General features: G+C 39.0%; 2 non-coding genes and 7 pseudogenes across 2 annotated transcripts; all 9 read right to left on the bottom strand.

Annotated features, from left to right (window-relative positions):
* Positions 1-34236: 34236 nt before the first annotated feature.
* On the bottom strand, positions 34237-34359 carry LOC122817120 (annotated as a pseudogene).
* A 2452-nt stretch (positions 34360-36811) lies between these two features.
* LOC122816939 lies at positions 36812-36951 on the bottom strand (annotated as a pseudogene).
* Positions 36952-37017: 66 nt separating this feature from the next.
* On the bottom strand, positions 37018-37125 carry LOC122817057 (annotated as a pseudogene).
* Positions 37126-38202: 1077 nt separating this feature from the next.
* Positions 38203-38369, bottom strand: LOC122817009. Its single transcript, XR_006367135.1, has one exon. It is a non-coding gene; the product is annotated as a U1 spliceosomal RNA (small nuclear RNA).
* Positions 38370-39474: 1105 nt separating this feature from the next.
* On the bottom strand, positions 39475-39614 carry LOC122816934 (annotated as a pseudogene).
* Positions 39615-53372: 13758 nt separating this feature from the next.
* LOC122817115 lies at positions 53373-53538 on the bottom strand. The gene has a single exon (XR_006367150.1). It is a non-coding gene; the product is annotated as a U1 spliceosomal RNA (small nuclear RNA).
* Positions 53539-54693: 1155 nt separating this feature from the next.
* Positions 54694-54882, bottom strand: LOC122816988 (annotated as a pseudogene).
* Positions 54883-63754: 8872 nt separating this feature from the next.
* LOC122816961 lies at positions 63755-63943 on the bottom strand (annotated as a pseudogene).
* A 5626-nt stretch (positions 63944-69569) lies between these two features.
* Positions 69570-69708, bottom strand: LOC122817041 (annotated as a pseudogene).
* Positions 69709-72089: the final 2381 nt, after the last annotated feature.

Genomic DNA, 72089 nt, shown 5'->3' with positions numbered 1-72089 from the left:
CTCGAGGCACTCCTTAAAATGGAGAACATTGACATCTGTGCAGTGACAGAGACTTGGTTCAAGGCTCCAGAGAGTACCCCTGCATTACCAGGCTATAATTCATACCACACCTTTTGGCCACCTAACCTGGACCGAAACACTAAAGGCAGAGGTGTGTCCATATTCATTAAGGATATCCACACTTTCAGGCTAGTTGCTCAGCATAATGCATCCGAGATTATCCAAGTGCAACTAACTCTGGGCAAGTCTGCAATCCAAATTGTAGCTTGCTACAGATCCCCCACCGTGCCCCAGGATTCCCACTCCTCATTTCTTGATACACTGGGAAATATTAGGGTACAACCTAACACCCTAATAATGGGCAATTTCAACTACCTCACCATTTATTGGGAAAACTACTCATGTACCAACTCTTTTGCTCAACGTTTTCTGAAATTCATAAATTCCAATGCTTTGGATCAACTTATCCACACCCCCACCAGGGGCAGCAATATCCTAAACCTGGTTATTACCAACATGGGCAACTGGTGCTTCACACCAGAGGTCAATTCCTCGTTGGTCAGATCCGACCACAAGCTAATCACCCTAGATATCCACATCCCTCCCCCACCCCCCCATTAGGGAAACCACCGTAAAAATTTCTCTAAAGCCAACTTCACGTTTCTTAAGACAGAAGTGGCAAACTTCATGACACCCATGCTGATGGACGATAGAGGTATGACTGCTGAATTCTGTACAAATGCACTTTATAAGCACTTACACTAGTGCATGGATCATGCAATCGCTAACAGAACCAAGATGCTATCCCGCAAAAAAAGGAAGCCAATCTGGTGGTCCCTTGCCATAAACAAAATCTACAATAGAAGAAAGAAACTGTTGCAAAAAAGAGTAAAATCCCACGATTGGAGGAACTCCCTGGTCAGCCTCAGTAAGAAGCTGAGATCCCTCATAAAATTCTCCAAAGCTAGTTACGAAAACAAAATCGCCACTGACTCTAAAGACAACCACAAAGCATTCTATAGCTATGTCAATAATCTCAGTGGCAACACTCAGATCTGCTGAGTTACAGCACAATGGCACTAAATATACAGAACCAACTGATATTGCCAACATCCTGGCAGATAGGTTCAGTGCTACCCTTACCCCCCCTCTCATCCCCTAAAGGGCCCATCTCTATAACGGAAGAATGCAAAGTTCCTGTAATCATGGCTGCACAGGTAAAAAACACACTCTCCAAAGCCAAGAACGCAGCATCCATGGGACTTGACAACATCTCAGGCTGCGTTCTACATGAACGACAGAATGAACTGGCACCCCACCTAAGTACCATGTTCAGTCATAGCCTCACCTCAGGCTATATGCCCACTGAATGGCGCACAGTGACGGTTATCCCACTCCTCAAAGGGGGAGCCAACACAGACCCCGGAAACTACCACCCCATTAGCCTGATGAGCCTGGTCTGCAAGGCTATGGAACGTATCATCATGGAACTTATAAACAATGACACTGGTAATCTCCAAACTCTGGACCCCACCCAGTTCGGTATTGTAAAAGGCAGATTATGTCTCCTAAACCTGATAGACTTCTTTGAAGCGGTCACCAAAGCCGTAGATAAGGGTAAGGTGGTTCACACAGCCTATCTAGATCTTGCCAAGGCTTTCAACACCATCCCCCACTCTGGAATTATAGATAAACTCACTAAACTAGGTATAAATCCCTATGTCACAAGATGGGTTGCCAACTGGCTCACTGACAGAACCCACATTGTGAAAGTAGCAGACTCCAAATCCAGCTTCAGACCAGTGACAAGTGGAGTACCACAGGGTTTAGTCCTCGGTCCTCTCCTGTTTGGTATCTACTTCTCTGAAGTACAGGCTAACACAGAAGGTCTTTGGCTAATGAAGTTCGCAGATGACTGCAAACTAGGAGCCATAATCAAAACTCCAAAAGATGTGGACATCTTACAAAAGGGCCTCGCTGCGACAGATGCCTGGTGTCAAAGCCATGGCCTCAAGCTCAATGCCAAAAAGTGCATTGTCATCTCTTTTTGTAAAAACTCTGTACCCATGAACTACCACATAGGCGGTAGTCTACTTAACACAGAAAGTGTGATAAGAGACCTTGGGACACAGGTGGACAGTAGTCTCTCCTTTGATAATCACATTGCCACAGTAGTCAGGAAATCCTTCTACATGGCACACCTCATCACAAAATGTTTCTCATCCAGGAAAAAAGAGTTCATTGTTCTCCTCTACTCACCACTCATTAGACCCATTATAGAGTACAACGCCCCTTTTGGTATGTACCTCACAAGACATCTACAACAACTGGAAAGGCCGCAGAAATACCTCACAAAGAGGATTACCTGCCTCAAACATATGCCCTACACAGACCGTCTCAAAAACTGTAGCTTTATTCCATCACATATTGCCTACTCAGAGGTGATCTCTGCCTAACACACAAAGCTATGTCAAACCCAGAGCTGTTGGACATGCTCCACTTAAAGAAATCCCAGTCCCTCTGAGCTACATGCTCTAGGGACCTAAACCTTGTCACCACAATAAACAGAGCATGCTGGAGGGATAGATTCCTGTCCCAGAGACTTCCCATACTCTGGAACAAACTACCTATCTATATCAAACAAAGCTCCTCATTAGCACTCTTCAAGAAAAATCTTGATGATTGGATGGGAGATAGGAAATTCACCCCGGGGATCACTTCTGTGGCTCTGCTCGACAGCGGCACATGAAAATAATTTTCTTGGGTGGCGAAAGCCAGGGTACCTTTTGGCTAGGCTTATATAGGCCCTAGGGCCAATAGCCTAGTACCTACCTATGAACCTAGGAACCTATTGCTAGAGTAAAGGGATTCTCCTGCTATGTTACTAGATTTAGTGATCTTTAGTAGTGATTTGTTTGTGGAATGAAGTAATGGCTAGTAGAATGGGGTTGAAGGAAGTTTTGGAAGGCAGAAGTTTTGTCAGATTGGTAGAGTAATTGGTGAGCAGTTGTCAGGTGGATGTAGGCTAGGAGGTTGGGTAGTTCAAGCCAAGTGATTTGTCTGAGTGATAGGCAGTGGTGGGATCTATATGAGAATTCAGTGGCAAACTGTGCAGTTTTGTTGTAACAGATGTCTAGTTTGGTTAGGTTGGTTTTCTTAGGTTAGTGAGAATGGAGAAGGCGTATAGGAGGCTAGAAACTAGATGTGTTCTGGTAATTGTTGCTTTTGTGTGGTTTGTTAGAAATTGTTTATTTCGATACAGAAGTCTGAGTTTTTTGTCGACTTTATTGAGTGAACAATGTGAGCATCTAATTTTAAGTTACTATCAATGAGCACAAGTAGCTTAGTGCTGGTGACTGGAGAAATAATTGTGTTGTTTGCTGATGAGATACGGAAGGGTGAGGGAGGGTCAGTGGTTTTGGTTGGAGGGAAATCATTAGTTTGGTTTTGGTGGGGTTTAGAAATGAGTTCAGCATTGGATAGCCATGATTCTACAGAGGAAAAGGACTGCTGGATTTTTGTTTGAAGTTGTTGGAATGTGAGGGCAGCACATATTAGAATAGAGTCATCTGCGTACCATATAAGGGATGCATGCAGAGTAGAGGTATGAAGAGCGTTAGTAAAAAGGGTGAAGATGAGAGGACCCAGGATAGAACCCTGTGAAACCCCAAGATTGAGTGGTAAAAAGAAAATGCTGTTGCTATTTTACAGCCTGCTAGTGCCCAGCTAGGTAGTCCTGGAACCATGCAAGTGCATTATGGCTGAATCTAAGTTCAGAAAGAGCTGTTAAGAGTGAACTATGTGAAACTGTGTTGAATGCTTTGGATAGGTCAAGGAAGACTGAGGATACTAATTTGCCTTCATTTCTGTGAGTATTTTTGGTTAGTGAAGGATGTCAGGGCAGTAGTAGTGCTGTGTTTGGGCAAATCCAATGTGAAGATTTGAAATCGCTGCTAACTGAACTTTAACAGTTGAAGAACTAGCTCCTTTTTTAAAAATTAGGGCCAAAAATTCAAGAATGTTATGTATCAGAGCTGAAAAAGATTCAACATGATTTTGAAGTGGCTGATAATTTGCTAGAATAGAGTTTGTGTGTTGAAGGTTCATGTGAAGATAAAAGTATATGTCAGAAAGGGGACGAGAGCATAGGTTGTCTGGCTATTAATGGAATTGGAAAAAAGCCAGGCCATCAACAAATGGAAAAGATATGTCTGGATGGATCCTGCCTATTAGATAAGGCAGGAGGTTTAGAGTCGGATCCAGAAACCAAGGTTGGTAAAGTAAATGAGGCCAAAGGAAAGGGAACCAAATCTGTTAAGGCCAGTAACGTGCAACGAGGATAACTTTGCTCTTCAACATGACAGCTTTCTGTAGAAATTTCAGAATTAGTGGGATTGGTTGACAAGCATATAGTAGACCGGGGGGGGGCAATTGTGATGAAAAGTGTCCCTTGGTGAATCCCCCTGTGGGGGGATTAGGGAAAAGTATCTGCTGCATTTTGTGCTTAGGGGAGAAGCAAAAAGATTGCAACAAGGCTGGCCCCACTGACAAAAAATAATTTCTGTCACATTCTTGTTGACAGACCACTCATGAAGTAGAAAAATGCACCTGCTCAGCTTGTCTTCTATCACATTGGACTTCCACAGAATGTGAATTTCTATGAAAAACTGGTTGGATGAGATCGCCTATTGCCACACTCTGGGTGCAAGGGTTAATATCTGGTCCCCCCTTGTTTGCTGATATATCAAACTACTAACATATTGTCTGCTTCAATTGCAATCATCCCCAAAGGGAGAGCATCCTGAAGGGCCTGCAATGCTAAAAGCACTGCTGTCATCTCTAGGACACTGATATGCAAATTGGCTTCTTTGGGGAACCAAGTGTCTTGGACTGTTTTCTCCAGAAAGTGCCCCCCACCCCAACTGGGAAGCATCTTTGGTCACTATGGCCTTGGGCTCAGGGGGAATGAACGGATGGCCTTGTAGAACCTAATCTGATTGAATCCACTACCTGAGGTCTCTCTTACATATGTGAGTGATTCATATCAGAGTTGGCATATTTATTTATTTCAAAAACAACGAACGTCAAGGTATGGGCAAATTTTAATAAAAAACAGCAAAAATTCTCACAGTGGCACAAATCAAATAAGCACTCTAGTGCCTCAGCTTCACATAAGCCTTCAAGGAGTACATTCATTACAAAAAAACTTAACCTTATATACTCCCAGTTGCGAATTAAATCATTAATTGATTATTATACACTTGTTAAAATTCTTAAAGATACATTTCCGTTTAATTAAATAATACACTTCCAGCAGCAGTCTGTATTCAGACCCTGTGGAATTAAAGTACCATATTTTAAAATGAAAAGTGTTTCTTTGTACAATAACAGATTTCTAACATAATCACTATCTCTTTCTCCCTGTATATGTTCTAAAATAGTGGCTTTTAAGCCTACAAAGTTACCATTGTGATACTGTTTAAGATGTTGAGCTAAAGGACTTTCCATTTTCCCTTGCCTTATATCTCTCAGATGTTCTAATAATCTTCTTTTGAACATACGTTTAGTCTGACCTATGTAGTATTTGTCACAACTACATTTAATTGCATAAATCACCTTTTCAGTAGTACACTGATATTCCCCTATCATTTGAAAATTAATGTTATTAATTTTAGAAAAAGTCTGTACTATATATTCACATCTTGTTCACCCCCACACATGGTTTTGCTCCTTTTATCTGAATATGTCATGGCAAGCTGTCATCAGTTTTTTTTAATTTAGTATGTACTACTATATCCCTCAAACTCTTTCCATTTTTGTAAGAAAAAACAAACTTTGTTGTGCCAATCCTTCCATATCATGAAATCTAGACAGAAATTTCCAATAATGTCCAATTATTTGCTTAACACTATCACTCAAAATATCAAAATGTCATAACTATAAAGACATTTTTTTTTCTGTTATACCTTTCTTATCCCTATAGGATAAAATCCCACATTTTATGTTCCTTTAACCATATCTTTCTCTTTTTATTCTATTAACACTTTTCTCAATTATCTGTCTGTCATATTTCCTTTCTATAAACATCTCCACAGTATGTTGTAACTCTTGTTCAAAATTATGATTATTATTACATCATGCAGGTAGGTGCGAGCGTGAATGGGCTTGCCTTCGTTAAAGGTTGGGTGTCGGGCTGGTAACTCGACACCGTAAAAATCCACTGCCAGTCATGAGCGGACCGGAATTCTGCTGTGGCGACCCCTAACCGGAAAAAAAGCTGAAAGTCAAAGTATTACATATTCTTGAGATTCTTAAAAATTCTCCATATGGTAAAGAGTCCATAGTATTTTTAGGATGACAGCTATTGCCCATCATAAACTGATTAACCACACCAAATTTCTTATGTAAACATGTCTTTATTTCTTCTTCAACCGTCTGTTCTAAGGTAATATCAAGAAATGAAATTTTATTTCCATAACTTAATCCATCAAATTGTATAGAAAATCTATTTCTTTGTAGTTCTAATATGAAATCTTGAACACTTTCTATACCACCATCATATATAAATATCAAATCATCTATGAATCTAAAGTAGGACTTGGCATATTTTTTATAAAATGGATTTGTATAAATATATTCTGTGTCGAACATTCCCATAAATAAATTTGCATACATAGGTACGAATGAGGAACCCATCACCATACCTTTTATCTGATGGTTCAATTTATCTTCGAAGCAGAAAAAGTTATTCTCTAAACTAAATTTTATTAAATCCATGATATAATGTGCTAATGGACTATCACCTAAGTCGATACTGAGAGCTTCCATCCCATAAATATGCTTTATATTAGTGTATAAACGTTTCACATCAACTGTTACCCAGTGCATCTCTTGCTTCTACCTCACCCCTTTAATGTTTTCCAAGAAATCAAATGAATCTTTTATGTAAGATGGAAGCTGAATAACTTCTTTTAACAAACATTTATGCAACACCAGTCCCAAATTGTGTAAGAAATATTTTCTAGCAGACACAATTGGCCTTTCTTGTGGATTCATCAAACTTTTGTGTACTTTGGGCAAACAGTAAAAATATGCCATTTCTGTTTCAACATTAGACAATTTTTTCTCAACATCATATTCAGTCCAGTATCCTAATCTAAGCCCCTTATTAATCAGACTCATATATTGTATTTTGGCTTTTTCTATCTTGGTGTTGGTCACAATTTTATATACTTGCTCATCCTGTAACAACTCATAACACATCTTACTATACTGAGAATGGTGCATCACCACTATTTTATTACCTTTATCTGAAGGTTTTATCACAAGTTTATTCTGATGTGAGAATTCTTTCAATGCTAACCATTCATTTTTGTTAGGTTATAATCAACTTGCTTTCTATCTAAATTTTTAAATAACATTTCAGCTTCAAAATCAATTATTGAGTGAAACTTTTTTATGCCTTCATGTATAAATGGTGGCATAAATTTACTCGATACTTTCAAATCTGTTGTATCTATAGGGCAATAAGCATTAACATCACTATTACACGAGTCAAAAGAATCTTCAGACATCCCATTAATAAAAACATCTTCATCTGTACTATAATTAGTCACATCATGTACATTTTCTATCCAATTCCTAGATCTATCTACATTATACACATGAAAATAGTACCACAAATGCATTTTCCTAATTAGTTTCAAAATCTCAGTTTTAAAATAATGTCTTCTTGGCAACACTGTAGGAATAAATTTAAGGCCACATTGCAATGCTGTATTTAAACTATCATTCAGCACATCACCAGTTAAATTCAAAATGACATTAGCAGTGTTATACAATAAATCAATGCCATTTAGTTCTTTTGTTATTTTTCCATTGTCCATGGCATTTACCTCCTTTGTGTTGATCCCATTCTTGTCCACCTCTCTGGCGAAAATTTGCATGTATTGAGTGTCATTGGGCTCGGGTAAAGCAGGAAATGCCTGTTCATCTTTTAAATCACTCTGATAACGGCTCGTATCACTGAAAGAAGCTTCTTCTCTTGCTTTCTCCCTCCTTCCTGGTTTTGAAAATGTACACGTGACCTCCGACGTTGATTCGTCGGCCTAAAAAAGCCCGTACCATTGTCATAGTCCCTGAGGTCTCTTTTTATTATATTTAATTTTTGTTCACATATTTTCTTTTCAAAAACACAAAGTTTCTCTTGAATGTCACTCAAGCACATTTCAGAACACTTTTTTTCTAGAGCTAGCAAAATATTGTGAAACACAGCATTAATGTCCTTTCTCAAAGCAAAAAGCTTTACCTCATTACGTTCAACTAGTATTCTGACCCACTCAAGTGAAGAGCAGTGAGCAGCTTTCTCCCATCTCTGCCCGAAAGCTTTCTCCTCATCATTATTTGACAAATCAAAAGGCAGAGAAAGAAGTTTCATTGCCCGTAACCTCCTCAGTGCTATGTCAAGGTCCAGATACCTCTGGAGACTAAGTCTGTTATAATGGTTTAAAGATTTTTTTATTGAGCAACTGCTCCAATTAATGAAACAAAGTTCATGCTTTACCAGGGATGACAGTGGAAGCTGAGGCGCTAGAGTGCTTATTTGATGTGTGCCACTGTGAGAATTTTTGCTGTTTTTTATTAAAATTTTGACCATACCTTGACTTTCGTTGTTTTTGGGATATTTTTTTCATTATTGTCAAGAATATTTATTTATTTATTTATTGCATTTGTTTACCGGGAAAGTCCACTGGGGCAGAAATGAGCCCATTTTCAGTGGAGGCTCGAGGAGAAAAGCTCCACAAGTACATAAAAATGAACATATAATACAGAATATATCAGGTAGAGGCAGTACATTACATAAATAAATAACAGCATCCAATAATATGGTAAGAACTACATACAATAATATGGTAATAACATTATATAACTTTGGTAATATCAGTAAAGAATTGTTAAAATTATGGTAGAAGTATAGCAATAGAAGATTTAGATGATAGATAAGATTGTTAGCTGAGAGAGGAGATTGTATTAATGGGAAAAAGAAGGAGGCAGAAGGCTTAGAGTAGGCATGACACTGGCTAAGTGTCAGCAGGAAGAGTTGATGTGATAGAGAGAAGGGAAGAAAGCCTAGGGGTAAAGACAGGATGAGTAGGATTTAGGGAGGGGGACAGGTAATGGGGTTGTAATTAGGGGTGCAGGTGCATATCCAATGTGATGAGAGGTGATGTTTAAGGGATTTTTTAAAAGCAGTGTAGCTACTGATAGTTCTTACTGAAGGAGGGAGATTATTCCAAAGCTTGGAGACAGTAAAAGAATACAGCATTTTACATGGGTTGGTAAAGTATTGACCATTGTCTGCTAGCAACCACTGTTGAATCCTCATTTAAAATCTAGCTAAAGGGACTAGTGTTATTGCCACTGACATTGATCCTAGAGCTTGAAGGATCAAGTGGGCTGAAGTCTTGGTACTGCAGATTATTTTTCCGACCTGTGATCTTATAGTTTGAACCCTTGAACCCTTGCTATATTAAAGCTTAGATAGGTGATATTTTTGGTTATTACATTTCTGAGGTGCCATTGGTTAGGTAGTTGCAACATACGATGCTATATGTACATTTACAATGAATGGGAGACAGATATTGCAACAAGTGGTTTATTATTAGTATTATTATTATTATTATTATTATATTCGGCATAATTGCATACTTGAGGGCATGGTTACCACTCTATAATTGGTTTTTACTGATTGTTGTTGGGCAGCATTAACTTTTATTTGTATTTGTAATGTAAGTGCGATCATTTAGGTAGATTAGGTCCCTTTTAGATTGGCAAGTATGTTACACACACACTCGTGTTATTAATAATAGACTTAAATTTGTGGGAACACTGGCAAAATACTAAGTGTCTTAGAACTATGTATGAATAATTGAATAGTTCCAGCAATAAGTTTCATATACCTTTATAGTTCATTTTAATTCATTATTAATTGAATGAAATAATAAAGATATCCACGATTGGCTTTTTTGTGATCTGGTGGGCAATGTCTAGTTCATTCTATGTATTGTGCTGGGCCATGTTACTTGGTAATTATTGGTTGTTTAACTTAAATTCAGTTCATTATTGGCTAAACAGGAACCAATGAAATGTGCAGTTTCAAGGAGGCATATATGCCCCTGTTGCGGTGATTGTCTTCTGTAGTTTGGAGGTTTTAGTAAATTTACTGGGCTTGATTATGAATTTTTTGAATGTTATAAGAAAGAACATTCTGATTTTAGGGTCTTTACTGAATACATAGGAAGAATAATGCCCAAGTATTGTATTATGTTTTGGGGTATGTAAACTGCAAACTATTGGTTGCTTGGTCTATCTTTGTGATGGGATTTGCTAAATCTTAACCTGTTGAAAGCAGAGCTTTGAGGAGGCATGTTCACCTTAATTTTGGTACATATCTTGTAAGCTATTGGCTGTTTAGATCAAATATACAAGATAATTGGTCAAATGTGACCAGTTAGAATTGAAGCCCCGTGGAGGCGTAGATGTTCCGGTATGGTGCATTATTTATTCATAGCCTTTGGTCAAAGTTAATGTGATTGAGCATTAAGCGCTTATACGAGATTCTATTGGCCAAATGTAAATATTGTGCATTTTGTGTCCATAGTTTTTAGTTGCGGTTAATATGTTTGGGTATTGAATGCTTGCATGATATCCCATTAAATAAATGTAAATACTATGTGGATGGTTAAGCTATGTAAGTTATATTCATCTTTTTTTAGTCATTGGTTCTAGGGCCACGTAAATTATAGACCATTGGTGGTTAAGTCTCAATTTGTTATGTGGTTAGCCAATTAATAACTTGCTGACAACGGAGTTTTAAGGAGGCACATATACCTAGATTTTGGTATATATTTTATTAAGTATTGGCTGTTTAGACTAAATATGCTAGTTAACTGGTCAAATATGAACCAGTTAGAATTGAAGCTTTGTGGAAACGCTTACGTTTGAGTTTTGTGCATTCCACAATAATAGCATTGTTTTGAAGTTATTGTGATTGGGTATACTATGTTTGTATGAGATGTGATTGGTTAAATGAGAACATCCAATTTTAGGTCAAGGTTTCTGAGTTACCTTTGTTTCTTTATAGTTATTGTATGCTGCAGGTCACTAAATGATCTGATTGGCCAATTACTAATTCATTTTCAAAGGGATTTAGAAAATTAATCTGTTTGTACCATTTAGTTTTTTAGTTAATGGAGAATTATGATTTTTATCTTAATGGCGTGTGTATATATATATATATATATATATATATATATATATATATATATATATATATATATATATATATATATATATATATATATATATATATATATATATATATATATATATATATATATATATATATATATATATATATATATATATATATATATATATATATATTTTTTTTATTATTTATATATATCCTTTTACATATATGGTTGTTAAGGCATTATAGTTCTTTATAGTTCTTGAGATGTTCTATATGAAATTAAAGATTGATTGTTTGTTGCGTTCTGATGTATAGACATATAGGCAGGTCAGTTTTTTATTTGAAGAACAGCAAAAGTTATCTCGATGCTGAGACAGTCTAATAAGTTGGCACATAGAAGGTTAATTTGTAGTGCCACTATTTGTGCAATAGCAATGATCTCTGATTAAGAAATGTCAGTAATTTGATCATACTAACAGAGTTACTTTTTAATTTCAAGTGAATATATATATATATATATATATATATATATATATATATATTTTTTTTTTTTTATGTAAATTTAATTAAATTTGGAATTGAGGATGATATTTAGTTGAATGGATTTGCAGGGTTCATCTAATGTATAATTTGCATCTATTATTTTTAAATAGATGATATGTTCAAGGAAATTATTGGATGAATTTATTTAGCTGTATGACGATCTGTATTTTGATTTGATGATGATGTTGATTGGATGAGGGATGGATGCATATAGCTTATGCTATATGATTAAATCAGTGTTTTTATTGGCCATTTTATGAAGTTGTGTACTATCTGAGGTATTTTTATTGGTTAATGTTTTTCTAAAAGGAATGTTTTTTTTGAAAATGTTTTATCTGATGAAGTTCCATTGGTTACGGGACGAAATTCTATATGTGTGAATAAAAGGATATTTTTTGCTCTACCAGTGGTTTGCAATTTCACTACTTTCAGCTTGCTTTTGGCATATTTCTACCTTGTTCTTGAAGGAATTCACCATGCTTGCAATTGTGGTTTAGTCATGGTCTACAATATTGTTTGGTTTTGTGATCTTATAGATTGAACTCTTGAGGAAAGCAGTGAAGCTATTAGTGACTGTATTGAACAGTGCTCCCATGAATTCCAAATCTTGAGTTTGTCCCATTTGAGACTTGTTGTAATTTATGGTTATCTCCAGATGAGAACACATCTGGGGAACTTGATATCTTGCCCTTATTAATTGATTTTAACAATTGGCTAAAGTATTGGTGTCATTCAAAGGGGATCCAGTGTCTGTCAGCCGGGGATGACATGCTCGACAAGTCACGTTGCTTCGCTAGTGACGGCTTGCACCTGTCACCCCTGGTTTTTCAAATACTGGCAAAGGCTCTTGCCTCCCCCATAGTGCCTTTTTTAGGCAAGGCTCAAAAGACAAACCCACCTCCATAGACAACACAAAGAAAAAAAAAACTAAGGGTAATGCTGCTCAACGCCAGAAGTCTAAACTTCAAGATGCATGCACCCGAGACTCTCCTCAGTATGGAGAATATCGATATCTGTGCAGTAACAGAAACCTGGTTCAAGGCTCCCTAGAGCACCCCAGCACTGACAGGTTATACTTCATACCACGTGTTCCGGCCCCAAAACTCAGACCAAACCACAAAAGGAGGGGGAGTATCCATATTTATCAAAGATACGCACACCTCCAGGTTAGTGGCACTGCACGAAGCGTTGAAGACCATCCATGTGCAACTGACAGTGGGCAAAACTGCCTTTCAGTTTGTAGCCTGCTACAGACCACCCTCCCAAACACAGGAACCTCACTCGGCTTTCCTGAGAACACTGGAGAATATGAAGGTCTCTCCAAACACCATTATATTGGGTGACTTCAACTACCCAAACATTGATTGGGAAAACTACTCAAGCCCAAACACCCTCGCCCAATGGTTCCTAGAATTTAAAAACTCAAATGCTATGGAACAACTGGTCACCACTCCCACAAGAGGGGAAAACATATTGGATCTGGTCATCACCAACATGGGGCCTCTATGTTCCACACCAGAGGTATACCCCTCATTGGTAAGATCAGACCATAAACAAATCTCATTGGACATCCATATTCCGTCCCCACCCCTAGCCAAGGAAACCACAGTGAAGAACTTTTCAAAAGCAAACTTCACACTTCTCAAAACCGAGGTGGAATCCTTCAAAGCCACCGGGCCAATGGAAAATACGGCCCAAAATGCAGAATCCTTTACAAAAGCATTCTATGGACACCTACAGGAATGCATGGAGCATGCTATCCCAAATAAAACCAAGACTCGCTCCTCCAAAGGCAGGAGACCTGTCTGGTGGACCCTGGCCATAAACAAGCTATACAACAGAAGGAGAAAGCTACTACATGATAGAGCAAAATCCCATAAAGGGAAGGCGTCTCTGATCAGTACTAGCAAGAAACTACAATCCCTCATAAAATCATCTAAGGCCAGCTTCGAAAGAATAATTGCACAAGACACTAAAGATAATCACAAGGCCTTCTTTAGTTATGTCAGAAACCTGGGAGGCAACTCCCAGATATGCTCGGAGTTAGTGCAAAATGACAAAAGATACACTGAACCCACAAACATTGCCAACATCCTGGCAAAAAGGTTCAGTGCAAACTTCTCCCCCCCTTCCCCCCCAAAAGAGCAAATGTCTATCCCAACAGAGTGTAGCCTTCTTGAAATCACAGATGCACAGGTGAGAGCTGCCCTTTCCAAAGCAAAAAACACAGCATCAATGGGACCAGACTGTGTCCCGGGCTGCGTCTTACACGAGCTCCAAGAAGAACTAAACCCTCATATAAAGTCACTGTTCAAGCTCATCCTTACTACAGGATATGTACTCAAGGAATGGAGTACAGCAACAGTGGTCCCACTCCAGAAAGGTGGTGCCACAACAGACCCCGGAAACTATCACCCTATAAGCCTGACTAGCATGGTCTGCAAAGCTATGGAGAGTATCATCATGGAAATCATAAACGAAGACATTGGGAACCTCCAGAGACTGGATCCTACCCAATTCGGCTTTGTTAGGGGCAGATCTTGCCTCTTGAACCTGGTTGACTTCTTTGAAACAGTTACCAAAGCCATAGATGAAGTTAAGGTAGTCCACACAGCCTACCTGGACCTCGCAAAAGCCTTTGACACAATACCCCACTCAGGCATCATAAATAAGCTCACCAGCTTAAATATCAACCCTATGTCACAAGATGGGTTGCAAACTGGCTCAGGGATAGAACCCACATGGTCAGAATAGCAGGTGCCATGTCAGACTCTAAACCAGTTACAAGTGGCGTCCCACAAGGCTCAGTCCTGGGACCTCTCTTGTTTGGTATATATTTCTCTGAGGTACAGGCTAACACGGGTGGACTATGGCTGACCAAGTTTGCAGATGACTGCAAACTGGGTGCCGTAATTGACTCTCCAGCTGACACAAGCATCCTCCAAAAGGGTCTCACAGAAATGGATAACTGGTGCCAGAGCCATGGCCTAAAGCTAAATGCCAAAAAGTGCATAGTCATCCCCTTTGGGAAAAACAAAGTGCCCACAAATTACCACATAGGTGGTAATCCATTAAGTATGAAAGAAGTAATTAGGGACTTGGGGACCCAAGTAGATAGCAATCTCTCCTTTGACAATCATGTTGCTAAAGTGGTTAGAAAGACCTTCTATATAGCCCACCTTATAATGAAAGGGTTCACATCTAGATCAAGAGAGGTCATTGTGCCCCTCTAGTCATCACTTATCAGGCCCATAATTGAATACAGTGCCCCATTTGGGATGTACCTTACCCGACACCTGCAGCAACTGGAAAGACCCCAAAAGTATCTCACCAAGAGGATCAAGGGGCTCAAACAGATGCCCTATGCAGTTCAGCTAAAGAAACTCCAGCTCTACTGAGTTGCATACCGCCTACTCAGAGGCGATCTGTGTCTGACGTATAAGACCATGTCCAACCCAGAATTAATGGACATGCTTCACCTCAGGAAATCCAAATCCCTTAGAGCTGCACACTCCAGGGACTTGAACCTCAGCACAGAAATAAATAGGACATGCTGGAGGGACAGATTCATATCCCAGAGGCTCCCCTCACTCTGGAACAAAATCCCAATCCATGTTAGGCAGAGCCCCTCACTGACCCTCTTCAAGAGAAATCTTGACGAATGGATGGGAGATCGTAAGTTTACCCCTGGGATCTCTTCTGTGTCCCTGCTTGACAGAGGTACAGTAAACTAACCTTAAAAGGGCTACCTTCTGTGACCTACTATACAGAGGCACAGTCAACTAATCTAAAAGGGTGTCGAAAGCCAAACACACTCTGGCTACGCTTATAAATGCCATAGGGCAGATAGCCTAGTATCAACCTATGAACCTATGAACCTATGATGCCTGGTCGAGGTAGTAATGAGCCAGTCATCCAGATATGGAAACACCTGGAAAGCTTGCAGTCTTAAGTGAACTGCTACTACTGCCATACATTTGTTGAATACTCTAGGGACTGTGGTGAGGCCAAAGAGCAGAACTCTGAACTAGTAATGTCTGACACCCAGCCAGAAGTTTAAGTGCCTTCTGTATTGTCTGTTTATCTTATGTGATAGTATGCATCATGAAGGTCTGTTGAGCACATCCAGCCATCCTTGCCCAAAAAAGGGAGAATTGACTGAACCATGACCATTCAAAACACGGTGAATCAAGCTGACTTGTTTAAGTTGCTGAGATCCAAAGCTGGTCTCCAGTCCCCTGTTTTCTTTGGCACTAAAAAGAACATTGAGTAAGTTCCAGACTCTATCTGGTCTGCCGGGACTTCTTGGATGACTCTTTTTTCTAGCAGCTTTTGTATTCGAATTGCTGCTTGTTCCCTCTGACTGAGTGGAACATTGGGGATTTTTCCTGAGATTGGAGGTGGAAGCAGGGGAGCCAGCAGGATTTATTGCAGCAGATGCAAACCCAGAGCCCCCCACTCAGCCCCTCATGCAGCCATTCCAGTGTCCCATTACTTGGCTATTTCTCCCCAGTTGCCATAGACACTGTTCAGAACTCTCACTGTGCATACTGTTATATGCTTTACTTCTACAATGATTACAGATTTTTGGATTTAATTCATAACTTTTATTTAAAATTTTATAGCACAAACACTGATAAACATTTGCTAAACAAAGCAATATTCTTACAATGAAAACAGACTTAGCATTAAAGCTCCTCTACCTTTGAAACTCACATTCACTGAAACACTGAAGCCAACATTCAAAGAAAATGCATCTGGCCAGTGGTGGGTTAAGTTTACCTTTCAACTGCTTTCAAATCATAGGCCCCTTGCACACATTTTTAGGACCATGCAAACGTTCTTTGATTCATCTTCCTGATTGTATTAATTATAATGTATAATAATTGAATTATATGCCTTATATAATACAGTACCACTTGTTAGAGTGTGTTTTAAATTTATAGTTTTGAACATTTTTCCAGTAAGCAATGAAACAAAACATATGAAACAATAATGACAAACCACCCAAGTCAGGAGATTTCAACCATAAAAGGCCACTCAAACTTCTGTCATTACAATCCACCAATATCAGTCAATATGCATAATCTCTGCAGAAGTAAAAGTCATCTGAATAATTCCACATTAAAGAGATCTGAAAGTAAAGAAGAGGTTGTTGCTAGAAATCAACTTTATATTTCAGTGTTTCATCTACAAATCCAGTGCCTGCTGCCCTTGAAGAATAAATTTCCTATGTTATGTAAAAAAATGGTAAGCTAGTATGTTGCAATAGGGAATGGGTGGCAAACTGAAAACAGGTTCATAGTTACCAGGCATCTCACACAAAGCAGGACATGCTCAGGACTGCACCACCCCACCACCTTAAAATACAAATCTACATGTTGTGGGAGTAGAGCCTACAGTCCTCTGCATCAAGATGCAATTATGGTACCTGCTGTGCTACTAATACTGCTTTAAAATTCTATACCAGTTGCACATTTTAAGCAGGCTTGACATGAGCAGCAGTAAACCTCTCTTCCTTTGAAGCTCACAATTCCTTGAAAATGCACTTGAAAATAAATTCTACCTGCTAACTGTAACAAGGGCATTTCACTCTCTGTCACACACATGCACACTTCTACATTTTAGTGCAAGAAATCTGGACAAAGCCTAAAATAAATAGGGACAGATTATAAATCTTGCTCTTACGAATTTAGAAAATTGCTAGAAGAACAAGATTTGTGTTAGTATGCATTTTCCTAAAGGATATGACTGTGACAAAGGAAATACTGCCAGCCCAGCTATCTGGAATTTTGTAAATAAGTCTGTGTCATCTGTGAATATTAATATGATTTATAAAGAAGTGTGACAGAAGGAGATACTGCCAGTACAGCTCTCTGGAATTTTGTAAATAATCATACGTCATTTGTGAATATCAACATGATTCGTATGCTTGTCTTACAAATGTATTAGAACTATAGGTTATGTGTATATTATACTACAGGTGCAGAAGTGTGTGTTGAACAGGATTTGTACAGTACTGAGCTTCAAGGATGTGTCCACAGTGTATCCTACTGGAAAAGAACAGAAATATATATAAGCTATATACCTGTGCAAATGTATATGTTTTAACAGTACAGTAGAAACTAAAACATACAGAGTTATCTTGCAAAACTTCAAGAAAATAGTTGAAATTAAATTGTTTTATAATTGTGCTATGAAAGTTATCTTTCAGTTTCAGTCAACAGGAGACATGATGTCTACACTAGGGGATTCTTGTTTTGTAAGTGTTTTATTGTTTTATGTTCTCTAGCAGTTACAAACATCTGAAGGCTATGTATTTTCACAAAGAGATGTTAAATGTGGGTAGTTTCTGACACTGGGGATTTAGCTTGGGAACTAAAGTCAGGTGATAAAAAGTGATGTCATTCAAGCTAACCCAGCAGTAATAGTTGATATTAATTTAAGAACTCTCTGAGATAGAGAAACAGCACATTTTGTATTTGTCTTAGACCTGACAACATCCACTCATTACCGCCTTCTGCATGTGCCTTGCTGTAAGTAAGTTTCTAGGGCATAGTAACTCTTTTAGATTCATATAGGAATATAGTAAACTTTAGCTTAGATGTTTTCTTTATTTATTTGAGACTGTCTTGCAATGTTGTTTTAAATATTTTCTGTGATTTTGAACTCTGATGCAACTGATTACTTACTGAGTATTGTATTGTTCTTTTATTATTTATTATTAAATATATTTCACTCTTTTCATTGTGGCTGGTCTGTGTAGAGACATTTAAGCTCTTAGACTATTTCCATATCTATTTGGTGACACTGTACAGGCCACTCCTAAATAGGTTTGCTTTCGGTCAGACTACCATTTGGATTAATAGTAACATTACAGAGTAGTAATGGGCACCCTTTGCCTTATGGTAGCTGATAAGAGTGGCTGATAGCAGTTGGAACTCCCTTATAGTCTGGGCAGAAGCGAGCATAGCTAGTAAACCTGCACCAGCATTTCCCAGGAGTGTGAGTGTGTGTGTGTGTGTGTGTGTGTGTGTGTGTGTGTGTGTGTGTGTGTGTGTGTGTGTGTTTGTATATAAATCAAATCTCAAAGAGCGTGTGTGTCAGCTACTTGGGCAGGGACATGAACCACTGGTTGGACAGAGAGGTACTGGAGATTATGGTTTGGCCACTAAGCTGATATCTCAGCCCTATAGCTGTGCCAGTGAGGAGTCTTACTGGGGATCTGGGGAAAGACGGAGAAACCAGCCCCAGACTGACTGTGATCTCTGTGTGCTCTTAGGAGAAATTGCACTTTACTGTGTGTGTACTTGTCATCCTCCCAGTTTGTACGTCTCCCACTGTTGCCAGTGGTGAGGATTGATGCGCCTTTATTACTGGGTCGGTGCAGGAGTGTCACATATTAATTGGTAGGCAGTGGTGGGATAGCCACATCACATATTAATTGGCTTGTGGTGGTGTGGATATTGAATTCCTGTAGTCTGTAAACTGTGGTCACTGAAAGCGTTTGTACTCTCAATCAGCCACACAGTGAATATTCAGAGTTTCAGATCAAACTTGTTTTATTATTTTTTTTTTTGTTAGCTTAATTAGTCTGGGAGAGCAGACAAGCATGTCAGCAGAGGAGTATAGTATGCTGACAAGGAGCCAGTTGGCTGAGATGTGCCAGACTAAAGGACTGGTGCATGGTAACCTGACTAAAGCAGAAATGGTTGCAGCCTTGGGCACAGCTGCATCACACACCAGCAACCAGGAGGACAATCAGACTGGCCTTGGGAATGTACAACTCTCAGAAAATGGACAGTTCAACCTTTGCACAGAGGACTTAAAAATCTGTCTGGAGTTAAAGAGACTTGAACTGGAGGCCAAATGGGTGGAAACAGAATCAGCAGAGAGACTGCGGAAGGAGAAACAAATGGAAATAGAAACAGCAGAGAGACTGAGACATCTGGAAGCTAAGGAGAATGAGATGCAGAGGCAACGTGAGAAGGAGATGCTGACTCGTTGCCAGAGTCATGGAGGTAATGGGGAAGGGAGTAACCAAACCCCAGAAGCAACAAATGTCAGTAAATTTCTTTCATAATTTACAGAGGGGGATAATTTTGATAGTTTCATTCATATGTTTGAAAGGGTATGTAAACAGTATAATGTTGACCAAAGGCTCTGGGTATGGTTCCTGACCCCATTACTCCATGGTAAAGCTGTAATTGCTATTTCTAAATTGTCTGATACTGATTGCTTAAATTATTATACTGTAAAACACTGTCTTTTAGAATGCTTAACATTAACACCTGAAGCTTATAGAAAAAAGTTTTGTGAGCAGAGACGCAAGGTAGATGAAAGTGTGTGTGAATATATAGCTGAACTAAGCACTTATTTTCATAGGTGAGTGAGTGGATGTCAGGTCATCACTTTTGATGGGCTGGCAGACCTTTTGGTGAGGGAACAAGCTCTTAGCAGTTTGCCTAAGGACATGAGAATCTGGTTAGCTGATAGGCAATGTAATACTGCAGATGAGTTGGGGAAGAAGGGAGACCTATACTTATTAAGGAGGGCATCACTGCACAGGAAAGGGAAACCCAGTGCTGTGATTGGGTCTAAGGGAAGCCATGGTGGGCAGCCTAGACCACCACAACAGAGTCCACCAGTAGCAGGGGAAGCCACTAGTCCAGGTACATTTCCAAGACCAAGGGTTAAGTGCTTTAAATGCAACCAGTGGGGCCATGTAGCATATAGATGTCCATGGAGGCAAGGTGGGGAACAAAAGGTGGGAGAGACAGTATGTAGGAATGACAAAATGCCAGCAGTTAGTTGGCTCGTGGCAACAAGGGTACCAAACTACCATAGGAGGTTATATCCTGTCTTAGTTAATGGGAAAGAGGCCATTGCTAAGAGTGACACAGCTTCTGACCTAACCATTGTGAAGCCTGCAGTGGTTAAAGAGGAGCACTGCTTGATTGGGCAGTCTACTCCAATCAGAGCTTTAGGATGGACCCCATTCCAAATACCTTTGGCTAGGGTTCACCTTGACTGGGAAGGTGGAAAAAGAAGCCAGCAAGTAGGTGTGTTTGAGGATATCCCTGTAGATGTCCTGATAGGGAATTATTTTGATAATGCAGTACCATGTGTGCATGCAGTTACATGTAGTCAGGCTTTGAGACAAGCATGTGGGTCATGGGGTCTGGTAGCCTGGGGGAGACCCAGACAGATTGCACACTTGCAGCCAGGACTGGTGAGGTGGTTACTTCAAGGAGGGAGCTAGCCTTTTAGCAGTGAGACTGAAGGTGAGCCACAGCGGCTTGTGGGTACTGATGTTCCCTTGGACAGAGTGACTGCAAGGGCAGAGGTGAATAGTAGTACCCTGGCTGACAGTGAGGCACTGCTGTCAGAGGATACCAGACTTCCTGTGGAAGGGGAGCTGTGAAGGGTTACAAAGAGAGAGAGGCCTGATGGACATAACTAGTGAGGCACCTGATTTTCAAGGGAAGGGGAAATCTGTATACTGGGACAAAGGGTTACTGTATAGAGAGTGGACCCCTGAGGCAGGGCTAGAGGGTGAGAGAATACAGCAGTTGGTAGTGCCCAGAGCCTACCATCTGGCACTTCTAGCCATAGCCCAAGATATTCCCTTTGCAGGTCATATGGGCATAAAGTGTACATAGAGATGTATTATGCAGAACTTTTATTGGCCTGTGATTTCTAGAGATGTAACAGGGTACTGCAGGACCTGTGAGCAGTGCCAAAAGGTAGGCAAGGCAGAAGACAAGGTGAAAGCTCCATTGATACTTTTGCCTGTGGTTGAGGAGTCATTTCAGAATGTAGATATGGATATTGTGGGGCCTCTGAGTACCCCGAATTTCACAGGGCAAAAGTATATCCCAGTGGTAGTAGATTATGCTACCAGATACACTGAGACAGTGTCTCTGTCCTCTACTGAGGCAGAAAAGGTGGCAAATGCTTTGTTACAGATTTTCAGCAGGCTAGGTTTCCCAAAACAAATACTGACTGACAGAGATGTCAATTTCACGTCAGACCTACTGGCTTGTCTGTGGAAGCACTGTGGGGTGAAGCACCTAAATATGACCCCCTACCATCCCTAGACTAATGGTCTTGTTGAGAGGTTAAACTCTACACTCAAGTCCATGCTACGGGCATTTGCAGACCAACTCATTACAGCCGAGTGACGTCTCCAGGCATTTCTACAGTTACACCCTACTGCTCCTCTAGGCATCAAATATTGCCTGTTGATATTTGCATTAATAATTCCAAAACCATGTTACATACAAGGTATCAGAAAATGTTATCTTGAAGCATACATGAGAGCAAACACAATTGTATTGATATATGACCTCTGTCAATGGGTATTTGTTAAAAATGTATGGTGATAACTTCATTTTTTAAATGCTGAAGCCACGCCCACTAGGAGTTAAAGGTACACACTCAAAAGAGCTCTACTGGAGGGAATGAGTTAAGAGGGAGTGGGACAAATATTTGCCCCATCTGTTGTTTGCTTACAGAGAGGCTCCCAGGAATCCACAGGTTTTTCACCCTTTGAATTGCTGTATGGCCATTGGGTGAGTGGACCTATAGATTTGATTTGTGATGAGTGGGAGGGTGAGTGTGAATCCCACAAGGGTTCTGTTGTGGCAAATGTCCTAAGCCTCAGGGCAAGGCTCAGGGAACTCATGGGCTTGGCCCAAGAGAACCTGACAGAAACCCAACAGCAGAAAAAGGGTACTGGAGATCTTGGTTTGGCTATTCAGCTGAGATTGCAACCCTATAGCTGTGCCAGTGGGGTGTTTTATTGGGGATCTGGGGAGAGAGGGAGAAATCAGCCCCAGACTGACCTACAATAAAGGACTTTTGCCATTTTTATTACTGCCTTCTGTTTGGTGCCTTTGTAGTGATTTCTACTGGTTTTTACCGTTGGTGACTGCAGTTTATATTTTGTGGAGTGTGGACCTTGGACTTGCGTAATGCCTGTTTCCTTCCGTTGCTCATTGCTACTTCTTTTTCATTACGCTTAAAAAAATGTTTTTCATTAAAAAAAATGAATCTCCCAGTCAGCTGGTTCTAAAGGGTGAAAGTGCACCCCTTGCACCTGCCTGCGGGTACCCCTGGGTGGAAGAGAAAAGGGTATTATATAGCCTCTGGAAATTTCTTTCTTTTCTTTTGTTTCTTAACAAAATTTCTTTTGTTATGTCTAGCCAGGCTCTCTGGTGCAGAAATAATCAACCCTCAATTGCCTCCAGAGGTGGACAATTGGGCCTCCTTTCAGAAGTGCTGGTAAAGTCTGTCAAGAAAGAATCTCTGGACCCCTAGTTTTGTGGGTCACCTATGCTACAGGGGCATCTATGACCATTGGAGTTCCCTCCTCTGCCCCTGGGGGAATTTTTATCCACGTGTCCTGGAAAGGACCCTGGAAGTTTTTGAACTACATCTTTTGATCACATCATTCATTCCTAGAAAAGGATCTTTGAGGGGTTAAAAAACATAAGTCCATGGTAGATGGGGTCTTTACATTTTTCTCACACCTAGATTATGTGTCCTTCACTTCAGGGCCAAACAAAGAAGTGCTGTCAAAAGGAGCATTGATGAATGACTTGAAGGACTCTGCAAAATCACACAAGTGCTTCCAGGCACGTCTCCTGATGACAATGCCTGAACCTGCTGCCCTTGAGGTTCCTTCAGCTACATGCAAAAAGAGCCTCATGGAGGAATTGGAAATAGATTGTAGGATAGCCAAATGAGAAGTCACAGATGAATGGAACCTTTGCAGAAATGGATCCTGACAGGGAATTTGATAGTTACTTAATCAAATCCTTCTGAAATCTTGTAAAATGTGCCAAATAATTCAGTGACCATAAGGCAAAGGTAATTGAAGCATAGACACACTTTCTAAAAACTGTCCACTGCCCTTGACTCCCTGTTAGGGGGATGAACAGTGGAAGTCTCCTCAGCAAGTTCCTTTTTGGTGGTCACTGCCATGACCATGGTATCAACAGGCATGCCTTTACCCAAGAACTGCTTGTCGAAAGGTAGTGCCATAATCTTGTCTGGTCTCCTAGGTATTAGTTCAACTCCGTTGGGTTCTTTCCACCTCCGCCTAGAGATTAACTCAATAAGCTCATTGATGGGTAGAGTAACCCAGGAGGTAGATGGGCCAGGACCAAATGCCTCCAGGAATACAGACTCCTCAGATGAAGGGTAGCTGACAGTTCAGCCAACTCTTTGCTTTAGGACCTTGAGGATGTCTCCAAATGAGATATCTTCAGGAGGTAACCGTGGGGACCCTTCAAATTCACAAAAGTCTGTATCTTTGGTGACCAACTCCTCTAGGGAATCCAAGTGCTTCCTCTTATATGTCTTCTTCCAAGGAACCTCTTCAGTGGGATGCTCTGGGGAGGTATCAGAAGAAATCAAGATACCCTGGTGGGATGTCTGAGGGTACTGGACTGGCTGTCTCTGTGACAAACAGTGATGAGGCTCTGAACAAAGAGACATCAAGGTAGAAGAGTTAAGATCTGAGGAGGTTGGATCCATCCATTCTGCTGAAGTAGAGAAGACCCTCTTTACATCCTCAAAGGCAGACCACTCCAGAGAAAGGGAAGACCTTGCATCTGAAAAGACAAGCTTTTGGACCGCACTTCTCCCCTGCCCCAAAGACAATCTCCCCAAGGTAGAAGCCAGATGTGGAGCTATCCAATGCTGAGGCTCCAAGGTGCAGAGATGGCTCCTAGAGCTTCAGAGTCAACTTCAACACCTCAGATCTGACATGGAAGCTTCAGCTCCAAAAGCTCTCCAGATCCTATGGAACCAGAGCACACGGAGTAAGCTTCAGATCTGAAGATACTACTATCTTCAGATCTGAGCCTGATGGAGCAGGGCTACTCAGATCCAGGGACTCTGAGACAGCTGAAAGAGTCAGAGGAGGAACTTGTAGTGGGGGTGTAGTAGAAGAACAGACCTCCTGACCAGAAGGGGTAGGAGCCGGTAAAACACCCATCTGACCCTGCACCAAGAGAATCTTCTTTACCACTCTTTCCACATCATCCTCAGTCAAACTCCTGGAAGAATGAGTGGGGATAATAGAGGGTGACCTGGATTGCTCCAAGAAATGTGAAGGTACCCTTGATGACACTGGAGTTACAGAAGGTGAATATTTATTTCTAGGTAGGAAAAAAATATTGGAGTTGGTAGGGGTGAAAGCAATCTGATCTGATGCTTTTTTCATCGTATCTGAGGAAGTCAGATCCAATAACTTTTTCTTTTTTGGATCTGATGGTGAGGTCAGATCATTCTTAGTCCTTTTCTTGGACAGTTCTGAAATACTAGATGCTGTAGAAGGCTTAGGAGAAGATTTTGATTGATCTCCAGATAAAATGTCTCCAAAAGCTGAAGGAAGCAAGCCTTTTAATATCAATTTCTTTTTCCTTTCAACATGAGCCCTGGGGTTAAATCCATGGCACATGGAACAATCTTCCTGAAGATGCAAGTGACCTAAACAGTATACACATAGCTGGAAGTTTGTGCCCACATGTAACACTTTTCTTAAAACCTGTATAGCCCTTTTTTGCCATTACTGATAAACAACAATCACAGCCAAACTAAAAGCAATAAAGGTTTAGGCATTTTTTTTTAAACAGCAGGAAATAAGAAAGGAAAACTACCAACAATTGTATTAAAAAGTAGAACTACATCAACTCTAGAGAGGAAAACAATCCTATTGATAGTATTCAAGAGGTACTAACCATATGGAAGCTTTAAAAGGGGGAAAATACTAACATGGTATTTTAGAAGTGTACAAATGTACAGAAAGGTAAGGGACAGACAAAACTTACAAAATTAGCAGGAAGAAAATTGAAGAGAAACAAAATTATATAAATTTAAAAATTATAATAACACTTATCTGCTCAAGAGCTAAGGTCAAACACTTCTTCGCATAAATGGTGGCAAATAACATCTGAGGTACTTGGGGTTGGTGCATTATGGGTAAGGGAGACGTTTGAGAGTTTTGGTTGCCAGAAACTTTAGCAATGGCTGAGTCAGCTCCAATGGATCAAATCCAAGCCCATTAGTTGAGGATAAAATGAAAATTGACAACATCATATCAATGGTTAGAAGTACAGGTTTGTGAGCTAATTCTGCCTGTGGTGTATGTATGCTTTTGGTAACAGGAGAGGGACTGGTAATTTGCCATAGGTAAGTTTCAGCTGTGGTAAAGAAAAATGTAAACTGGAAATACCTTTCACATGAAAACTTAATAGTTGCATGGGAGGGATGAAGTAAAGCAGGAGGGTAGGAAAGAAAGAAAGACTGCCGCTGTGTGTGAGAAAGAAAGGAAGAGAAACAAAGAAAGGAAGTATGGAATGAAGAAAAGTGAAGGAAGGAAGGAAAAATATAATAAAAAACACAGAAACTGGTGGTCTCAAAACTTCATTGATGAGCTCAGTCACAATAATTCTCAAAAATCATGAAACCTAGATAGTGTTCCAAAGGAACAGGCCTTTATTCATCACAGACAAGAGATCCTCAGTAACAAAAAAAATCAGAAATATTTTACAAAGTTAAACATCGGTTTTATACACTTAAAAGTAAGTGTGGAAAATAATACATATTGTTTAATTTTAAACCATCCTATTCAAGGCAAACAATATAAACAGGGTCGTAAAAAGTGCATTTTAGAACTGCAAGTGCCAATCCCCACACACTACTACTGATTAGGTTAAACTAAATCCTAGTTAAGGAAAACACTACCTATCTATTTGCAACCCACATTCCCAAATCAGGTATACTGTATTAAGAAAAGCATAACATACGCATAAAAAGATTGACTTTTAATTAACATTGCTTTCGGCTAACTATTGTCTTCAACAGGTCTGTGACAAGAACTAAAATCATATGTATAGGTAGATACGTAAACTAGATTGATACAAGAAAAACACATAACTATCTAATCATAAACATTATCTAACTATAAATAATACTATAAATATAAATATATATGTGTCTATTTATATCTAATATGTATTAATGTGCATAAAAAAGAAGTTATGTACACACCATTATGTTCCATCTGTGTTGTCCATTTTTATTTATCCTCAACATATGGATTCAGTTCTGGGCTTCAGAACCAACTTGCCAGTTACTACCGCTCACAATAGCCAAAAACTCTCAGGCTTAACCCATACGCACAATGCTCCTCTCCTAGTTACCTCAGACCGAGTTTGCTGTAAAACAGACTGAATGAAAAACCCCAAAAGCCTTCGACCACATCTGGAACCATATAACAATAACAATAAGTGATATATATCCATTATCTGTTCCACCAAAAACTTCAAGGGCAGGGGAAAGGAGGGAGGGGAGTCAAGGATAAATGAAAATGGACAACACAGATGGAACATTACGGTGAGTACATAACATCTTTATCTGATGTTGCTAATTTTCATTTTATCCTCGACATATGGGGCAGAATCCCCAGCTTCCTCTTGCACTTTATCTTCTTAGGGACCTCCTCAGTGGGGTGATCTTATTAGGTATCATAAGAGGAGAGAATTGTTATCTGGGACTCCTGGTGGAATATCTGGTCATGAGGAGGAAAGGAACACTTGCTCTGAAGTGGAAGGGGCTGACTGCTCGACTGAGGCAGTCAGGGCTCTCTCCATTGCCTCAAAAGCTGGCCCCATCGGAGAGGAAAGGGAACCTAGAACCAAGAAAGACTGCCTCTGAACCATGGTCACTCTCTGCTCAGAAGAGACAACTTCCAAGACTGAAGCCAGAGCCGAGCTGATCCATGCCAATGCTCCAAGGTACAGAGAAGGCTCTGAAGAAATGAGTCAACTGTCTTCCACCAGAGCCAACAGGACAGACTCAGCCCTGAGAGGTCTCCGAATCTGACTGGACCAAAGACCTATGATTAAGAACTAGTTCTGAAGACAAGGATATCTCCAAAACCAATACAGTCGGTGCCATTTGGGTCAGAGCCGAGGACTCTAATGCATCAGATGAAGTCAGAGGAGGAAAAATCAGAGGGGTAACAGAAGGTTCAGCTTCTATACCTGACGGGACTGGAGTCAAAGTGGTACCTGACAATCTTCTCACCCAGGGTATCTTTTTCACCAGCTTCTCCGCATCATCCTCAGTTAAGCTCTTGGGGGAATGGATAGAAAGGGTGGAAGGCATACCTCACAACCACTTAGTGCAAGAAATCTAGACAAAGGCTGTAAAATGGGGGGACAATGGGCCAAACATAGGGTTATATTTTAAATATTTCTCTTATAAACTTAGAAAGTTGCTAGAGTAACAGTGTTTGTTTTAGCATACATTTTTCTGAAGAATATGAGGTCTGAAACTGAAATGTATGTCATTATTTACTGACATCAGATCATTACAGTGATTTACCAGAAAAATACAAATTTTATGAGGAACAGACCAAAAATATGAGCCAAATATCTGGACATTCTGTGAAAATCTGGGCAGTTGAGAGGTATGGTAGAGGGTGATTTTGGCTTTTCCAGAAAGGGCAAAGGCAGCCTTCCTACAAAGATGTCCATAGAGGGTGAATATGAAGTACTTGGAAGACTTATAATGGATGACTCCTCAAATTGCTTACTTGGTGCTGAAGTAGTTGGCAATGAAGGAAATGTCTGCTCTGATAATTTTGCTGTTGAATATTTCAAATGCTTCTGCACCAAAGTGCTAGGTGCTAAAGACTTTGTGTGTTCCAATAAACTCGGTTCCATAGGTCCCTTTGGGACCAACGTTTTAGTAGTGGAGTCAGTCGATTCCAAGGGTTCCAAAGTTACCAAAGACTTAGCCCTTTTTGAGGACGGTTCTGACAGGGTAGAAGGCACCAATAGGCTTTTCTTTTTTGGTTTCTCCAAAGCTTTAGAAAAAGAAGATGAGGAAGAAGAGGAAGAAGAGGAAGACACATTGGTCTTGCTCTTGACTTTCTCAGAACCAAATAAAGCCTCACTGAAGTCTGATGGAAGCATACCCTTCAAAATAAGTTTATGTTGATGTCCTACTAGTGAACTGTGACTGAAACTATGACATACTGAGCAGTCTTTTTGAAGGTGAACAGGGCCCAGGCAATAGACAAACAGCAAATGACTGTCTGACATAGGAATTTTGTGCCCACATTTCTGGCATCTTTTGAATCCATTAAGGGCTTTAGGTTTATCAGCCATACGGAAGAGATTTCAAACTTTCCAATAATGGCATTAACAGGTCAACTATAGAAGCCACACACACACACACATACACACACACACACACACACACACACACACACACACACACACACACACACACACACACACACATGCAGGAAGGCCTCGCAAACAGGAACACTCACTATAATAATAAACAAAGATTTTTTTTTTGGAAGGAAAAGACAGAAGGTAGAAAAAGAAACTATATAGTTCAGACTACACTGAGGTGTACAGAAGAAAAAAGAATGAAGGAGAGGACAAAAGGGTTTGAAAGTAGTGGTTAGGTTAACGACTAATAAGTAGTGGGTAGGTTTACGACTAATAAGTAGTGGATAGGTTAACATCTAATAAGCTCAGCAATAAAGAAGAAGAAGCTCTTTCAAAAAAGAGAAATATATTTATAGAATAACAGCTTGAGAGCAATAACAAATGGGTCTGTCATAAAGAGCAGCAAATGAGGTCTGAGGTAACTAAGAGAAGAGCACTGTGGGTAAGGGTTAAGCTCGAGAATTTTTGGCTATCGCAAGCTGTAGTAACGGCTGAGTCAGTTCTGAAGCTTGGAACTGAACCTATATGTCAAGGATAAAATGAAAATTAACAACATCAGATACTAAGTTATTTATAGCTCAGAAAAAAAATATTTTATTAACAGCTCGGAAAAACTGTCATGACAGTTTTCATGCTTACAGCCCCCAAAAAAATGCATATTCAATGAAAACCAGTAGAAAAACCACACAAAAATATATATAAACATATAAAACAGTGGATTAAATTAACTAGTAATGTATAAAAGTGTGCAGGTGTGTACATGAGTGTGCATGAGTGTGCATCTGTATGCTAAATGGGGAAATTATACCAATATTTCATGGTAATACTTCATGGTAACAGCAGCATGAAAAAATGGGTATTTTGTATTTACCGTTTAAATCTCTGGTTTGATGCAAGAGTGCACTAAATCCAATCAAATTAGAACTGAGGTTAAAGTAACTAAACATATATACATTCATATACATACTACACATTATTTTTTATTTTTTAATATGTTTTGGTACCTTTAGTACATAAAAATATTTCTTTAAAAATTCCCTATAAAATTTACAGATTATGTGGCAGCTGATGTAAATTCAATACGGTGTTATTACAGCAATAGTAGTTAAGTCCTAGTTTTCTGAATGCATTAATTTCAACTGCCAGCATAATTTTCTGAATGCATTAATTTCAACTGCTAGCATAATCTTTTTTCTCCAAAGACACCCCTGACATCCCCTTCAAGCTCCTCCATCTCCACACAGTCCAGAATGATAAATTTAAAATCAGAATGTCTGGGGTGTTCTAATAAGTGTTTGGATAAGGCATTCTCCTGGCATTTACATCTGATGTCAGAATGGCGACCTGAAATCCTCCTTTTCAGTTTACTCATAGTCTTACCCACATAAAATAAATGACAGTCATTACACATGGCCCTATACACAACTTTTTCAGTATTACAGTTATCATCTGCTGAAGATTTCACCATCTTTTTAAGACAGGGGCACTCAAACGAGTCACACCCCATCAAGTATTCACAGAAAGTGCAGTTAGGTGGCCCACAGATTTTAGTGTTCATGTCATCCTGGTGTTCCTTATTTTTCCTTTCCCACACAGCTATGAATGCTTCTGTTCTTTTTATATACAGGGTGATTTTGGCCTTTCCAGAAAGGGCAAAGGCAGCCTTCCAACAAAGATGTCCATAGAGGGTGAATATGAAGTTCTTGGAAGACTTATAATGGATGACTCCTCAAATTGCTTACTTGGTGCTGAAGTAGTTGACAATGTAGGAAATGTCTGCTCTGATAATTTTGCTGTTGAATATTTCAAATGCTTCTGCACCAAAGTGCTAGGTGCTAAAGACTTTGTGTGTTCCAATAAACTCGGTTCCATAGGTCCCTTTGGGACCAACGTTTTAGTAGTGGAGTCAGTCGATTCCAAGGGTTCCAAAGTTACCAAAGACTTAGCCCTTTTTGAGGACGGTTCTGACAGGGTAGAAGGCACCAATAGGCTTTTCTTTTTTTGGTTTCTCCAAAGCTTTGGAAAAAGAAGATGAGGAAGAAGAGGAAGACACATCGGTCTTGCTCTTGACTTTCTCAGAACCAAATAAAGCCTCACTGAAGTCTGATGGAAGCATACCCTTCAAAATAAGTTTATGTTGATGTCCTACTAGTGAACTGTGACTGAAACTATGACATACTGAGCAGTCTTTTTGAAGGTGAACAGGGCCCAGGCAATAGACAAACAGCAAATGACTGTCTGACATAGGAATTTTGTGCCCACATTTCTGGCATCTTTTGAATCCATTAGGGGCTTTAGGTTTATCAGCCATACGGAAGAGATTTCAAACTTTCCAATAATGGCATTAACAGGTCAACTATAGAAGCCACACACACACACACACACACACACACACACACACACACACACACACACACACACACACACACACACACACACATGCAGGAAGGCCTCGCAAACAGGAACACTCACTATAATAATAAACAAAGATTTTTTTTTTTTGGAAGGAAAAGACAGAAGGTAGAAAAAGAAACTATATAGTTCAGACTACACTGAGGTGTACAGAAGAAAAAAGAATGAAGGAGAGGACAAAAGGGTTTGAAAGTAGTGGTTAGGTTAACGACTAATAAGTAGTAGGTAGGTTTACGACTAATAAGTAGTGGGTAGGTTAACGTCTAATAAGCTCAGCAATAAAGAAGAAGAAGCTCTTTCAAAAAAGAGAAATATATTTATAGAATAACAGCTTGAGAGCAATAACAAATGGGTCTGTCATAAAGAGCAGCAAATGAGGTCTGAGGTAACTAAGAGAAGAGCACTGTGGGTAAGGGTTAAGCTCGAGAATTTTTGGCTATCGCAAGCTGTAGTAACGGCCGAGTCAGTTCTGAAGCTTGGAACTGAACCTATATGTCAAGGATAAAATGAAAATTAACATCAGATACTAAGTTATTTATAGCTCAGAAAAAAAATATTTTATTAACAGCTCAGAAAAACTGTCATGACAGTTTTCATGCTTACAGCCCCCCAAAAAATGCATATTCAATGAAAACCAGTAGAAAAAACACACAAAAATATATATAAACATAGAAAACAGTGGATTAAATTAACTAGTAATGTATAAAAGTGTGCAGGTGTGTACATGAGTGTGCATGAGTGTGCATCTGCATGCTAAATGGGGAAATTATACCAATATTTCATGGTAATACTTCATGGTAACAGCGGCATGAAAAAATGGGTATTTTGTATTTACCGTTTAAATCTCTGGTGTGATGCAAGAGTGCACTAAATCCAATCAAATTAGAACTAAGGTTAAAGTAACTAAACATATATACATTCATATACATACTACACATTATTTTTTTATTTTTTAATATGTTTTGGTACCTTTAGTACATAAATATATTTCTTTAAAAATTCCCTAAAAAATTTACAGATTATGTGGTAGCTGATGTAAATTCAATACGGTGTTATTACAGCAATAGTAGTTAAGTCCTAGTTTTCTGAATGCATTAATTTCAACTGCCAGCATAATTTTCTGAATGCATTAATTTCAACTGCTAGCATAATCTTTTTTCTCCAAAGACACCCCTGACATCCCCTTCAAGCTCCTCCATCTCCACACAGTCCAGAATGATAAATTTAAAATCGGAACGTCTGGGGTGTTCTAATAAGTGTTTGGATAAGGCATTCTCCTGGCATTTACATCTGATGTCAGAATGGTGACCTGAAATCCTCCTTTTCAGTTTACTCATAGTCTTACCTACATAAAATAAATGACAGTCATTACACATGGCCCTATACACAACTTTTCAGTATTACAGTTAGTGCCTGCTGAAGATTTCACCATCTTTTTAAGACAGGGGCACTCAAACGAGTCACACCCCATCAAGTATTCACAGAAAGTGCAGTTAGGTGGCCCACAGATTTTAGTGCTCATGTGATCCTGCCCTTCCTTATTTTTCCTTCCCACACAGCTATGAATGTTTCTGCTCTTTTTATATACAAAAGTAGGTGATCTTTTTATATACAAAACTAGGGTGATCTCCTAAAACCCTTACACACTGCTGATTGTCAGTGAGGGTGGCCCAGTTCTCATTAATAATGGCTTACTGTACTGAGATCCCAGGTGTAAGTTAGAATACAACTGTTATTACTTTTATCTTCTTTTGGGTACGGTGTCCCTGTTGCATAATTCTACCAAAAGGCTTATTCCACACAGGGACATTGTTAGTTTTAGAATCTCCAATGGGATCCAGGATTATATGTAACATGCTTCATTCATATCCTCTGGTTAAGAAATCATTTACAAGATCATTCATATTTTTGAGAAAAGGGGGGCAAATCTGTGGTAATGTGTGCTAATCTGTAGCCCTGTGATTTTATTACATTGTGCTTAGTTTTTACTGGATGTATACTGATATGTGAAGTAAGTAGTTCACTCTTTTTGGTTTCCTACACAAATTACTAATTAATTTTCCTCTGTCTTTATCAATACTGACAGTCATATCAAGGAATTGCACTGACTCTGAGTTGATGGAAGTAATACATTTCAGGAAGGACATGAAGTTACTGATGTAATGGATAAATTCAGTGAGTTTAGCTTTCTCACTTTCCCAGACTATGAATACATTGTCAATAAAGCAAAGGTCGATGGTCAGAAATCTCTGACATTCTTAATGTTGATAACAATTGTGTAGAATTATTTCTGTATTTTCTCTGTTAAAAGCATGTATGAAGAAGTAAAAATAATAAAGATTTATTATTGAAAAAAAAAAAAAGAAATCTCCGGCATTCACTTTGCAGTACAAATTCCTCCTCCCATATGACTAAGGCGACATTGGCCAGGTTAGAGCGCATAACAGCACCCATGGTTATTTCCCTCATCTGTTTGTAAGCCTAGCAATTGAAACTGAAAAAAAAAAATGTAACTCAACATCAAGTTTATTGGCATTCTAAAGTGTTCAGTGGAAAAAAAAGCATGCATGGCCTGTATTGAGAGAGAAGGACAGAAAAGAAATGCATTTGGACAAAAAAGATAAGTGTTGCAAATAAGAGTAACTGATTGGCTGTTTCTGAGTTTGGGGTTTGGAGAACTGTATGTATAAGAATGATTAGAAGTAAGGGCTTGTGAGCTAAGCATGCTAGAAAAAAAACAAACAGATCTGTTAGTTAGCTTAAGTTCAGGGAACCGCATGGATGCAATCACTCACTACCATAAATTGTCAACAAAAGTGTGCAGTGGAAGAGCCTCACCTTTGGGAAATCACCTTCTTGATCATGCTATTCTGCCTGACAGGTAAGTATGCCTTTTGTAACAGGAGAGGGATTGGACATTTCTTATAGGTAAATTTCAGGTGCTGTTAAGAAAAATGTAAAATGGAAATACCTTTCACAAGAAAACTGGATAGCGGCATGGGAGGTATGAAGGGAAGAAGGAGGGTCAGAAAGAAAGAAAGACTGTCAGTGTGTGCAAGAAAGAAAAGAAGAGAAAGAAAGGAAGTATGGAACAAAGAAAACAGAAGGAAGGAAGGAAAAAGGCATGCACTGCCTGTTTTGAGATGGAAAGACAGAAAAGTAGTGCATTTGGAGAAAAAAAGGTAAGTGTTTTAAATAAGAGTAAATGACTGGCTGTTTCTGAGTTAGGAGTTTGGAAAACTGTATGTACAACAATGGTTAGAATTATGGGCTTGTGAGCTCAGCATGCTAGAGGAAAAGAAACAGCTCTGTTAGCTTAACTTTAGGGAACTGCATGGATGCAATCCCTCACTACCACAAACTGTCAACAAAAGTGTGCAATGGTAGAGCCTTGCCCTGGGGAAACCACCATCTTGATCATGGCTTTCTGCCTCCCTGTTAAGTGTGCCTTTGGTAACAGGGGAAGGATTGGTCATTTGGCATAGGTTAAGTTTGACTGTGGTTAAGAAAAATATAAAATTGGAATGTCTTTCATATGAAAACATAATAGCTGCATGGGAAGGATGAAAGAAGGAAGAAGGGTAGGAAGGAAAAAAGAAAGAAAGACTGTCAATGCTGTGTGCAATAAAGAGAGGAAGAGAAACAAAGAAAGAAAGTATGGAGAGAAGAAAATGAAGGAAGGAAAACAGCATGCATGTCCTGTTTTGAGAGAGCTCCAAAATAACTGTATTTGGAGAAAAAAGCTAAGTGTTGTAAATAAGAATAAACTATTGTCTGTTTCTGAATTAGGTGTTTGGAGATTTGAATGTATAACAATGGGGAGAAGAGGAGAGGACAGCCTGCATAGCCTGTTTGGAGATAGAGAGAGAGAGAGACAGAAAAGAAAAAAACTGCATTTGCCGAAAAAGATAAGTGTTGAAATAAAAAAGATAAGTGTTGAAATAAGGGTAAATGACTGACATTTCCAGAGTTAAAAGCTTCAAGAATTAGCTTCAGGAATTGCATGCACAACATTGGGTGGACATACAGAACAGTGAGCTAGACATGCTACCAAAAAATAGATCTATTTTTTTTTGTCAGCTTAAAACCATAAATTATTCAGCTAAGTTTACCACCTCTGGGGAAATCACAAAAATCATTCCAACCAAACTGTTCAACAGAAGATCATAACAATGGGAGCAACCACATTATGGATCATAGCATTTTCCTACCAAATAAGTATACCTTTAATTACCCAGAACCAGCAAGGCTTGTGTTGTAAATGTCACTACCTGCCTGGGTGGTGAGTTTTTTTGCTTTTTTTGCAATGCTGTATGTGGTTAATGACAAACCCGGGACTGCACTCAAATATCACCTCTATATCCTTACTGTTACAACAAGAAAAGTCTGAGAAAAGTTTGCCATCTGCAGTAATATCCCACAATACTTTTCCCATCAACATTTTGCATTATGTTTTGTTTCTTCTCATTTCTGTTAGAATAGAGAGACTGGCTTTTTGTAAATGCAAAGGGCTTTTGAGTAACCTGATATAATTCTAGGTAGGCTAGTAAAAAGCTACTATCATTTCCTGCATCTCTTAAAAAATGTGTGAAAAACATGCTTTCCTGTTCATGGATTGCTTGAGCAGCTAGGATGCTCTGTTCAGCAGCTCATCTCAGACATACAGACAGCACTTGAAAACAAAGGACCCCTCTAAGTGGTTGAAACTGCACCCCCAGTTCCATAATGACATTCCAATACCCCAAATGAAATACATGAGTAACGGAGCCGAGCTTACACTTCTTGGAAGGTCAAGGTCATATCTGAGGCTTGTAAGAGCTGATGCTTCTTACTGGAGGAGTGGTCTACCAGCACTATTCTAGTGAGGCAGCTGTGCACACACATACATGATGCAGTCATTTTGCACCATACTAGGAGGTCATTTCACAGAGTTAAGGTTTGGCTGTGGTCAAGAAAAATGTAAAAAGGAAATGTCTTTCACACGAAAACCTAATAAATGCATGGGAGGGATGAAGGAAGGAGGGAAGGAAAGAAAAAAGAAAAAGACAGAATGTGCATACTATGTGCAAGAAAGAAACCAACAGAAACAAAGAAAGGAAGCATGGAATGAAGAAAAAGGAAGGAAGGAAGGCAGGAAAAAAGCATACGTGGCCTGTTTGGAGAGAGAAAGACAGAAAAGATGTGCATTTGGAGAAAAAGGTAAGTGTTGCAAATAAGTAAATTATTCACTATTTCTGCGTTAGGAGTTTTGGGAATTCTATGTATAACATTGGCTAGAAATATAGGCTTATGAGCTAAACATGCTGGAAAAAAGAAACAGATCTGATTTTTAGCTTAAGTTCAGGGAACTGTGTGAACACAGTCCCCCACTACCATAAATTATGCAGTTAAGTCTCCCACATTTGGGGAAATCACAGGGGTCAACCCAACCAAGGCGTGTAATGGAAGAGCCTAACCCATAGGAAACCACCCTCTTTGTGGGGGTTGAGCTGGGGGTGGAGGGAGGTGGAGAAGGAGAAGGAGATGGAGGAGAGAGGAGGTGAGGGGGAGGTTGTAGTTGAGTTTGCCACATTTGGGGAAATCACAGGGGTAAATCCAACAGAAGTGTGCAATGCAACAGCCTCACCCTTGGGAAACTCCCTACCAGGTAAGCATGACCTTGGTTACTGAGAACCAGCAGGTGAGGTGAGAAGAGGAGAGCATTCATGGCCTGCTCTGAGAGAAACACAAACAAGAAATGGCCAGCATAAAGCAGAAACGGATGCTGAGACAAAAGAAAAAGTCCTTTATTTCCAAAATAATCAGACCGGTTTCGGCAAAGATTGCCTTCTTCAGTGTAGGACAGACATATAATGCCCTGTTGAAAATGTTAAATATATACAAAAAAATCATCCAATGAGCAAACAGAAATATACAAAATCATGAATATTCATGTCAACCACATAAAAGAACAATAAATGCCATGACGCCATATAACATTCACAAAGCCTAAAGACTATGGAAATGCGGCATGTCACCGCAAAATGAAATGTCATGGCATAGGTGTAAACAAAAAGAGTATAGTATAATAAAATAGGTGGGTGATAATGAATAGAAAAATTTATAATGTAATCCAGTGACTATAATGACAGGTATTGACAACCAGATGTAATAGTGAATATGAGTCTGTAAGAACCTATAAGGGAAGAGGATAAAGCTATGAAAATAACTAACACATGTATGGTGTGTAAACATAGTATGGTATACAACGATGGGTCCCCCATTCCAAAAAATGTGTATATGAAACTATGATAATTGGGGCCGTTGATATGAAGATAATATAGCTGAGCCGGCATATAGTATGAACTACCCAAAGGAAAAACCCACAGTAAAATGACACCAACTTGTCATAATGTAATGAAATAAAGGACTTTTTCTTTTGTCTCAGCATCCGTTTCTGCTTTATGCTGGCCATTTTTTGTTTGTGTAGCTATTGGTTTGGCCGTGCATTCCCCCGTGCATAGGACGTTGTTTGGACTGCTCTGAGAGAAAGCAAGAGGAGGACAGAAAAGAAATGCAGTTTCGAGAAAGAGAAAGAGGAAGACAAAAGACAGAAAAGACGTGCATTTGGAGAAAAAGATAAGGGTAGTAAATAAGAGTAAGTGATTTACTTTGTCAGAGTTAAGAGCTTCAGGAATTCTATGTATAACACTGGGTGGACATATAGGCTTGTGAGCTAGGCATGCTAGCATAAAACAAACAGATCTGTTTTCTTACCAGCTTAAATGATAATTTAAACAGCTGAGTTTACCAGCTTTGTGGGAATCACAGCAATCATTCCAACCAAACTGTACAACAGAAGAGCCCAATCCTGGATAAACCACATTCTGGACCATGGTATTTCCCTGTGAGGTAAATATACCTTTGGTTATGCAGAACAAGCAAGTCAGGTATTGTGAATGTCATTACCTGGGTGGTGAGTTTTTTTCCCCAATGCTGTATGTAGGTAATGGCAAACCTGGGTTTGAACACAGATATCACCTCTGTATCTTTACTGCTGTAACAAGAAAGGTCTGAGCAAAGTTCAACATCCGCAGTAACATCTCATACTTTGGCCACAAACATTTTACATTCGGTTTTGACTGCTTTCCTTCCTGTCAGAATAGAGACACTAGCTTTTTCATCACGGGAAGGGCTTTTGAGTAACCTGATGTAATTCTAAGTAGGCTAGTAAAAAGCTACTATCTCTTCCTGCATCTTTTCAAAAATGGGAGAAAAACATGCTTTCCTGTTCACGGATTGCTTGAGCAGCTAGGCTGCTCTGCTCATCAGCTCATCCCAGACATACAGAAAGCACCTGAAAACAAAGGACCCCTCTAAGTGGTTGAAAGTGCACCCCAGGTTTCATAATTACATTCCTATACCCAAAATGAAATACATGACTTACAGAGCCGAGCTTGCACATCTTGGTAGGCTGAGGTCATATCTGAGGCTTGTAAGAGCTTCTTACAGGGGGTGGCCTGCCAGCACTATTCTAGGGAGGTGGTTGCGCACACTCATGTATGATACAGTCGTTTTGCACCTTACTAGGAGAGAGATAGGTCATTTTGCAAAAGTAAGGTTTGGCTGTGGTCAAGAAAAATGTAAAAAGGAAATGCCTTTCACACAAAAATCTAATAAATGCAAGAGAGGGATGCAAGAAGGAAGGATGGAAAAAAAAGAAAGAAAGACAGATTGTGGATGCCATGTGCAAGAAAGAAAGCAACAGAAACAAAGAAAGGAAGTATGGAATGTACAAAAAAGAAGGGAGGAAGGCAGGCAGGAAAAAGCATACGTGGCCTGTTTGAAGAGAGAAAGACAGAAAACAAGTGCATTTGGAGAAAAAGGTAAGTGTTGCAAATAAGTAAATGATTACTTCTGATTTAGGAGTTTCAATAACTGTATGTATAACATTAACAAAAAATATAGGCTTGTGAGCTAAACATGCTGAAAAAAAAGAAACAGATCTGATTTTTAGCTTAAGTTCAGGGAACTGAGCAAATGCAGCCCCCCACTACCATAAATTATGCAGTTGAGTTTCCCATGTTTGGGGAAATCACAGGGGTAACCCCAACCAAGGTGTGCAATGGAAGAGCCTAACCCTCGGGAAACCACCCTCTTAGTGGGGGTACAGGGTGGAGGGTGGACGGAGGAGGAGATGCCCTTACATTCAATGCTGCAGCATTCTTAACTCTATGGATTCCCTGCCATGGAAGTCTAATGTCCGGGCAGTCTTTCAAAGACTTCTGAATTTAAAAGGTATGCTGAGCATCACTATATACAACCTGAATAACGAATGACATAAAGGGACTGTTCAGGCTTACCAAGAGCAGAACTTCTTTCCACCAGTCTGAATGTATCTTTTACACCATCAGTCTGTTTACCTGCATCTGTTTTCTGCTAGCTGAATGCATTTTCATTCTCCAGGGACTTCCTACACCTGTTTGTTCTTGCAAGATAAGCGCTCTGTTAGGGATTTTGTTTTTTCTTGTATTTTGTGTTCCTTGATGTTAATGTCATCCAGGAAGGATAAATGCCAGTGTGGGAGACAGATTCCACATAGAGACCACCTCAATGTGTCTTTTTTGCTTAGGTGCTTCTCATGACCATAATTTGTGTTCAATTTGTCAGGCATTTGTTCCAAAATCCCTTCACAATAGACTTTCTTCCCTTTCCTTGTATCTTGAGAACCAGCATCTTAGGCTACTCACTAAAGATACTATGGAAGGAATCTCCCACCCCGAGGGTCAGCCATTAGGGAAGAAGAGGAAAGTGCAAAAGGTATGATCAGAATCTTTGCCTCTGCCAGGTGTTTCTCCTCAGGTTGTTATGAACCCGGAGGCTTGCCCAGCTGTGTTGTCAGATTTCTCTGCCGTGACCATGTTGGAGGCCAGTAAGGATCCAGCTGGCAGCACATTTGAAGAGGCTTTGCAGGTGTCTATCTTGGGTGTTCAGAGGGAAGCACGGTTGATTTTTCGGAGGGACCTAGGGTGTTCCTCAGTTTCTAGTAGAAGAGGTTCCTGCTATGGTTCTCGACTGTCGTCCTGGATCTGAGCCTTCTCAAGGCATTCTCTTAAAAAGGAAACAAAAATTAAATATGTTCCTTTCACACTCTTCCTCCTCTGGCTTCCATTACTGCAAGGGAATTTCTGAGAGTTCTGGGTTTCATGGCATCTGCCTTTCCGATGATCCCTCTGGCCAAACTTTATATGGAAAAGTTTCATTGGTTTCTTAAGTCAGTGTGACTTCAACATGCTCATCCTCTAGAATTTTTAGTCCCTTTTCTTCCTTGCCTCAGGCACGAACTTCTCTGGTGGATTCAGCAGTTGTTGCTGAATCCAGAGATCCCTTTTCATCCCTCTCTTCTCTCTCAAGACTTGTTCACAGAAACCTCAGACATGGGATGGGGGGCAACTTTTGGCTCCCTAAAGGTACAGGGAGTGTGGTCGCCTTGTCAGCAGAAGGAGTACATCAATGCCAAATGGATGAGAGCTCTTCTGCTGGCTCTACAGGCCTTTCAGCCTCTCTTTTCACCTGGACCTCTCAGGTATTCACAGACTCTACCCCAGTGATATGGTATATCAGTAGACAGGGAAGAATGAGATCTTATCTTCTTTGCCGGCTGGCACTTCTGGTATGGGATCTTGCTGTCAAGTGTCAAGTGTCTCTTCAGGCAGTTTATATCCTTTCCAGTCAGAATATTGTGGTAGACACTCTGAGCAGGTCCTTAATTCAGTCCCATGAATGGATGCTTCAGAGGGATGTGTTTCTGGACATTATCCACGAGCGGGGTACTCCATAAGTGGATCTTTTTGCCTCTCCTCTGAACAGACAACTTCCTCTGTATTGTGCCAAGGTCTCAGGTCCTGTGGTATGGAAGGTGGGCACCCTCTCATTCTCTTGGAAAGGGATGCTTCTTTATGCATTCCCTCCCCTTCCTCTTATTCTGAACGTTCTGTTCAGAATTCAACAGGATGCTCCCAAAATCTTGTAAGTGACTCCATTTTGGCTGCAACAGCAGTGGTTCCCTCTTCTTCTGCATCTAGCCAGGGGCAATTATCACAAGTTACCTCACAAGGTGGATCTAATCACACAAAATAAGGAATCTGTTATCCATCCCCATCTGTCCACACTTTAACTGGCACTGTGGGTGATAAGATTTTAATTCCTCATAGACACCTTTTTTTTCTGAGGACATGCTGCAAGTCCTGCAGGAGGCCAGGAAACCTACTACTAGGGAACCCTACTTATCTAAATGGAAGAGGTTTTCTATTTGGTGTCTCTCTCGTAACCTGGACCCACTTACTGTGGATGTTCCTTTGGTTCCCTCTTATTTATGTGAGTTGCTCAATGCAGGTTTTGCCTATTCTTCTACTAAGGCCCACTTATCAGCTATCTCTGCTTGTCTACCTTTTCCTCCTTCTTTAGCTTCTAGATACGATGTGAAACAAATTTCTTAAAGGTGTCCTTAGTATTAGACCTTTTAGGAAGTTTGTTCCTCCTCCCTGGGATCTTAATTTTGTTTTGGACAAGTTGTCTCAGGCTCCCTTTGAGCCTGCTGCTTCAGCTTCCTTGCAACATTGCTCCTGGAAGACTGTTCTTTTGTTAGCACTTACTTCTGCCAGATGGTTGTCTGAGTCGCAGGCCCTTATGGCTTGTCCTCCTTTTCTGATTTTTAATGAGGGCAGAATATCCTTGCACATTAACCCTTCTTTTATGCCGAAGGTGGTTAATGAGCTATCTCTTAATCAGTCTATTAATCCCCCTACTTTTTTACCCTCTCTGCAGTGAGAGGGTGCTGCATACTTTGGACATGCATAGGCAACTTAAGAGTTTATAATTTAGATATGACAAAGCCTATCAGAAAATCTGATCAGTTATTTGTTTCTTTTCATCCTAGACCTTAGGGGCTTGCTGTATCCAAGCAGACTGTTCTTGGATTTCTAAGGCTATTTCCTTTTGTTACACTTTTTATGGCAAGAGCCTTCCTTTTTCAATTAAGGATCATCCTACTAGAGCTGTGGCTTCTTCTGGTGCTTTTTTCAAAGACTTAGATACTGATTATATTCTTGAAGCAGCTGCCTGGACTTCTGTGCATACCTTTACCAAGCAATACAAGGTGGATGGTATCACTAGAGCTAGGGCTGGTTTTGCTAGTTCAGTTATTCATGTTTTTTAGGGGATTGTTCTGCCCCTTCCTCCACCCTAGTTTTCTCTTGAGCTTTAGCACTCTCCCATATAGTTAAGAATACTGCAGCAGTGAATGTAGGGGCATAATACAGTTGTGTAAAATGTTACCATAATGGTAGCTGTCCTTGCCTTCACTGCTACAGTATTCGCTCCTTCCATCCCCCACAGTATTATTTTCCTGGATGTACACATTACCTCTTGGGTTCAGTGGACTGGTGTTCCTCCTAGGGCAATCTGTTCTGTTTTGGTAAGCCTGAACATCACTTTTATGTCCGATATTACACAGGGTGCATATGGTGATGTCCGGCACACCTTTTAAATTTGGAAGTCTTTGGAAGATTGGCCGGACGTCGGGCTTCCGTGGTAGGGAAGTCATATAGTTAAGAATACTGCAGCAGTGAAGGGAAGGACATCTACCATTATGGCAAGATTTTACACAACTATGCTTTTGCCACATTTGGGGAAATCACAGGGGTCAACCCATGTGAATTATGCAATGGAACAGCCTTACCCTTCGGAATCCCCCTGCCAGGTAAGTATGACATTGTTTACCTAGAGCCAGCAGGTGAGGTGAGAAGAGAAGAGCATGTATGGCCTGTTTTGAGAGAGATTGGAAAAGGAAGACAGAAAGGAAGTGCAGTTTCTAGAAAGAGAAATAGAAAGACAGAAAAGAAGTACATTTCCAATAAGGAAATCACACGAGATCACTGTAACAAAACAATTCACTAGAAGAGCCAGATACTGGCCAAACCACCTACTAGACTATAACACTCCTCAGTGAGGTTAACATACCTCTTGTTATGCAGAACTAGCAGGTCTAGTATTGTAAATGTTATTACCTGGGTGGAGACTTTTTTTTTTTTTTTTTGCAATGCTGTATGTGGTTTATGACAAACCTGATTTTGAACAGAAATATCACCTCTGTATCCTTACTGGTGCAGCAAGAAAAGTCTGAGTGAAGTTTTCCATCTGCACTAATATCCCATAATAGATTTCCCATGAACATTTTACATTAGGTTTTGACTTGTCTCCTTTCTGTCAGAATATACAGCAGGGACGGCCACCCCCTCCCCGACCTGTAGAAAGAAGAAAAAAAACAAAACAAATTGGATGAGAAGGGGGTGGTTTGTGTTTGTGTGTGTGTGTGTGTGTGTGTGTGTGTGTGTGTGTGTGTGTGTGTGTGTGTGTGTGTGTGTGTGGCCTTACTTTAAGTTCACTCACTCATATAGTGAGAAAGCTATTTTCTACCTGGACACGTACATATCCCACACAGAGAATGGGTTTAAATCTAACATCTACCGCAAACCCACTTTTAGCAGCTCCTACTTAGAGTACAACAGTTGCCACCCTATGTCACAGAAAAAGAGCATATTTAAAGGCCAATGTATTAGGGTGGCTAGAATGACATCTGACTACACTGATGTTGTTAATGAATTAAAAAGTTGTGGAGAATATGTTTCTAGAAAGAGGGTATCCACCCCATTTACTGGATGAGACTGTTCACTGTGTCTTATCACAATGGAGGTTGCAATACAAACCACTGTTGGAGGTTGGACTGACATCTGAGGGTAAACATTTGAATGAAAGTTCATAGGTTCATAGATAGGTACTAGGCTGTTGGCCCTAGGACCTATATAAGTCTAGCCAAAAATGCACCCTGGCTTTCGCCACCCAAGAAAATTATTTTCCTGTGCCCCTGACTCATGACCCCTGTTTTTCAATGGTTGCATTCTAGAGGTATAGTGCTCAAGTTCAGTCCTTACTCGTCAGTGATTAAACAAGTGGTGTCAAAAAATTGGAATGTCTTAGGGGCGATGGGGACATTTACAATTTATTCGGAACTTCACCGACTTTTGTGTATAAGACAGGAGTTAATCTCAAGAGTAGTTTTGAGAATTTTAAACCACTCAGTTCAAAGAGAGGCCCCCAAGGTACAAGAAAATGTGGTTCATGTAACCAATGTGGGTTTATTTGTGAGAATTGGGATGTACTGTTGGCTAATATAAACAGGACTAAAATTAAGTTTCAGAAAAGGAACTATAATACACATAATGTTGTATATTTAGCCATGTGTCCCACATGCCCGGCATTTTATGTCGGGAAAACTGAAAGACCTTTAAAGAATAGAACTTACAAGCATATGTATAACATTAGGACGAAGAATACAAATAGTGCCTTATGTAGGCAGTTGATGAATAACAAAACTTGTCACACCTTTAAATTTGCTATTCTAGAAAAAGTATTTGTCAGTCCTAGGGGTGGTAACACTAAGCTCTTTTTAGAAGAGAAAGAAGTGGTCTGACACTTGAGGCTTAATGCCAGCAACCCCCAAGGTATTAACAATTACATCCCTGTCAAACCTATTTTAGAACTTAGAGTCTGAGTGATACAACATAATAAAACACTTCATACAGCACTTTTTTAGTACATATACTTTTTAAACACATTTTAATGTGTATTTTAAAATGCAATTGTTAGTATGTTTTTCTTTTACTGAAAAATTCTTTTTTATTATACTACATTGGTACAAGTTATTTATGTTGTATTTGTGTTGTAATGTATCTATTTCTTTAAGTAGTTAGAGTTATTAATTAATACATCACCTCCTTTTACCTCATTTTTACATCTATATAAGCACTTGAGACTAGCTTTTTCAAAATGGGAAGGGCTTCTGAGTAACCTGATGTAATTCTAAGTAGGCTAGTAAAAAGTTACTATCTCTTCTTGCATCTTTTCAAAAATGGGAGAAAAGCATGCTTTCCTGTTCAATGACTGCTTGAGCAACTAGGATGCTCTGCTCAGCACCTCATCACAGACATACAGACAGTACTTGAAAACAAAGGACCCCTCTAAGTGGTTGAAAGTGCACCCCTGGTTTCATAATGATATCCCATTACCCAAAATGAAATACATGATTAACAGAGCTGAGACTGCACATCTTGGTAGGCCAAGGTCATATCTGAGGCTTCTAAGAGCTAATGCTTTTTACTGGAGGGTGGCCTGCCAGCACTTTTCTAGTGAGGTGGCTGTGCATGTGCATGTATGATACAGTCATTTTGCATACGTAAGGTTTGTCTGTGGTCAAGAAAAATGTAAAACAGAAATGCCTTTTTGCACAAAAACCTAATAAATGCAAGGGAGGGATGAAGGAAGGAGGGAAGGAAAGAAGAAAGAAAGAAAAACAAAGAAAGAAAGACTGTAGGTGCCATGTGCAAGAAAGAAAGCAGCAGAGACAAATAAAGGAAGTATGAAATGAAGAAAAAAGGAGGGGAAAAAAAGAAGGAATATAGGCAGGAAAAAGCATACATGGCCTGTTTGTAGAGAGAAAGACAGAAAACAAGTGCATTTGGAGAAAAAGGTAAGTGTAGCAAGTAAGTAAATGATTGACTATTTCTGAGTTAGGAGTTTCTAGAACTGTATGTATAACATTGGCTAGAAATATAGGCCTGTGAGCTAAATGCGTTTAATAACTTATGAAAAGCTAGGGAATTATCCCCAAAACCATTATGAAAGTTCAAAATTGCTGCCAGATGAATTTAGTTGTAGAAGGAGAAGATCCTGCATAAAAAAGGGAGGATAAGAATTCTAAAATCTTTTCAATGGGTGCTGAAAGAGGGTCAATATTCCTTTTGTGGGACCAAAAGGTAAATCTCTTCCATTTACTAGTATAGAATTTATGGGTGGATGACTTATGAGAGGCTAGTAAAATTCTACATACTAGGGAAGGAAGGTGAACTTGCCTGGCAATTAATGGAACTGGAGGAACCATGCTGTCAGCCTCAGGTTCTGGAGGTTTGGGCGAATCAAGTTCTCTGGATGAGAGAGGAGGTCTGGAGTTGGATCCAGAGTCCAAGGTTCTTTTATCAGTTAAGGCCATAGAAAGGGGAACCATAATTGTTGAGGCCAAGAAGGGGCAAAGCGGATTACTCTGCTCTTCAACCTTAGGGCTTTCTGTAGGAATTTTGGAATTAAGGGAAATGAGAAATACATACAGAAGTCTGGGGAGCCAACTGTGTAAAACAGCATTCCTGGGTGACCCTCCTGGTGGGGGGATTAGGGTGAAGTAGTTGCTGCAGTAGTTGTTGTTCACGGGTGAGGTGAACAGGTCATAGCAAGGCTGGCCCCACTGGTGAAAAATTATTTCTGTCACTCTTGGATTGAGGGACCACTCATGAGGTAGAAGAATATATTTGCTCAGTTTGTCTGTTATCCCACTGGAGCTCCCTGGAATATGCATTGCTATCAGAAATTGGTTGGAAGAAATCACCCACCGCCACACTCTGAGAGCTTCTTGACAGAGAGGGTAAGACTTGGTTCCTCCCTGTTTGTTGATGCACCAAACTACTTACATGTTGTCTGTTTGAATTGCAAATGTTCCTAGAGTGAGAACAGTTTGAAAGGCTTGCAATGCTAAAAGCACTACTCTCATTTTAGGACTTTGATATGCATACTGGCCTCGATGGGAGACCAAGTGCCTTGGACAGTCTTGCCCAGATAATGCCCCCACCCCATCTTGGAGGTGTCTGTGATCACTATGGCCTTGAGCTGCTGTGGGACAAAAGGGCAGCCTAGAAGAATGTCCTCCAAATGCATCCACCATACTAGATCTTTTCTGCAAAGAATGGTGATCAAAATCTGATCCAACATAGGCTGGTGAAGTACTGACCACTGAGATGCAAGTAGCCATTGAAGAATCCGCATATGACATCTCACCAGTGGAATTAGAGTTATTTCTGCTGCCACTGAACCTAGGGCTTGTAAAACTAGATGAGCAGGTACTTTCTTGCTACATTGTATCTTTGAAATTGTTTCTTGATTTTTTTTTGTAATCTCACTGGTGGAAGGGAGGCTAAGAAAGTTTTCATATTGAGCATTGCTCCTATGAACTCTAAATTCTGAGTTTGAGTCAGTTGAGATTTTTCATAATTCACAGTAATACCTAGGTGGGAACAAGTCTGTAGAAAGTAATCTCTGGCTACTATCAACAGATGCCTGGTCGGATTGGTAATTAGCCAGTCATCCAAACATGGAAACACCTGGAATCCTTGCAGTCTCAAGTGAGCTGCTACTACTGCCATGAATCTGGTGACCACCCTGGGGGCTGTGGTGAGACTAAAGGGCATAACTCTGAACTGATAGAGACTGGCTCCCAGTCTGAAGCAGAGGAACCTTCTGGAATGCTTGTCCATCTTTATGTGGTAATATACATCCTGAAGGTTTATTGAGTAGATCCAGTTGTCCTGCTACAGAAAAGGAAGAATGGACTGTACTGTAACCATCCAGAATATTGTTTGACAAACATATTTATTCAAAATTCTGAAATCCAAAATTGGTCTTCAGTCCCCTGTCTTTTTTGGCACTAAAAAGAATCTTGAGTAAGTTCCGGACTCTAACTGGTCTGGTGGGATTCTTGGACTACTCTTTTTTTCTAGCTTTCGTTGGATCTCAAGGACTGCTGGCTCCCACTGACTGGGTGGAACATTGGGAATTATTTTGGAAATAGGAGGGGGAAAAGAAAAGGGTATGACATAGCCTCTGGATATAATCCTCCACACCCAAGTATCTGATCTGATTTCTAGGCAGGTGTTTTGGTGCAGGGATAAGCAACCCTAGATTACCTCCAGAGGAAGGCAATCAGGCTTCCATTCAGGAATGTTGATAGGGTTTTCCAGAATAGGAATCTCTGAAATCCTGATTTTATGGGTCACCTCTACTACGTGGGCAGTGTCTTCCATTAGAGTTCCCCCCTGTGCCCTAGGGGAACTTTCACAACATGTGTCTTTAAAAGGCCTTCTGGATTTTTTGAACCACATTTTTTCACTCACTCTCTGATTCTTGGAAAAAGGTCTTTAATGAGTGGAAAAATGTATGCCCACAACAGAAAGGGTATTTCCATCTTAACATCTTGACCTAAGTCAGAACTTCTCACTTTAGCTAGTTTGTTCCTCCCATCACCAGAGGGGCCATTCTCATGACCTGGGCTTCTGCTTATGATGTCAATCTCATTTTTCTCACATCTGGATAATGTTTCTCTAACCTTTGGGCCAAATAAGGATGATCCATCAAAGGGTGCATTGATGAATGAAGACTTAAATGGCAAAGTCACTAAGTCACATCCAAGAAGGTCTCATTATGGCTACTCTTGAACCCGCTGCTATGGTAGTCCCTTCGGGTGCATGTGCAATGAGCCGCATGTATGAATTAGAAACAGACTCCCTGGTAGCTAAATGAGAGGCAACTCTGTCTTGTACCTCCTCATTGATGGCTCCTGTGAGGGTATCTGACAGCTCCTTCATCAGATCCCTTTGAAGCCTGGTGAAATGTGCCAGAAAATTCAAGGACCGTAATATGAAGGTTAATGATGCATAAGTCCACTTGCCAAACCTATCCATCATCTCAGACTCTCTGTTGGGTGGCTGGATAGACAAACTTTCCTCAGCCAGTTCCATTTTCATGGCTGCCACTATGACCATGGCATCTACTGCTAAAACCTTTTGCCCAAAACTGTTTATCTTCTGGAGGGGATAGAATTTTGTCTGATCTCCTATTGATAGGCTCAATGGAGTTGGGTGCCTTCCATGCCCATAGAGCAATCAACTGGATAAGTTCATCAGTGAGCAGAGTCACCCAAGAGGTAGATGGGCAAGTGCAAAAAACCTGCAGGTATACTGATTCCTCAGGGGTAGGGTTTTGCGACTTCCAATCACCCCTCTAATTTAAAATTTCCAGGATGTCTCCAAAGGAAACATCATCAGAGTGTGATCCGGGGGACCCTTCCTCTTCATCAAAATCAGTATCTTCAATGATGGATTCCTGCAGAAAATCTAAGTGCTTCCTCTTTCACTTTTTCTTCAGAGGGACTTCATCAGGGGGATGGTCTGATGAGGTATCTGAAGAAGACAGAATCTGTATCTGAGTCTCCTGAGGTTTTAGCATTTGCTGTCCCAGTGGAGCAGCAGGCTGGATAACTGGACTTGAGAAAAGAACATGCTTCGAAGAGGTCAACTGAGTGGCTGAGGCAGCCAAAGCCCTCTCCATAGCCACAAAGGCTGACCCTGCTGAAGAGGGAAGGGAGCCCAGAACTGAGATAGACTGCCTCAGAACTGTGGTCACTCCCCACTCCAATGACACCATCTCCAAGACAGAAGCTAGTGCTGAACTAACTCTAGCCAAAGCCCCAAGGTGCAGGGATGGCACCAAAAAAATTGGAGTTGACTCCTGCCCCTCGGGGCTGACCCTCACCTACTTCCTGAGAGGCCATTGGATCCAACAAAAAGCTGAAGAATTCAGAGCTTGAATTGATGCCAAAGTCATGGAGACTGTCAGACCTGATGCAGATGAAGCCAGACAATACAAAGCTGAAATCTCCAAGGCCTCAGAGGAGGTTGGAAGAGGACTAATCAACAGAGTGAAAGAATGTTTAACCCTCAAAGGGGTCAGAGCCAAAGGGACACCTGAAATTCCTCTTGCCCATAAAATTTTCTTCAACAGTGTTTCCACATCAATTTCTGTGAGGCTTTTGGTGGAATGGATAGAAGACACAGAATGGGTTGGGCCTATGCAAAAAGACCTCAGGCAATTCTTCAGCCAAGGGATCGATAGATTGGAAATACTGACATCTAGGCACTTGCAACTAGAAATAATTGATGCTGAATCAGTTGGCACTGAACCAGTGCTCATTGCATGGATCTGTTGAACCAAGACAGAAGTTTGACTCTACCCTGAAGTCCTCAGTGTCGAAGGTTTGGAAGCAGTGGAGGGTGTCAGTGCAGACATCACAGCATTACCATCCATCAGAGCCAAGAAGCCTTTTGGCACCAAGCTTTACACTTTTTTGAATGCCTCCACTGAAGAAGATGGCATAGGCATGCTTCATTTCTTGACCTTCCCAGAGGAAGAGGAAGAAGAAGAAGAAGGTGACATCAGCTTTGCTTTTTCAAGCAGATATGGCCTTATTGAAGGCAGACAGAATTAGACCTTTTAAAATTAATTTAGTTTTTCTCTCCACTAAAGCTCTGTGGTTAAAGTCATGACATACGCTACAATCTTCCTGCAGGTGGTGGGGTCCCATACCATAGAAACACAAAGCATGTGTGTCCAAAGAAGGGATTTTGTGACCACACTGCTGGCATTTTTTAAAGCTAGAGCCAGCCTTAGCTTTATCAGCCATAGTAAAAAGGAAATTGCACTCGCACCACACATGCAGATGACAGAAAGTTAGAGGAGTTACCATAACAAGCACTCGTAAACTTTCAAACAACAAAAGGTCAAGAATTTTTTTTTTACAGAGCTATAAAGAAAATGGAGGAGTACACAGAAGTGTACGAGAAGAGTGAAATCTACCAACAATGGTAGAAAAAGAAATATACAAAGTGTACAGAAAAGGGAAAATTATCAGCATTGGTGAAAACAAGCTATGCGAATAAGAAGAAAAGGGTAGGGAAAAACAGTAGAAGTAAACTTAGAAATAAACTTAGTGTTAAGAACATACAAAATAACAGTAAATGATTTCACTTAAAGTTACACAAATGACCACGAAGGTTTCAAACACAGCAGACACAATATTGCTTTATTCAGATAACATGAACTGGTAAGCGCTTTCACGGATATCAACTTCGCTTCATCAGACCATACTAAATAAAACACTACAACTGGTAACTATTGAACCTTGAACATCTGAAAGACATTAGGAATGCAAAAGAATCTAGCGCTCTAGCTATGCATGTTATTGAGACAGACCCTAGTCACAAGTTCAAGTTTTTAGCTTTAGAACTCGTGCATGCCAATATCTGGGTGGTGATCTCAAAAATAAGACGGAATCTATAGAACAGAAATGGATTCTATGGCTACAAGCTGACAAACCCCCAGGTTTAAATAGCAAGGTATCAGTTAAACCTTTTCTAAGGGCAAGAGCACTGAAACACCGCTAGTCCCTGTTGTTACAACAAACGCTATTTTTATCGGTGGGTATACAGTCACTCTGTTTTTTTATGATTTTTTTTATGAGGCACAATTTTATTGGTTACACTGTGTTTATGACTTTTAAATATTATATGTTTGTTATATATATTTTTATAGACATGTTTTCAATTACTTTAGGTTGCTCACAACTGAGCACTAAGCAGGTTCATATTAGTATTATACAACATTTTTAATACATTGACTAACCCTTGTTCAGACTTGAACCTGATTGACTGTTTTAATCTTTAATAGTCCCCAGGTTTTAATAGCAAGGTATTAGTTAAACCTTTTCCAAGGGCAAGAGCACTTAAATATCGCTAGCCCCTGTTGTTATAACAAATGCTATTTTTTATCTGTGTGTAAACAACCAGTCCGTTTTCTTATGTGATTTTTCATGAGTCAAAATTATTATTTTTTGGTTACACTGTGTTTACGAATTTTAAATATTACATGTATGTCATATATTTTTATAGACAGGCTTTTAATTACTTCAGGTTGCTCTCACAAGTGAGCACTAAGTAGGTTTATATCAGCAATACATATTGTATAACATATATAATAGGCTGGCTACCCCTTTTTTTAGACTTGAACCTGATTGGCTGCTTTTATCTTTAAATAGTTACCAGTTGTAGTGTTTTATTTAGTATGGTCTGATAAAGTGGAGTTGATATCCGTGAAAGCGCTTACCAGTTCATGCTATCTGAATAAAGCAATATTGTGTCTGCTGTGCTTGGAACCTTCGTGGTCGTTTGTGTAACTTCAGTTTTATTTCCTCTGTTTTTCCTTCATCAATTACGAGTTTTTTTCTATCTATTTATTCATTGATTTCGCTTAGCTCAGAGTGAAGGTGAATATATCTCTCCAGGAAAGGGGCAAATGAGATCTGAGGTAACTAGGAGAGATGCATTGTGGGCAGGGTTGAAGTTGAGAGATTTTGCCCTGCACAAGCTGTGGAAATGACTGACATGGTTCTGATTCTTGCAATCAAACCCATGGGTGAAGGATAAAATGAAGATTGACAACTTCAGATCTGTCTGTATAATGTTGGCTAGAAATATAGGCTTGTGAGCTAAAGGTGCTGGTAAAAAAGAAACAGACAGATCTGATTTTTAGCTTAAGTTCAGGGAACTGCGTGAACACAGTCCCGCACTACCATAAATTATCCTGTTTCCCACATTTGGGAAACAACAGAGGTCAAACCAGCTGAGATGTACAATAGAGATATTTGGAGAGATAACAGGGGTCAGTCCAACCAAGGTGGGCAATGGAAGAGCCTAATCCTCTGGAAACCTTCCTCTTGGTGGTGGGGGTTGGGGGAGGAGGAGAATAATTATGCAGTTGAGTTTGCCATATCTGGGAAAAAACACGTGGGTCAGCTCAACCAAGGTGTACAATGGAAACCTTTGGGGAAATCACAGGGATCAACCCAGCTGAAGTGAGCAGTGAAACAGCCTCTGCCAGCAAAGTATGATCATGGTTACTGAGAATCAGCAGGTGAGGTGAGAAGAGGAGAGCAAGCATGGCCTGTTTTGAGAGAGAGAAAGAGGAAGGCAGAACTGAAGTGCAGTTCAAGAGAGAGAAAGACAAACAGAAAAGAAGCACATCTGGAGAAAAATTTAAGTGTTATAAATAAGGGTAAGTGATTGACTTTGTCAGAGTTAAGTGTTTCCGTAATTATGTGTATAACATTGGGTGGGCCTGCAGTCTTGTGAGCTAGGCATGCTAACATAAAAGAAGCAGATCTGTTTTTTTTCAGCAGCTTAAAACTATCAATTATAGAGCTGAATTTACCATGTTTGTGGAAATCACAGGTATCATTCCAACCAAACTATGCAATAAAAGAGCCTAACTCTGAGTAAACCACCTTCTGAACCATGGTATTCCCCATGAGGTAAGCATACTTTTGGTTACACAGAACCAGCAGGTCTAGTGTTGTAAATGTCATTACCTGGAGAGTGATTTTTTTTTTGCAATGCTGTATGTGCTGGGTTTGAATGCAGATATCATCTCTGTATCCTTACTGGTCTGAATAAAGTTCTCCTTTGCCTGTGAACATTTTACATTACATTTTGATTAATCTCATTTCTGTTAGAATACAAAAATTAGTATTTTGAAAATGCAAAGGGCTTTTGAGTAACATGATATAATTCTAATTAGGCTAGTAAAAAGCTATTATCTTTTCCAGCGTCTTTTAAAAAAAATGGGTGAAAACCATTCCTGTTCATGGATTGCTTGAGCAGCTAGGATGCTTTGCTCAGCAGCTCATTCCAGACATACAGACACTACTTGAAAACAAAGGACACCACTAAGTGGTTGAAAGGGTACCCCTGAATCCATAACGACATTCCAATAACCCAAATGAAATGTTTGACTAACAGAGCTGAGCTTGCACAACTTGGTAGGCCAAGGTCATATGTGAGGCTTGTATTAGCTGATGTTTCTTTCCAGGGGTGGCCTCACAGCACTATTCTAGTGAGGCAGCTGTGCACCTTACTAGGAGGGGATAGGTCACTTTACATAGGTAAGGTTCAGCTATGGTCAAGAAAAATGTAAAAAGGAAATACCTTTCACACACACACAAACACACACACACACACACACACACACACACACACACACACACACACACACACACACACACACACACACACACACACACACACACACACACACACACACACACACACACACTATTAATAAATGCGCAGGAGGGATGAAGGAAGGAGGGATAGAAAAAAAGAAAGAAAGGAAGAAAAAGAGACTGTGGATACCATCTGCAAGAAAGAAAGCAACAATAACAAAGGAAGTATGGAATGAAGAAAAAAGAGAGAAGGAAGGAAGGCAGGAGGAAAGAGGAATACATGCCTGTTTGGAGACAGAAAGAAAGAAAAGCAATGCATTTGAAGAAAAAGGTAGGTGTTGCAAATAAGTAAATGATTGACTATTTCTGAGTTAGGAGTTTTGGGAATTGCATTTATAACATTGGCTAGCAATATAGAGTTGTGAGTTAAACATGCTGGAAAAAAGAAAAAGATCTGATTTTTAACTTAAGTTCAGGGAACTGCAGAAATGCAGTCCCCCACTACCATAAATTATTTGGTTGAGTTTCCCAGTTTGGCAAAATTAAAAGGGTTCAACCCAACCAAGGTGTGCAATGGAAACATTTGGGGAAATCACAGAGGTCAACCCAACCAAGGTGTACAATGGAAGAGCCTAACCCTTGGGAAACCACCTTCTTTGTGGGGGTGGGGAGATCAAGGTGGAGGGAAGAGGAGGTGGAGGTTGCAGTTGGGTTTGTCAAATTTGGGGAAATCACTAGGGTCAACCCAGCTGAGGAGCAGGAGGAGGAGGTTGCAGTTGAGTTTGCCACATTTGGTGAAATCACAGAAATCAACCCAACAGAAGTCTGCAATGGAACAGCCTCTGCCAGCTAAGTATGGCCTTGGTTAGTGAGAATTATCAGGTGAGGCAAGGAGAGCAAAGCACACATGGCATGTTTAACAGAGAAAAAGAGGAAGCAAGAACAGAAGTGCAGTTTCAAGAGAGAGAGAAAGAAAGAGAAACACAGAAAAGATGTACATTTGGGGAAATGTAAGTGTTGTAAATAAGAGTAAATGATTAACTTTGTCAAGAGTTAAGAGTTTCAGTAATTGTATGTATAATACTTGGGGGGACCTACAAGCTTGTAAGCTATTCATACTAGTATAAAAAAGCATATCTATTTTTTAACAGCTTAAAACAATGAATTACCCAGCTGTGTTTACCACCATTGTGAAAATCACAGATACCATTCCAACCAAAACATGCAATAAAAGAGAAAAACAAACTATATAAATCACCTTCTCAACCAAAGGATTTTCTTGAAAATTAAGCATACTTTTGGTTATGCAGAACCATCAAGTCTAGTGCTGTAAATGTCATTACCTGGTCAGTAATTTTTTTTTTTTTGCAGTGCTGTATCTGGTTAATAACAAACCTGAGTTTGACCTCAAATATCACTTCTGTATCCTTACTGGTGTAAAGAAAAATATAGGGAAAGGAATCCATTTATGGAAAACTTTACAATACAAAAAAATAAGAAGACTAAGAGGAAAAGTAGAAAAAAGAAAAAAAAATTTTATATCTACTTTGTAATGTTATTATCTGCCTACAAGTTCTGATTAAACATGTAATATGGGGTTTTTATTTCATGAGTTGCAGTGTATATCTCTCTAAGTATTAATATTGCAACAATATATTTTCATCTAGTACTTTGTTAATATTCATAACTAATCATTTAATGTTATTTTTCTTCAGTCTTGTTTTAATAGCAGCATTTTTAGGTTTTAAATCAATTAGGTAAGCATAGTTAATATATATGGTGAATAATATAAATTTTTTTTATATATACACTCTTTATATATACATTTTTTAAAAAATTCTTTTCCTGAAAAAATGACTTTTAAAGAAACCACTAAATAAATTTCTACATAGTCATTTTTAACTGGACCTAATTATTTAGGATACTCTAAACTCATTTTTATAAGTATTCTTATGGAATAATTATTATCCTGGCTTTAGTTGACAATAATTTTACTTAACTTTCATATATCATAATAGCTATGTAATTATGAAATTAAATGTAGTTATTGATATAATTTATCTCCTAAAAGTTAGGTTATGATTTATTTCAGGTCATGTTACACTTAAGCTTATTAATTAACTTTTATTAATCTAGTAGTGGATACTACCTTATAAATTTTGATAGTCCTAACAGGAAGAATTTTTAGAGTCATGTTAACTTTATAGTTAACGTATTTGTTTACCTCTTTTATTTATATACTTTATGTACCCTGTATTAATTGATCTAGTAATTTTAAAATAATTTTTAAAATATTTGTTTTAATTATAGATACTAGCATTTTATACAAAAAAATTCTCACATATGTATATATATCCCACAAGATTTTAGTAACTATTGCAGCCGTTAGATAGCTTTGATGCTTGAATTAAAGTTAATATAAAATGTTGCTTCGGTTCCGTAATGATGCCAACTGCAACTGAAGTTACCTACATTCTAATATTCTATAGAGTGTATAGTAACTAATAGCAACCACTACAATCATCAGATAGCGTCACTGCTTGATCTGAAGTTAGTAAACAATGTTGCTTTTCTTTAGACATGATACTTACTGCAACTGAAGCTATTGATACTTTAAGTATTCTTAGTCTGTAAATAATAAGTATCATTCTTTATTTTAACATTGTTGCACTTACAGTCATATAATTAAAAAGTCTGAATATGTGATACTATATGCCTTAGAATAAGCTGCATAGCGTTAGTGTTTCTACGCAAACATTTACATTCTGTCGGCTTGCAGTCGGAGATTTTTCTGCTGTTAGAACCTATATGTCCATTTGTATGTGAATGCATTTTTTGTACATCTTTAGATTATGTAACCAAGATAGATATGTTTATGTGGGAGTATAATAGTTAGAAACTGTGTAATGAAGTATTTGCGAAATATGCATATGTTCGCAAAAAAGCTTCTTAGAGTAAGAACACTCTGAATGTTGCTTGACAGTTTCTCTTTAACTGCTAATTACAATAATCAATTAGATTAAGTCTGTCTCTAATTATCATACTATTTAAACTCTGCTTGTGGGAGTTATCATTGTCTGAGGAAGCGTGGTTGTTTCCACGCGAAAGCGCTTACCTTTTACCCACTGTTATCTGAATTAAAGAATTCGTTTTATTATACAGTTATTACGTTTACTGGCCTACTTATTGGATTATTGCCTGCATTTCAACTTGTTATCTGGTTACATTGTGGTAGAGATCAGGTTTCTGTGTTTTGTTATTGGACTGTTGCTCTGTGTTTTCTGATCTCCTGAAGTTGCAGTTACCTCTTGATTTTTTGGAACTTTTATTCTGTGTGGTAACTGCTCTACGCGATGGATTCTCCTGGTGTGGAGCTTGACTATAGACCGGAGTCGAGGGACAACTCAAGTATACCTGATGGACTGCTACATCGCGTTTCAAACCCTTTATTGGCTCTGGAACTAGGTGGGTCCTCTATTGAGTTAGTAACTATTTTACCTGAAGAAAATGTTGCTGAATTCAACAAGACTGTTAAAGATTTTGAAGATAAGCTGTATTTGTTGCAAAGGTACGCCTGGCAGAGGCATCACCTTGAAGCTTCTTTGCACTATCGCATTGTCCCTAGAGGAATGCGCGTTTTTTGTATGCCGTCATATGGAAATAATCATCCGGCCCTCTTAAAGAAGTGGCAAGACCTAAGCATAGAACAAGGTTTCAGATATATGTCTCTATTGAATGAATATTTTCTACCACTTGAAACCAAACTACGCAATGAAATAGACTCTGTATATAAAAGTTTGTGTGAAAAATATAAATCTGATTATGCAAAAAACAGATTACAGACTATATTTTCACAAGTTCTTTTAGTGACAAATTAAAGCATATTAAGCTTAAAAAGTTACAGAGAGACTTTAATGATTTCCAAACTGGTCAAATCTTTGTTTGGCCAAGGCATAATACTACACAAACTCGTGAACAAAAGCCGACATCTTCTATATACACAATAGATGATGTCACTCATCATGGTATTCCTGTTTTGTCTGCTGAAAACTCTGTTCTGCCTTCTCCGTTCATAGCGGAAACAAATGTACTTAATACAGTTGGAAATGAATTTCCCAGACTAACGGTACCTTCTGCTACACCACCTCCCAATCAGTTAGCGTTCGTCAGTATACCCAATGATAGTCAATTAGGAGCGAGACCGAAAACTGCACAAGAGGCAAGTCGTTTTTTACCCTACCCGATAAAACAGCAATTCCAAGGGAGAGGACGCTCACAAAGCAGAGGACCAAGGAAACGGAAAATATCCGAAGAGAGGTACGGAACAACACGAAGACAGAAAATGTCACTGATTTATTTGTTAATTTATCTCATCATGATATGGACTCGTCTGATACTAGTCTAATTAATAAAGGTCTTAACTTTATTCCTGCACAATGCAGTAATTTAGCTGACATATTATGTGATTTACGCATTTTTTATAGAAGCATTGCTTTGAAATTGTTTTTTAAAAACACGTCTGTTAAACAAGATAGTAGTTTAGTATACACTGATCCTATGTCCTTAAAATGCAAAAGCAACTTTTCACCTCCTTTATCTTTTAATCTAGAATGTTTTTTAAAAGCCTGTGAGAAAGACTTTTACCAATTATTCTCTACTCACAAGAAGAGGATAGCTTACGTAAATTTAACATCTAATGAAATGAAATCACTTAAAAAATTAAAACAACTCTCTGATATAACTTTTAGACCTGCAGATAAAGGAGGCGGAACCATTATTATGAACACTGTTAATTATGTTTCACTAATGTTAAATATGCTGTCTGACCGAGATACTTATAGAATAGTTTCTCAGAAAGAAACTGACTCTATAGTTACAAATGTGCATGCAACTTTACATGATTTACTTATGTGCAGGCAGATTTCTCCTGAATTCTATAAATATTTATTCATAGAATTTCCAACTACTCCTACGATAAAGGGTCTACCAAAGATTCATAAACAGATCGAACCTTTACCTCTCAGACCTATAGTTTCAGGTGGTAATTGGGTCACTGCAACGATTTTTACTGCCCTTGAAAAATTTCTTAGACCAATAGTAGATGCAGTTCCATCTATCTTGAAAGATACTTATCAACTTCTGAGAAGTACTAATGTTTTGACTCTTGATGTTAGGAACAATGAATATATTTTAATAACACTTGATGTAAAAAATTTATTCACCTCCATTCCCAATGAGTTGGGTCCGGAGGCTATCAGAGAGTTGTTAGTCAGGGATACTGTTTTTTCTGCAGATAAAATAATCTTGATCTGCCAATTGCTAGATCTGGTACTTAATAACAACCTTTTTATGTTTGATGGCAAAACGTATTTGCAGACATGGGGAGTGGCCATGGGCACCCCATGTGCAAATACGTATGCAAATTTGGTGGTTTTGAATTGGGAAAAGGAACACCTATTTAGTAGTCCTGAATTTGAAAAAATCAAATTCTACAAGCGCTTTGTAGATGATGTCCTTTTAATATGGCAAGGCACCCTAGAAGAATTTAAACAGTTTTTGTATTATTTAGAATCTACTACTACCTATCTAAAATTCACAATGGAAGCCTCTAAAAAATGTGTCAATTTTCTGGACGTCTCTCTTACATTAGATGAACAAGGAAAAATTATATCTTCCATATTTAGAAAACCAACCTGGACTAACACATTACTCCAATATAATAGCATGCATCCGAGGCACATGTTCCCTGGAATCATTAAGAGCCAATTCATCAGGCTAACTAGGTTGTGTCAGGACAGTGAAACTTTAGAGCAAGAAATTAATAAATTAGAAATACCTTTTTTAAACAGAGGTTATAATATTGACCTAATTAATTCCATTAAGGATGAGGTTTTATATCCTTCAGAGACCGCCCCCCAGGTATTTAAGAATCCTATTTTATTTAAACCCAAAGCAATTAGTAATTTAATGAAAATTCCCTACATTATAAAATATACAAGTGATGTAAAGTGTTTAGAAAATATTATACGCAGGAATTGGAATATACTAATGACTGATGCCTCAGTAACTAACCTAGTTGGCAGTCACCCTACTTTTTTATATAGAAACTGCCCAAATTTGAAGCAGATTCTATGTAAAGATCATACTCTAGACTCTAAAAATGCTACTTCAAGCATAGGAACTGTTCCATGTGGTGACTGCAACAGATGTAGTTACATCTGTTCTGATTTAGTTTTTATTCATCCCACTTTGAATTTCACTTTTTATTTTAATACTTCAGCTACCTGCCAAACAAAAAATTTAATATACTTAGCCACTTGTACTAAATGTACTGCTTTTTATATTGGGCTCGCTAAAAGGAGACTAGCTGACCGAGTTTATGATCACTTGTATGAAATCAGGAAAGGATCAGATACTAATGCCTTGGTTCAACATATAGTAAAGCAAAGAGACCATACTTTTTTATTTAGAGTGGTAGAAGTAATAGCTTTAAATCCTAGGGGAGGAGATGATAATAATAATTTGGCATTAGCTGAATTGAGATGGATTTTAAAGTTTAATGCTCACAACTACCCAGGTTTAAATACTTCTGTATCTATTAAACCCATTCTAAATAATAGGAAACGTTAATGAGGGTACAAAAAAACTTCTCTCAAAAAATTTTTTTATATCTACTTTGTAATGTTATCATCTGCCTACAAGTTCTGATTAAACATGTAATATGGGTTTTTTATTTCATGAGTTGCAGAGTATATCTCTCTAAGTACTAATATTGCAACAATATATTTTCATCTAGTACTTTGTTAATATTCATAACTAATCATTTAATGTTATTTTTCTTCAGTCTTGTTTTAATAGCAGCATTTTTAGGTTTTAAATCAATTAGGTAAGCATAGTTAATATATATGGTGAATAGTATAAAATTTTTTATATATACACTCTTTATATATACATTTTTTAAAAAATTCTTTTCCTGAAAAATGACTTTTAAAGAAACCACTAAATAAATTTCTACATAGTCATTTTTAACTGGACCTAATTATTTAGGATACTCTAAACTCATTTTTATAAGTATTCTTATGGAATAATTATTATCCTGGCTTTAGTTGACAATAATTTTACTTAACTTTCATATATCATAATAGCTATGTAATTATGAAATTAAATGTAGTTATTGATATAATTTATCTCCTAAAAGTTAGGTTATGATTTATTTCAGGTCATGTTACACTTAAGCTTATTAATTAACTTTTATTAATCTAGTAGTGGATACTACCTTATAAATTTTGATAGTCCTAACAGGAAGAATTTTTAGAGTCATGTTAACTTTATAGTTAACGTATTTGTTTACCTCTTTTATTTATATACTTTATGTACCCTGTATTAATTGATCTAGTAATTTTAAAAGAATTTTTAAAATATTTGTTTTAATTATAGATACTAGCATTTTATACAAAAAATTTCTCACATATGTATATATATCCCACAAGATTTTAGTAACTATTGCAGCCGTTAGATAGCTTCGATGCTTGAATTAAAGTTAATATAAAATGTTGCTTCGGTTCCGTAATGATGTCAACTGCAACTGAAGTTACCTACATTCTAATATTCTATAGAGTGTATAGTAACTAATAGCAACCACTACAATCATCAGATAGCGTCACTGCTTGATCTGAAGTTAGTAAACAATGTTGCTTTTCTTTAGACATGATACTTACTGCAACTGAAGCTATTGATACTTTAAGTATTCTTAGTCTGTAAATAATAAGTATCATTCTTTATTTTAACATTGTTGCACTTACAGTCATATAATTAAAAAGTCTGAATATGTGATACTATATGCCTTAGAATAAGCTGCATAGCGTTAGTGTTTCTCATGAAACATTTACATTCTGTCGGCTTGCAGTCGGAGATTTTTCTGCTGTTAGAACCTATATGTCCATTTGTATGTGAATGCATTTTTTGTACATCTTTAGATTATGTAACCAAGATAGATATGTTTATGTGGGAGTATAATAGTTAGAAACTGTGTAATGAAGTATTTGCGAAATATGCATATGTTCGCAAAAAAGCTTCTTAGAGTAAGAACACTCTGAATGTTGCTTGACAGTTTCTCTTTAACTGCTAATTACAATAATCAATTAGATTAAGTCTGTCTCTAATTATCATACTATTTAAACTCTGCTTGTGGGAGTAATCATTGTCTGAGGAAGCGTGGTTGTTTCCACGCGAAAGCGCTTACCTTTTACCCACTGTTATCTGAATTAAAGAATTCGTTTTATTATACAGTTATTACGTTTACTGGCCTACTTATTGGATTATTGCCTGCATTTCAACTTGTTATCTGGTTACATCGTGGTAGAGATCAGGTTTCTGTGTTTTGTTATCCAACCAAACTATGCAATAAAAGAGCCTAACTCTGAGTAAACCACCTTCTGAACCATGGTATTCCCCATGAGGTAAGCATACTTTTGGTTACACAGAACCAGCAGGTCTAGTGTTGTAAATGTCATTACCTGGAGAGTGATTTTTTTTTTTGCAATGCTGCATGTGCTGGGTTTGAATGCAGATATCATCTCTGTATCCTTACTGGTCTGAATAAAGTTCTCCTTTGCCTGTGAACATTTTACATTACATTTTGATTCATCTCATTTCTGTTAGAATACAAAAATTAGTATTTTGAAAATGCAAAGGGCTTTTGAGTAACATGATATAATTCTAATTAGGCTAGTAAAAAGCTATTATCTTTTCCAGCGTCTTTTAAAAAAAAATGGGTGAAAACCATTCCTGTTCATGGATTGCTTGAGCAGCTAGGATGCTTTGCTCAGCAGCTCATTCCAGACATACAGACACTACTTGAAAACAAAGGACACCGCTAAGTGGTTGAAAGGGTACCCCTGAATCCATAACAACATTCCAATACCCCAAATGAAATGTTTGACTAACAGAGCTGAGCTTGCACAACTTGGTAGGCCAAGGTCATATGTGAGGCTTGTATTAGCTGATGTTTCTTTCCAGGGGTGGCCTCACAGCACTATTCTAGTGAGGCAGCTGTGCACCTTACTAGGAGGGGATAGGTCACTTTACATAGGTAAGGTTCAGCTATGGTCAAGAAAAATGTAAAAAAGAAATACCTTTCTCACACACACACACACACACACACACACTCACTATTAATAAATGCGCAGGAGGGATGAAGGAAGGAGGGATAGAAAAAAAGAAAGAAAGGAAGAAAAAGAGACTGTGGATACCATCTGCAAGAAAGAAAGCAACAATAACAATGGAAGTATGGAATGAAGAAAAAAGAGAGAAGGAAGGAAGGCAGGAGGAAAGAGGAATACATGCCTGTTTGGAGACAGAAAGAAAGAAAAGCAATGCATTTGAAGAAAAAGGTAAGTGTTGCAAATAAGTAAATGATTGACTATTTCTGAGTTAGGAGTTTTGGGAATTGCATTTATAACATTGGCTAGCAATATAGAGTTGTGAGTTAAGCATGCTGGAAAAAAGAAAAAGATCTGATTTTTAACTTAAGTTCAGGGAACTGCACAAATGCAGTCCCCCACTACCATAAATTATTTGGTTGAGTTTCCCAATTTGGCAAAATTAAAAGGGTTCAACCCAACCAAGGTGTGCAATGGAAACATTTGGGGAAATCACAGAGGTCAACCCAACCAAGGTGTACAATGGAAGAGCCTAACCCTTGGGAAACCACCTTCTTTGTGGGGGTGGGGAGATCAAGGTGGAGGGAAGAGGAGGTGGAGGTTGCAGTTGGGTTTGTCAAATTTGGGGAAATCACTAGGGTCAACCCAGCTGAGGAGCAGGAGGAGGAGGTTGCAGTTGAGTTTGCCACATTTGGTGAAATCACAGAAATCAACCCAACAGAAGTCTGCAATGGAACAGCCTCTGCCAGCTAAGTATGGCCTTGGTTAGTGAGAATTATCAGGTGAGGCAAGGAGAGCAAAGCACACATGGCATGTTTAACAGAGAAAAAGAGGAAGCAAGAACAGAAGTGCAGTTTCAAGAGAGAGAGAAAGAAAGAGAAACACAGAAAAGATGTACATTTGGGGAAAATGTAAGTGTTGTAAATAAGAGTAAATGATTAACTTTGTCAAGAGTTAAGAGTTTCAGTAATTGTATGTATAATACTTGGGGGGACCTACAAGCTTGTAAGCTATTCATACTAGTATAAAAAAGCATATCTATTTTTTAACAGCTTAAAACAATGAATTACCCAGCTGTGTTTACCACCATTGTGAAAATCACAGATACCATTCCAACCAAAACATGCAATAAAAGAGAAAAACAAACTATATAAATCACCTTCTCAACCAAAGGATTTTCTTGAAAATTAAGCATACTTTTGGTTATGCAGAACCATTAAGTCTAGTGCTGTAAATGTCATTACCTGGTCAGTGATTTTTTTTTTTTTTTTTGCAGTGCTGTATCTGGTTAATAACAAACCTGAGTTTGACCTCAAATATCACTTCTGTATCCTTACTGGTGTAAAGAAAAATATAGGGAAAGGAATCCATTTATGGAAAACTTTACAATACAAAAAAATAAGAAGACTAAGAGGAAAAGTAGAAAAAGAAATTAGTAATGGAGAAGTCAAAGAAATAGAAATTGAGGTTATGGAACAGCTTTAAGAAAAAGGATTCAGTGTAGTAAATCGAGTACAGAAAGCACCACAACAGGACAGAGCAATGGATATCCAAATTAAGGGAAAATCAGTGGAACAGGAAGCAATTGGTCAGGTGCCATATCAAGATATTTTGGAGCCTTCCACAGGAAACCAGTATAAACATTCACTTGAAGCTAGACAGCAAGGAAAGGAACAGAAAAATGTGGAAACTGATGCAGTCAATATTGAGGAGTGATAGGCCAGTGAGTTCCCATATGACAGAGCAACAGATGACACAGGATGAAATTGTAGAGAATGTGCCACAGGAAGATGATGCTATCGAACTTTCTATAGAATGCCCGCAGGAAATGGAAAACAAGGGATGTGCCCTCAGTGTGGAAGAAAATGAGTTAAAAGAAGAGTTGGTTGATTTAATAGACAAAGACAGATATATCAAGATCAGTGAAAGAAATAGACTGCAGAAGGTTAATAAAACCCCAAAAGTCAGAAGCTTGATAAAACAAATGAACACAGTAAATTGTCAATAGAGATCCATGCCATATAACAGTAAACAAAATATATTACTGTGCTGCTAAGTTAATAACTGATAAAGTTCTACCACAGGAACACATGGTAGCAAGGGAAAAGAGGGGGCAAAAGCGAATATCATCATGGAAATATCAAATAGAGAAAACTATAAAACAGCTAAGACAAGAAGTGTCACTGTTAGAAGATTATAGAAGAGGGAATAGATCAACAAAAATACTAAGAAAGATAGTCGTGATAAAAGCAATGCGCAGTATTATAACAGAAAAGGATCTATTATGTACTATTGAAGATAACAAACTAAAAATTTCAAAACAGGTGGAAAAACTTCGAAGATACGAAGATAAATATAAGGGGAAAGCACAAAATAAGCAATTTATTGATGACCCAAAAAGGTTTTATAGAGAATTGGGAAGTAGGGTAAAAGGAATTGATAGACCACCAAAAAAAGAGGAAGTAGATACATTTTGGAGAAGTATTTATGAAGATCCTGTGGAACATAACAAAGATGCTAAATGGATAGAAGAAGGAAAAGAAAGAATAAGAAGTTTAAAGGTACAGGATATGAAATGGGATGAAATAACAGCCAGAGAGATTGAAACAAAGTTGAGAAAAGCCTCTAACTGGAAAACCCCAGGCCCAGATGCAGTATGTAACTTTTGGCTTAAAGTATTAACTTCTTTGCATGAGGACTTAGCCATGAGTAAGAACTATTTATATGTGCACCCCAAACACACACCACACTGGTTAACAACAGGAAAAACAATGTTCTTACTTAAGAGTGAACCTGCAAGCTACCCTAAAAATTATAGACCAGTAATTTGTCTTCCAATGATGTACAAACTATACATGGGAATTGATGCCGACAGAGTTTATAGTCATTTAGAAGAAAACCCAATTATGGCAGTAGAACAAAAGGGCAATAAAAGAAAGTCATATGGAACAAAGGATAATTTGTTGTTAAACAAAGTTATAGTGGAGAACTGTAAGAAGGGGAAGAATCTTAAGTATGGCATGGATTGATTACAAAAAAGCATTTGATAGTATTCCACATTCGTGGATAAAAAAGTGCTTAAAAATGTATAAGATGCACCCTACACTAATTGACTACATTACAGTAACCATGAAACAGTGGCAGACCACTTTGCAATTAAGCCATGATAAAGGACAGATTATTATCCCAGAGATAAAAATTCAAATGGGTATATTCCAGGGTGACTCTCTGTCACCGTTGCTATTCTGCCTTGCCATTAATCCATTAAGCTGTTTACTTAACAGCTTAGGCCATGGCTACAATTTGGCTTCTAGAAAACATCAAAGTCTAATGACTTCTCATCTTCTCTTTGTCGATGACTTAAAACTGTTTAGCTCATCAGATAAGGAACTGAAAACACAGCTGCAGAATGTCAAAAGTTTTTTAGATGATATCGGAATGTCATTTGGTCTTGATAAATGTGCAAAAGCAACCTTTAAAAAGGAAAACTGCAGCACCAGCAAAACATAAGTTTGGGACAAGAATGTGATATTAAAGAACTTGAGCAAGTGGGAGTGTATAAATACTTGGGAATTGATGAAGGGTCGGCAATAAAATATGAACAAATGTGAATAAAGCTCAGTAAGGAATACTTTAGAAGACCTAAATTAATCCTGAAAACAGCATTGACATCTAGGAACAAGACCCAAACCATAAATCAATTTGCTCTTCCTGTCCTAACTTATAGTTTTGGAGTAATTGACTGGCCCCAACAAGTGTTGGATAGACTGGATATTAAAACAAGAAGGATGCTTCATGCTTACCAACTGATTTATAAAAATCAGTGTATACCATGATTATATATTCCTCGCACCGAAGGAGGGATGGGCCTCCTTGAAATTGATTACATGTGCAGATCTACAATCATGGGACTCCACACATATCTGCTGACCTCACAGGATCCAAATGTAGTGAAAGTTTTGAAACATGAGGTGAATAAATCTAAGATGACATCTCTGCTTAAGCGTCAAGCAGAAATGGAAATTATACCAGAGGTAGATAAAAATCAGGCAGCAACTGAACGTGCTAAAAAACAAAAGAAAAAATATAAGGTGAAGGTCCAGATGAGAAGGCAAAAAATGTGGAAAAAACATAAATATAGTTGCAAGTATAGAAAACTTCAGGAAGAGCCTCATGTTGGTCAAGAACGAACACAGGAATGGTTAAGGAGAGGTAAATTCACATCAAGAAATGAAAGGTAAATATTGGCAGCCCAAGATGCTGGTTTACAAAGTCCATTTAACATGTGGGAGAAACAGACATATGCAGGTTTTGTAAAACTGAATTGAAAACAGTCACACACCTTGTTGCTGGTTGTGATGCACTAATGGCAGAGGGACTGTGTACTGAAGGCATAATAATGTGGCGAAACTGTTACACTGGAGATTGTGCAAATATTATGGCATCGAAGTGGCTGAAAAACACTGGAAACATGATCCACAAAGAATCAAAGAAAATGATGAATTTTATATCATGTGGGATACCAACAGTTCAAAAGACAGATGCTAGAAAACAGGATATAGTGGTCCAAGAAAAGAAGACAAAAGTAGCATTGATTATTGAAATCGCCACACCCAGTGACTACAGTGTCTTGCATACAGACAGTCAGACACAAAGTCATAAAATACTTGGATCTGCAGGTAGAAAAGAGAGACATGTGAAAGAAAGATACCCAGACAGTTCCAGTAGTAGTAGAAGCAAATGGTCTTATAAAAAAGAATTTACAATCATATTTAGATATGTTACCAATTCATGCGACACCGTATGTATTGCAGAAGGAATCATTACTGGGCACATTGCGGGTGCCCCGAAGAGCACTTTTGGCTAACGTCAAAGAGTGAAACAATACTAATTTCATGAACTTTAATCGTACTTTAACTTAGGAATGGGGTCCATTCCCATCATGGTATTAGAAACCCAAAAAGTGCAACAAGAGAAGCTTAAGTAAAGTTTGGTATCTGCAGTAATATCCCATAATACTTTTCCCATGAACATTTTACATTAGGTTTTGACTTGTCTCAGTTCTTTAAGAATAGAGAGACTAGTTTTTGAAAATGCAAAGGGCATTTGGATAACCCAATATAATTCTAAGTAGACTAATAAAATGCTACTGTCTTTTCCTGCATCTTTTAAAAAAACAGGTGAAAAACATTCCTCTTCATGGATTGCTAGACCAGCTAGCAAGGACACATTGCTCAGCAGCTCATCCCAGACATACAGATAGCACTTGAAAACAAAGGACTCCTCTAACTCATTTAAAATGCACCCCCTGGATCCATAATGACATTCGATACCACAAATGAAATATGTGACTAATGGAGCTGAGCTTGCACATCTTGGTAGGCCGAGGTCATATCTGAGGCTTGTAAGAGCTGATGTTTCTTACTGGGGGGGGGGGCTTGCCAGCACTATTCTAGTGAGGAGGCTGTTCATGCACATGTATGATACAGTCATTTTGCAGTTGCGGTAGCATTGTCCCCTCACAGTAAGACGCTGTCCGGTTCGATTCTCAGCTAGGCCGTCTTCTGCATGGAGACATGCGTGAATGGGTGTACCTTCATTGAAGGTTGTGCGTCAGGGCTGGTAACTCGGCACGTAAAAATCAACTACCAATCATTAGCGGACCGGAGTTCCTCTGTGGCGACCCCTAACCGGGAAAAGCCGAAAGACACAAACAAACTAGGAGAAGGATAGGTCATTTCACAAGGTAAGGTTTGGCTGTGATCAAGAAAAGTGTAAAAAGGAAATGTCTTTCTCACAAAAACTTAATAAATGCATGGGAGGAATGAAGGAAAGATGATGGGAGGGATGAAGGATGGAAGGAAAGAAAACAGAAAGAAAGAAAGAAAGAAAGACAGACTGTGGATGCCATCTGCAAGAAAAAAAGCAACAGAAACAAAGAAAGGAAGTATGGACTGAAGAAAAAAGAAGGAAGGAAGGCAGGCAGGAAAAAGGCATATGTTGCCTGTTTGGAGAGAGAGAAAGAAAAGAAGTGCATTTGGAGAAAGTGTTGCAAACAAGTAAATGATTGACTTCTTCTGAGTTAGGAGTTTCAGGAACTGTATTTATAACATTGGCTAGTAATATAGGCTTGTCTAGTAATATAACATGCTGTAAAAAAGAAAGTGATCTGATTTTTAGCTTAAGTTCAGAGAACTGTGAGAATGCAGTCCCCCACTATCATAAATTATGTGGGTGAGTTTCCCAAATTTGGGGAAATAAGAGGGGTCAATTCAACCAAGGTGTGCAATGGAACAGCCTAACCTTCAGGAAACCACCTTGTGATAGGGTGGTGCTTGTTATGGTGATGGGGAGGAGGAGGAGGTTACAGTTGAGTTTGCCACATTTGGTGAAATCACAGGGGTCAACCCAACCAAAGTGTGCAATGAAGCAGCCTCTGCCAGATACGTATGACCTTGGTTACTGAAAAGCAGCAGGTGAGATGAAGAGGAGGAGAAGGAGGAGGTTGCAGTTGAGTTTGCCACATCTGGTGAAAGCACAGAGTTCAACCCAACCAAAGTGTGCAGTGGAGCAGCTTTTGCCAGGTAAGTATAACCTTGGTTACTGAGAATCAGCAAGTGAGGGGAGGAGGAGGGGGTTGCAGTTGAGTTTGCCACAGTTGATGAAATTTCAGGGATCAACCCAACAAAGTGTGTAATGGAACAGCCTCTGCCAAGTAAGTTTGAGCTTCATTACTGAGAACCAGCAGGTGAGGCGAGGAGGAGGCGGAAGAGGTCGCAGTTGAGTTTGCCACATTTGGTGATATCACAGAGGTCAAACCAACTAAGTGTGCAACAGAACAGCCTCTGCCAAGAAAGTATCACTTTGGTTACTGAGAAGCAGCAGGTGAGGGGAGGAGGAGGAGTAGTAGTAGTAGGTTACAGTTTAGTTTGCCACATCTGTATTAGCCTGACTAACTTTATCTGCAAGACCATGCAGCGAATCATCATGGACCTTATCAACAAAGATATAGGTAATCTCCAAATACTTGATCCTACTCAGTTTGGATTTGTCAAAGGGAGATCATGTTTGCTAAACCTGGTGGACTTCTTTGAGACAGTCACCAAGGCCCTGGACAAGGGGAAATCTGTGCATTCAGCCTACCTACAGTTGGCCAATGCTTTTGACACTATCCCCAACTCAATGCATCATTGACAAACTCACCCAGCTAGGTATAAACCCATATATCGTTAGGTGGGTCACTAACTGGCTCACTGATAGAACACATATAGTCAAAACAGGGGAATCCACCTGCAACAGCAGACCTGTAAACAGTAGTGTTCCACAGGGATCAGTCCTGGGACATGGGACCTCTACTGTTTGGAATCAATTTCTCCAAAGTACAAGTAAAAACTAAAGGTCTGTAACTGACAAAGTTTGCTGATGACTGCAAACTGGGAGGGGTCATAGACTCTCCAAATGATGACACCATCCTGCAAGATGAAGTATGATAGCAGATGGATAAGAGCGAAGCTGGACAGCAAACAAATGTAATCCAAAGCCAACACTGAGCACTTCCAGATAAATTCAGATATTCCAAATATTCCAAGTAATCCAAATACAGCCACAAAGTCCTGTAGTATGTAAAAATCTTTATTCCAAAGGACAAGCGCTTTCGCTAAGTATAGCTTCTTCAGGTCAATTCAACAGTAAAATCAAATCGCATTGACCATCCTGCAAGATGTTCTTACACAAACAAATGATTGGTGCCAAACTCATGGCCTTAAACTTAATGCAAAATATGTATTATCATCCCTTTTGGTGAGAGCGATATTCCTGCTAACTGCTACATAAATAGCAGCACCCTAGGTATGCACTCAGCAGTGAGAGACCTGGGCACACAGGTTGACAGAAATCTTATCTTTGATCAGTATGTCTCCACAGTGGTAAGGAGGGCATTCTATATTGCTCATCTCATACGTAAGGGCATTGCCTCCAGAAAAAAAGAAGTTATAACTTCCTTGCACTCTTCCCTCATCAGGCCAATAATTGAGTACAACACCCTTTTTAGTATGTACCATTCCAAGCTCCTGCAGCAATTCGAGAAACCAGAAGGATTCCTCACAAGGAAAATTCAAGGTTTTCATCATCTGTCCTATGTGGATCATCTGAAATCGCTGTCACTTTATTCTCTTTCATACAGAATACTCAGAGGCGATGTCTGCCTTGCATATAAGGCAGTCTCAGACCCTGCTTTACTGGAAATGCTGCATATCTGCAAGTTAAATGGTACACCGGTTACTCACTCTAAAGACCTTAACCTGGTATGTGACATTAATAGAACCTGCTGGAGTGACAGATTTATCTCCCAGAGGTTACCACACCATTGGAACAGACTCCCACTTCATGTCAAACAGAACACCTCATTGGCCCTCTTCAAACACAATCTGGACGAAATTCACTCCAGGGGTTCCACCTGTGTCCCTCTTGGACACAAGCATTAGGTGTCTGATTGTGGAAATAAGGGTAGAACTTGCTTAGGCTTGTAAGGGCCCTAGGGCCATTAGACTAGTAACTTCTTATGATCCTATGATCCTATATATGTGGGAATGTACATACATTCTAAAATCTTCCCTTGTTAGATCATGTTTTTATACACTAGATTTCTTGATGATTTATATATTTTATGGACTGATGGTAAGGAAAAATTGTTAGAGTTTTTAAACTAT

The sequence above is a fragment of the Protopterus annectens genome, chromosome 1.part1 (genome assembly GCF_019279795.1).
Source record: "Protopterus annectens isolate FY-2018-M chromosome 1.part1, PAN1.0, whole genome shotgun sequence".
NCBI lineage: Eukaryota > Metazoa > Chordata > Ceratodontiformes > Protopteridae > Protopterus > Protopterus annectens.
This window is presented reverse-complemented; position numbering and strand designations above follow the sequence as displayed.